The 70587-nt window shown below is 37.9% G+C and overlaps 8 protein-coding genes and 1 long non-coding RNA gene across 9 annotated transcripts; 5 read left to right on the top strand and 4 right to left on the bottom strand.

The window, feature by feature from the left end:
- The first annotated feature begins 20136 nt into the window (after positions 1 to 20136).
- Positions 20137 to 21095, top strand: LOC104234490 (chlorophyll a-b binding protein 21, chloroplastic). Its single transcript, XM_009788053.2, has one exon. It carries the CDS (start codon positions 20202 to 20204, stop codon positions 20997 to 20999), a length of 798 nt encoding a protein of 265 aa, XP_009786355.1. The 5' UTR covers positions 20137 to 20201; the 3' UTR covers positions 21000 to 21095.
- Positions 21096 to 27706: 6611 nt separating this feature from the next.
- On the top strand, positions 27707 to 28671 carry LOC104225525 (chlorophyll a-b binding protein 21, chloroplastic). The gene has a single exon (XM_070167884.1). The coding sequence runs from the start codon at positions 27784 to 27786 to the stop codon at positions 28579 to 28581; it is 798 nt and encodes a 265-aa protein (XP_070023985.1). The 5' UTR covers positions 27707 to 27783; the 3' UTR covers positions 28582 to 28671.
- A 1463-nt stretch (positions 28672 to 30134) lies between these two features.
- LOC104225524 (chlorophyll a-b binding protein 21, chloroplastic) lies at positions 30135 to 31127 on the top strand. The gene has a single exon (XM_009777347.2). It carries the CDS (start codon positions 30237 to 30239, stop codon positions 31032 to 31034), a length of 798 nt encoding a protein of 265 aa, XP_009775649.1. The 5' UTR covers positions 30135 to 30236; the 3' UTR covers positions 31035 to 31127.
- Positions 31128 to 32182: 1055 nt separating this feature from the next.
- Positions 32183 to 33671, top strand: LOC104225520 (chlorophyll a-b binding protein 21, chloroplastic). Its single transcript, XM_009777343.2, has one exon. The coding sequence runs from the start codon at positions 32777 to 32779 to the stop codon at positions 33572 to 33574; it is 798 nt and encodes a 265-aa protein (XP_009775645.1). The 5' UTR covers positions 32183 to 32776; the 3' UTR covers positions 33575 to 33671.
- On the bottom strand, positions 33449 to 45153 carry LOC104225521 (probable starch synthase 4, chloroplastic/amyloplastic). Its single transcript, XM_009777344.2, has 17 exons — positions 44995 to 45153; positions 44752 to 44906; positions 42519 to 42717; positions 41419 to 41500; positions 40210 to 41278; positions 40075 to 40126; positions 39208 to 39330; positions 39033 to 39108; positions 38753 to 38937; positions 38482 to 38676; positions 38306 to 38377; positions 37144 to 37353; positions 36113 to 36238; positions 35034 to 35183; positions 34867 to 34928; positions 34694 to 34769; positions 33449 to 34428 (listed from the first exon to the last, which is right to left on the bottom strand). Exons 2-17 carry the CDS (start codon positions 44904 to 44906, stop codon positions 34252 to 34254), a joined length of 3009 nt encoding a protein of 1002 aa, XP_009775646.1. The 5' UTR covers positions 44995 to 45153; the 3' UTR covers positions 33449 to 34251.
- A 1173-nt stretch (positions 45154 to 46326) lies between these two features.
- LOC104225522 (purine permease 21-like) lies at positions 46327 to 48452 on the bottom strand. The gene is made up of 2 exons (XM_009777345.2): positions 48346 to 48452; positions 46327 to 47690 (listed from the first exon to the last, which is right to left on the bottom strand). Exons 1-2 carry the CDS (start codon positions 48380 to 48382, stop codon positions 46504 to 46506), a joined length of 1224 nt encoding a protein of 407 aa, XP_009775647.1. The 5' UTR covers positions 48383 to 48452; the 3' UTR covers positions 46327 to 46503.
- A 6451-nt stretch (positions 48453 to 54903) lies between these two features.
- LOC138884905 (probable purine permease 10) lies at positions 54904 to 56553 on the bottom strand. The gene is made up of 4 exons (XM_070165769.1): positions 56511 to 56553; positions 55920 to 56102; positions 55233 to 55730; positions 54904 to 55145 (listed from the first exon to the last, which is right to left on the bottom strand). Exons 1-4 carry the CDS (start codon positions 56551 to 56553, stop codon positions 54904 to 54906), a joined length of 966 nt encoding a protein of 321 aa, XP_070021870.1.
- A 1429-nt stretch (positions 56554 to 57982) lies between these two features.
- Positions 57983 to 59582, top strand: LOC104214859 (uncharacterized). Its single transcript, XR_011404991.1, has 2 exons — positions 57983 to 58256; positions 58385 to 59582. It is a non-coding gene; the product is annotated as an uncharacterized lncRNA (long non-coding RNA).
- An 8944-nt stretch (positions 59583 to 68526) lies between these two features.
- On the bottom strand, positions 68527 to 70097 carry LOC104214858 (purine permease 21-like). Its single transcript, XM_009764581.2, has 2 exons — positions 69936 to 70097; positions 68527 to 69841 (listed from the first exon to the last, which is right to left on the bottom strand). The coding sequence occupies exons 1-2, from the start codon at positions 69970 to 69972 to the stop codon at positions 68685 to 68687; spliced, it is 1194 nt and encodes a 397-aa protein (XP_009762883.1). The 5' UTR covers positions 69973 to 70097; the 3' UTR covers positions 68527 to 68684.
- Positions 70098 to 70587: the final 490 nt, after the last annotated feature.

Genomic DNA, 70587 nt, shown 5'->3' with positions numbered 1-70587 from the left:
TTCCTACTACCCCTTTGCTATTGGCTTCCAAATCATTCCACCACATGTGGAGTTGTAGGGGACCTCGCTGAGGGCCGAGAATGGTTCATTTTGCTCTGTGCTCATCCTGCACATTTATTAAGGTGACCTTTTAGGCGAAAACAAAAACCTTTATTTTGACTCTAAACAAAAAATCTTGGAAAACAAAACAAACAATATATGTATTTATATGCATGTGTATATGTACATATATGCTTTATGGTATATCATTATTGGTAAAATGAAAAAGGGAGTTGGACCCGATGAGGATTGCCTACGTATCCCACATCCGGCGAGAATCAAACCGACGTAGTTCGGGTTATAAACTAACTAGTTTATTATTTTATTTTATTTATTTTTTTTCTTTTTCTTTTTTTGAAAATAGAGTAAAATAAAATAAAAACTCATTCCTCATTCCCAGCTTGCCATTTTTCTCTTTTCTCTTTTCCTTTTTTTCCTTTTTTTTTCATTCTTTTTTTCATTCTCTTTTTCATTTCTTTTTTTTTTTGCTTTTCTTTTTGTTGTGGTCGAATCTTATGGAGATTGCCTACGTATCATGACCCCGCATGAATCAGACCTTGCGTAGTTTGGACCAATAAGAGATAAACAATAATAAATTTTTTTTTTCAATTTTCATATTAAAACATACCAGGTTTCAAAGGTTTGAAGATGACCTACAAATTCGAAAATCAAACACCCGCATATTCTAATCAAAAGATTTACAAACGGCCAGTTTCTTTCCCCGTTTGACAAATGCAACCAAACGGCTATTTTTGCAAATGTGGCCCCTTCCAAATTTCACATGAATTTTGAGGCCGGGGAGGATTATTTTATGACACCTTACAAACTTGTCCGTTCTTTTACGAAAATAACCTTTCGACAACTGAAAGATACTCTAAGGCTATTTCGGCAAGAACGGTTTAAGACGCGGCCGAGGCTGGCTCGGCTTATTATGACAAAATTCAAACGGTATTTTTTTCTTTTCAAATTATAATAAAACCTGGTGTTGCAAACACGGCCCTTCAGCGCCTCGGGGGCGAAGATTTTTAAGGCTATGTGGGTCCATATCTCAAAATGACCCAAAGGCGGCTGTTTATGCCAAATCAGCCTTCCGGCATCCCTTTCGGGAACATTTGGCTATTTATGACAAAACAGCATCACCTGACTTATTTATAACTCTTTTTATCGTTTTTCAAATTAGAAAAGTCAATATTGCAAACACGGCCTTTCAACGTCTCGGGGACGAAGATTTTTAGGCTGTGGGGGTCAACTGGACCAAGTCTTAAAAAAAATGACCCAAAGGTGACTGTTTATGCAAAGTCAGCCTTCCGGCGTCCCTTTCGGGAACATTCGGCAATGTCTTGATGAAACAGCGTCACCCAACTTCTTTATGACAAAATTAAAGTTTGACATATATTTTTGTTTATTATTATTAATTTGTTTTTGGCTTTTTAGCAAAGGTGGGGTTGGACCCGATGAGGGTTGCCTACGTATCTCACATCCGGTGAGAATCAAACCCGCGTAGTTCGGGTTATAAACTAACTTGGAGAAGACCCTTTCCCATTTTCTATTTTTTTATTATATTTTTTTTGCACAACAATCAAATAGACTATTATTTTTCATTCATAACAAACAAACAAATTAACAAAAAAAACATACAAAAAACATAAAACATTCCTTCTTTTTCCTTTGTTTTTCTTATTCTAAAGAAAAAGAAATTTTTTTTTTTTGAAATTTTTACCTTGCTTAAAAAAATATTTTTTTGAATTTTGGATTTTAAAGAAGAATCAAAATGTTTTCGGATTTTTTTTTTAATTTTGAATTTTCTTTTGAATTTTTTTTTTGATTATATATATATTTATTTTGGAACAGATAATAAAATCACGTTAACGCCCGACTCTTTTTATTTTTATTTGGCATTTTCATAGACAACCAAAATAAGATTAAAAAAATATTTTTTTAAAAAAAACAGACTTTTTTTGATTTTTATTTAATGGCACAACAAACTATTTTCTTTTTGGAAGAAAAAAAACAAGACAGAACAATGATGATTTTTTCTTCTATTTTTCCTTTGCTTTTAATATAACAAACTAATAAGACATTTTTTTTTATTTTCTCAAAATTTCGGCAGAGTTTCGATACTACTTGGACATTGCTTTTTTTTCTAAAAATAAGTAGTTATATCTCTACACTGTTATTTTCTCCTCTTTTTCACGATTTTCTAATTTATGGAAAATGATGACAACATACAAACTCTTTTGAATTTTCATGCTCTTTATATATATATATATATATGCTCTTTATATATATATATATATTTATATTTATTGTATTTTTTCAAAAATGTGGCATGGGGGACATAGGGAATTCCAAGACTTCTTGGATTCCGCGAATGTTCCCCATGTGCTTTTCCCAAAAATGAAGCATGGGGGACATAGGGAATTCCAAGACTTCTTGGATTCCACAAAGGTTCCCCATGTGCTTTTTCCCAAAATGTAAAGCGTGGGGGACATATGGAATACCAAGGCCTCTTGAATTCCACAAATGTTCCCCATGCTTTTGATTAAAATAAGATCATGCTGGAAAAACGTGCGGCCTTCTTATTAAACGTGATCAACATAACAATTCACCCTTGAATAAGTACAACATGTAGCACATAGGATGCCAAAAGATGGTCTATTATTTTCAGGTTGCTTGTCCTAGACGGACCCAACCCCTGTGTTGAGTCCCCTAAGTCAAATGCACATGATGCAAATAAACGTTCCTACTAGGGATCCGGCATGTGGCTTTGTTATACTAAGTTCAGAACCTGGGTGTTTGTTCTAGACCTGGCTTACCCGAGCGGACAGCTCGAGCCGAGGGGGGGCAGCGTACCGGGAATACAGAAGCTTCACCGGCTTAGCAACTTGTCCGAACCTCGTTCTAAATTGGGATTTGACACTATACAGAAAAGAAGTCGTACGAAGTACACCCTTCTTCATGATTTAGAAGACTCAGAAAGGATAGGGGTTTCGGCACAGTTTATATACAGTTCACGTAATATCAAAGCGGTAAAAGACAACCAATTAGCACATTAAGCACAGATCATGTAACAAAATCAGATAAAACCAAATATAACAATTTATCTAAGCTCGAATTTCTAACCCTGAACCAGTGGTTCTGGGCCGTGATCCCCAGCAGAGTCGCCAGAGCTGTCACACCTCCTTTTTACGCACCCGCGAGAGTACAAGGGAGTTTTTTCCAATTAAAGGACAATCGAAACGGGATTTGTTTATTTATTTCAGAGTCGCCACTTGGGAGATTTAGGGTGTCCCAAGTCACCAATTTTAATCCCGAATCGAGGAAATGAATGACTCCATATTACAGTCTGCGTACCAGAAATCCGGATAAGGAATTCTGTTAACCCGGGAGAAGGTGTTAGGCATTCCCGAGTTCCGTGGTTCTAGCACGGTCGCTCAACTGTTATATTTGGCTTGATTATCTGATTTTATACGAATATGAACTTATGTGCAAATTTTAACTTTTAACCGCTTTATTATTATTGTTTTTACAAGAATGTGAACATCGCTTAAAACACGTCTTTGGACTGCGTCACATGAAATGCACCCACAATCCGGAACGCATTTTATTTGATGTTTTGAGATTTGGATTTGGGTCGCATGAAATGCACACCCGAGCTTAAGAAAGTAAATTATTAAACACGCGCCTAAAGAGACTATCGCGTTATTATTTTGCGGAGGCCGTGAAATTCGCTAAACGACCCTCCTGAATTCTAAGTAATTTTAAACAAGTATTTACTGAGGGCCCCGCAATTTGTGTTTTTATTCGGCGAGGCTCATCTCATTCTTATTTTTTAAAAGGAATTTGCAACGTCATGGACATGCATCTCGAACCACGTTACAATCAATGTACCCGCGATTTAGAGACACATTTCAACTCCGCTGAGATTTGGATTTGGGTCACATAAATGTGCACCCGAGTTAGGGAGGATAAATTATTAAAGGCGCGCCTAAAGCAACTAGCGCATTATTATTTTGGGTAGGGCCGTGAATTTTGCTAAACGGCCCGTCCCGGAATCTAAGCATTTAATACATATATTTTGTGAGGGCTCCGCAATCTGTACATTTTTATTTTTGCGAAGCTCGCCTCATTTTTTATTATTATTATTATTATTATTTTTTTTTAAAAAAAAAAAGGGATGTCATTTTTACGCCTTTAAACATACTAAACCTTACCGCTTCTTTACAACTAAAATCTCATGACTTGTCAAAAGTTTAATAAAAGAAGTTAAGTGAATGGGTGTTTCGGAAGTGGTAACAACAAGTACTAATGCTAATTTTTGTCTGAACGAACTAAGCAAAAGACCACGAACAAATTAACGTCAAACTTGTGTCATAGAACAACTAGACGAACTTAATTGAATGACATCAAATAAACAAGAATAACACAACGCAAAATGAACAAAATGCATACGATGAAAACATAAGCAGAAAATTATCATACCAATTTCTATATTGCATCTTCGAACATTTAACGTAAAGTTTATTTATCTAATACATCGAGGTTTACTGACCTTTGCACCTCGACAACCTCAGAACGACAAACACGACTCCGACGGAACTCAAGTCGGACCTCACTGAATGAAGAACAACGACGGAACCTCGAACAAACACCTCGACGTACCAGACCTTGATGGACCAAAGACGACCTCGATGGAAATAGAAAGCTCGGACCCACAACTGTCAACAACCAAGGATTGTTTGGTTGCTGCGGAGGGAACTGGGCTATCGACGGGGAACTGGGCTATCGACGGGGAACAACCAAGGTGACGAGATGGAGGGAACTGGGCTAGGATGGTCGATGGGACTGAACGGAAAGCAGCGATGGTCGTTCCGACGTGAGGGAGTGTCGCGACTGGTTTTAGTTACGACGGGGGGAGGGCTACTGACGTTTTGACGATGCTGCTGCCGAACTGGTTTGGGTGGAGCTGGAGCTCGTGGCGGATGGCAATGGTGGTTGACGGAGGTGCGACTGGTTCGTGATGGAGGTGGTTTTTGTTGATGGTTATGGCGTTTGGACAGTGGGTCGGGGACAGCGACGACGACGGTGGAGTATGGTCGTTTGGGCAATGGTCGACGGACTGGTTGCGAGACGACGAGGAAGATGGTGTCGTCGGAGCCGGTGATCGTTTGGACGTGGAGGAGTGGCGTCGCGACTGGTTTTGGGTTGCGACGGGTGTGATGAAGTTGGGAAGAGACGGGGTTTTGGGTGAGTTTGACGAGGGTTTAGGGTGAGCCTCCTTCAGTAGGGTTTTGCTCCTTCTTCTTATTGAAGAAGATGAACTACAGTTCCCTCCTCAAAATTTTCGAAAGTCCCCCTTCTTCAAAATGTTTTGTCCGTGTTTTGTAATGGGTTTGCCCAGAAAAAATGAGCCCCACGCGTGGTGGGGTTCGAGACTTGTGTCCCCCACGCGTGGTGGGGTTCCCCATGTGTCATGGACTCGGTTTATTATGGGCTAGGTCCGAAATTAGGCCTAAAACCGGGTAGTTTGAACCCGAATATTATTCTTTTGCCCGGACCCGAGAAATAGGAACACGTTGCTTAACTAGTCCTATGTAAGCAAAATAACTACCAAAAATAAGACTAGTATTCAAACAAAACTATATCTTTTTTAAATATTTTTCAAGATTTAAAATAGCTACAAAATATTAATAAAACTATTTTTTGTAATTTTCGTTTTTTAAATATTAAGATAAAATATGAAGTAATATTTTTTTGTATTTTTCAAAGTTAAAATGACTATAAAATATTAATAAAACTATTTTTTTTGTAATTTTCGTTTTTTAATAAAGACAAAATATAAAGTAATATTTTTTTGTATTTTTCCAAAATTAAAACGACTACAAAACATTAATAGAATTATTTTTTTTGTAATTTTCGAATTTATATAAAGTACCAAAATAAAGTACAATTTTTGTATTTTTCAAGTTTATGAGAAATACATAAACTAAAATTTATATATATATTTTTGTGATTTTTTCTTTTTGCAACGAAATAAAGTAAAATAGTTAAAATGGCTATATTAGACCCAATTTCACATATTCACGCTAAAAATGTGAAAATTCTTGGGGAGGGTCAAAAATCACGTGCTTACACCTACTTGGCTATTACAAACCAAAAATATGTCTCTAAGGACATTTTTGTTACCAAGAGCTGCTAGTCTAGAGCAAACATCTTTGTTAACGAGCCTAACTACATAAGTCTTGCCTTCACAGTCTGATTTCAAGACATTGGTTACAAAATTAGGAGCATAGTAGATAACATTGAGATCCCTGTTGTTGTTGTTGTCACTCAGCGCTTTTTTAGCCAGCATGTGTGCCTGCTTGTTTGCCTCCCTGAAAATGTGTTGTATTCCCTCAATCTTCACCTGCCTCATTAATAACCTGCACTCATAAATAATGTCATTTAGCATTATCATTCCATTATCCAAACAGTTAATGACATCGGTTGAATCTGTTTCTATTTCTAATTTAGTGAATCCTTGTCTAATGGCAGTCTACAAACCAATCTTCAAGGCCATTTGCTTGAAGCGGTGTTGTTCCTGGGATGTTTCCATGGAAGCCAACTATCCATTGGCTATTGTTGCATCGAGTTTCACTTGGAAACCGGCAACTTTGTCCCTGAACACTCCACCAAATCCACAAAGCGATTGGTCTTTATTGAAGACACCATCAATATTAAGCTTAATGAGTCCTCTAGGGGGTTTACTCCACGTAACATTTATTGGAACTTTTACCGACGTTGTATTTTATTTTTCAATTAAAAACTTAAACTCTACTGTTAAATTAATAGCACTTTTAAGGCTAGCTAAGTATGTATAGTTATTGTATAAATTATTGTTTCTGTTAATCCAAATTGTCCATATGACAAAGGGAAATAGATCGTGCCATGTGATAATTGGGGTTTTAAAAGTAGAGTTATGGTCTCGAATATAAGTTAGCCAACTATTGACACCATTCCAATTTTTGGGATCAATTCCTAGTGTGACCACAATTGTCTAACTGCCATGCATTCCAAGAAGACATGTTTAATAGTTTCCTTATCAGTTTTACAAGTAGAATATATAGGATCAATGTTTATACCAATATGGTCTAAGAAGCTTCTTGTTGGAAGTCTATTATGGTAGCATTTTCATAATAGAAATTTTAACTTGTTTGGGCACTTAGCTTCCCAAATCCACGTAAAATCCTTGTTGCATTCCATTTGACTGCCTAAGAGGGAGTAGCATGATTTGCTCGTAAAGAGACCATTGGTGTTCATCGACCAAACAGGTGTATCATAGGATTTGTTTGTGGGGTGTGTAGCATTTATCTTCTTAATAATCCCTGGTTCAAGAGTCATTGGGAGCTTTGATAACTCCCATGTGTTTTGCTTCCATATATTCTTTATGGTTAGGGTGTCATCTTGGAGGGCCAGAGGACCCTGAATACATTGATGGAGTGGATTCGATTGGGGAATCCAGCGACTATTCCACACACTCAAGGTTGAGGATTTATTAGGCAGCCATGTAATCCCTTTGGTACATACTTCCCAGCCTAGTACAATACTATTCCAGATAAATGAGTTATTTTTCAGTGCTTTCCTAGTACTATAGAGACCTAAAATTGTTTTTGCCCAGAGTGATTGAGTATTGTGAAGGAGTCTCCAAGTGAGACTAGCCAGGCTTACTAGGTTTTTTTTTTGCGGCATGAAGACCTAGCCCACCATCTTTTTTGTTATGAGTGATATTGTCCCATTTTATGAGATGGAGTTTTTTTGAGGAACCATTAGTACCCCATATAAAATCCCGTTGGATCTTATCAATTTTACTGAGAATCTTAGCCGGTAGAAGGGTGTATTGCATTAAGTGATTTGGAAGGCAGTTTAAACAAGAGGTTGCTAAAGTGCATCTACCAGCCATGCTTAGTAAATTGGATTTCCAAGTACTAAGTCTAGAAATCATGTTATCAAGGACAAATTGGAAGTCTTTGACCCTAGGTTTGGAGCTCGTAATAGGAAAACCTAAGCATTTTCCAAAAAAGTTACTAACTTTGATCTTAAGGATTGTGAGAGGATAACTTGTGTAGGCTTAGGGAAATGTTTGGAGATAATAATTTTGGACTTAGCTTTGTTGATGGATTGTCCTGATAGGTGACAAAAGGATGTAAGACAGCCTTTGATGGCTTCAATAGATTTATCATTAATTTGAGCCATTAAGATTAGATCATCTACAAAAAATAGATGAGATATTTGATGCTTTTTGATGCCAATTGTAATGGGATACCAACAACCTAGATCAACTTTATGGTTAATTAGGGTAGAGAGCATCTCCATACAAAGGATAAAAAGATATGGAGACATAGAGTCACCTTGTCTAATGCCTCTACTTGGTGAAAAGTAACTAGTTCTAGTGTCATTAACTAAGATGGTTATTCTACTAGAAGAAATACAGTTCATTATGAGCTTTGCAATATTGGGAGGAGAAAAACTTAAGGCTCTATAGACAAAGGACCATTCTAAACGAATGAAAGCTTTTTCCAAGTCAATTTTCAAAATCATGTTGTGCTTATTACCACGATATTTATTCTTTTTAAGAATTAATTCTTGAATAATAATGGCATTATCACAAGCTTTCCTATTTTTTAAGAAACTACTTTGGAAAAGGGCTAATTATGTTGTTCATGAATGGTTTCAGCCTGGTTGAAATGATCGTAGTAATGATTTTATAGACAGTATTGCATAGGCCTATAGGTCTAAATTTTTTTAAATTATTAGCATTTGGAATCTTAGGAATTAGGCACAACAAAGTATCATTAATATTTCCAGGGATAATGCCAGTCTTGAAAACTTCTTGGCAGAGATTAGTGACAGAATTACCAACAATATTCCAGTAATTTTGGAAGAAAAAGGGGTGAAGACCATCAGGCTCGGGTGCTTATAGGGTTTAAAAGAAAAACAAGTTTTTGTAATTTCAGAAGTTGTAACGGGGTCATCTAGGAGGATAAATCTAAGTTAATAAAATACCTAGGATCTTCCTTAATATGTCTCCAATTGCTACTAGTATGGGAGGTTGTGAAAGCTTTTTCAAAGTAGTTTTTTGTGTGATTAATGATATCCTCAGGATTATTAATCCACATGCCAAGGTCATTTTTGAAGAAATTAATCTTATTGATTCTTTTCCTGTTAGTTGCCACAATATGGAAAATTTTTGTGTTAGCGTCACCTTCGTTTAACCAATGGATTCTAGATCGGAGTTTCCAGTAATCTTCCTCAATCCGAAAAATGATGTTATAATCCTGAATTAGTGAGTGTTCTAATGATTGAAGAAAAGTACAATAGTAGTAGGATAGAGAGTTTTGGATACCTTTAAGTCTTGCAAGAATGTGACTCTTATTTTTAAAAATATCCCCAAAGGTAATATTTTTCCAATTAACGACAGTATCCTTAAAGGTGGACAAAGCTTGATTATAAGAGTTGTTACACGAAGTGCTACTAACTATTGCCTTAAAATGAGGGTGTTTGCACCAGTATGGTTCTAATCGGAAAGGTTTATCAAATAAATGACTCTTTTTAGGGATAAGATTAATAAGAAGAGGATTGTGATCAGAATGGGTCTTAGGTAGATGAGTAATAGAAGCGTTAGAAAAGCATTGTATCCATTCATTATTACCAAAAACTTTGTCCAAACGTTCCATAATTAGGCCATTGTTACCAAACCTACGATTAGACCAAGTATATTTGCTTCCTTTATAACCTAAATCTTGTAGATTACAATAGTTTATATTGTCCCAGAGCTTAAAGGCACGTCTACTATTAAGGGCTCTCCCCCCTAATTTGTCATTAGCACTAAACACATCGTTAAAATACCCTCCTACTAGCCATGGGTCCCGGTGAGAGTCAGCTAAATTTTTCAGATTGTTCCCCATAACATCTCTATCTATAGTGCTAGTGCTAGCATATATTGATGAAAGAAGTCATTTAAAGTTAGTAGGACGTACCTCAATGGTTGCATGGATTTCATGGTTCCTACGCACATCATTATGGACATTCACTTTGGTATGATCCCAAAGAAGCACCATGCCCCCAACTTGTCCAACTGCTGGCACCTCGATGAGTTCAGAAAATCCAAACTCGTTTAACAGTGGGGCATGGGATTGCATTCTAGTCTCGAGTAGGGTTACCATGCAAGGCCTGTGGGTATCTACAAGATCCCTGAAGTTCCTTCTAAAATCTTCATTATTTCCTCCCCTAATATTCCATATTATAAAATTAGTAGGAGTAAACATGTCAACATTTGGGATTGGGTTGTGACCATTCTCCAGTATTCCCCTGGTAGGGTTCGAGTTCCCCCTCAGCGTTGGTACAAGGATCATTGCCCTGTTCCCCACTGTTGGATCATGTAGTGGACGAATGTCCATTGAACACTTGAAAAGATTCCGTGGGCAAGAGAGGATATGTTTCTTCTCTTGGTTTTCTTTGAACAAGAAAACCTTTACCTCGCTTAGGTTTCCCAATTCCACCACTGATTCCCCTATCAAATCTATTGGATCTATCATTTTCTCTTCCATGTGGTTGTCTACGTTTGGAGCTACTGGGGGTTTGAGATTAATATTTTCCATAGGGACTTGCATGTTGGGGTTCTGTGGGTATGGGTGAGGTTGTGGTATATCCCACTGCATTAAGATTGGGTTCATAGCTGTTAGAGCTTCCGGGGGAAAGAAGGATAGATCTAGGCCTAAGTTCTGGGATGGGATGGGGACAGGATTGAAGTGAGGGGATAGGTTCCATTGAGCTCTCATTTCTTGGACTAGATTTGGATTCATTGCTGGAGTTAAAGGTTGTAAGATGTTGTTCACCCAGACATGGTTCATGTAATTGTTCATGGCCAGGTGAAGGCCCTCTAACACTAGTTGGGCTAAGTAACGTGGGTTTTGAACTAATATCACACTCTCTTGTCCATTGATGGTGGCATTAAACATCAAACCTCTTCCCATTAGACCTATCTCTATCCAAGATAGTGGGTGATGGTCTTGGATTAATAGTGGTTGGACATAGATTATTGGGTTGTTTGGGAGTTGGTTTGGTAGTGGTGGAAGGATTGCCATGTTCAGTGGCCTTGGTGGACGAAGAAGTTGTATAAGCCTGTATCTCCTTCTGTTGTTCAATAGAAGCCTTGGCATGTTTGGGATCTTTGTCTTCACTTAAATTGGAGGGGGTAGAAGGGTAGGTTATAATTGTCTCTACATGCATGATTCTGAATTGGTTTGCGTAGGAGTATTAGAAGAAGATTTTGGAGTGGATTTTGCATGGCACTGTTCAGCCACTTGTCATGTATCTTTGTCCATTTGTTCATTTGGAGATGTTTCAGTGGACAAGTGTTGGTAGGAAATAGCAAACTTTTTATTTTTAGTGGTGAACTCATTAGAAGTAATGTAATTAATATTGTTGGGGTCATTAGCAAGATGACTTGGTTGGTGGTTACTAGAAGATATATTAGGGACTAGAGTAATGAGATTAGTAGAAGTATTATTACTAGTAGCACACTTAGTAGTGTCGAGCATACATGTGGACTGCTGCTTGTTATGTTTATTGAATAATAAATTGTTATTTTTAGGAGACATCCAAAACCATGTGCTCATTGCACAACTTTGAGAAGCTGTTTTCCAGCTTGAACCCATCTTTATTCTCGTTTATCATGACTTTGGTGGAATAAGCCATATGAGTAGGGAAGTTAACATCCTTATTTAAAGACAAGGTATTGGAGTGTTTATTGAAAAATTTAAATTTTTGGGTGTTGATATACTTACCAGTTGAAGCATTAAATAATTTAACATTAATACCTTCCTCTGTAGAAGTTTCCATCCCTGCATCTGGAATTTTCCTAACTGACCTTCTTGGTTTCTGAAAAGAAATAGTATGCCAGACGTCCCCATTGCTTGATGTAATGGAACTTTGTGTGCCTTGCATTTGGTCAGATCTTTCTTTAATGTTCTCCATCTGGGATAGTGATTTTAATATCATAGAATATTGGCCAACTGTATGACCTATTGAACCGCAGTTCTTACATAGTATCTTGTCTCCTTCATATTCAATAATTTGTTTGTGTTCTTCTATAAGTGTGAATTTTGCCACTGGTTTGTTCATTGGCAATTCTACACAAAGCCTAGCATATCTACCTCTCAAGGTGGAGGAAGTACAAACATCAACTTTTAAGAGCTTCCCAATTGAGTTACCAATTTTTTGGAGAATAATCCCATCGTAGAATTCAATAGGCAAATTAGGTAGCCGGACCCATACAACTGTGCATATTTATTTAGCATTGGACGCTACAAAATTCGGTTCCCACCTTTGGCAAGATAAGAAGTGACCAAAGATGAACCATGGTCTATTTTGTAGAACTTGATTCATGCTATCTTATTTTTGAAATTTAACAATATAGTAGTCTGCTCCCAAATCAATTAGAGGAAAGTTTTCATTTACTTTCCATAGATCTTGGACCTTTTTTTTAAGGGTTTGATGGAGAATTCGTTTGCCTTGTAACTTGAGGATTATGGAATATTTTCAAGGCATGTACATGCGTTCCTTATCCTCTTGTGAGAGGATAATTTTTCCTTTCTCAGTTGTATTAACTTCCGAATATCTTGATGAGGAGTAAGCACCATTGGGTAGGGGGCCGGTGGATTCAAAAATGATATCCGCCTCTTCAGTTCCCTTAATTAACTTGTCTTTAAATGTGGCTTGTTAATGTCTAGAGTTCTTGGTACTATCATCAATGTTAATGTCGGATGGTTTGGGGGCAATAAGGATCATTTCTGAATCTGTGTCCATCTAGATTAGCTGAGACGGTTGAGTTGGTAGAGGTAGTCTCAAGTTTTTAGAAAGAAGGGGGAACTTCTCTCTAAAATTGACACAATACGCACTCTTTGCCCTTTTGCTTCGCCGTTGACAAAATTAACTTTCGTACTCTTAAAGTTACCACCCTTCGAATGTAAGGGACGTTGTTATTTTACTCTTTTTCTTATGATCCAACAGTTTAACTTTGATATGAAAAATGGTACTATATTATTGGGTAGAAAAATTCTTCCTAAAATTGTGAATAAGGAGGATAGAGAAAGGGAGATCTTCACTGCCAAACATTTGACTATGAATATGAAATTTTTATAGTGGTATTTCCACATGTAACCAAAAATATAGAATAAATATGTTGACAATACCGGCCCTAGGTGGATCACAATTTTATGGGAGAAATTCAAAAATTGCAAGATTTACAAGTGGTCAATCAAAAATAGCCATAGTTTCAAAAGTAATCGAAATTTAGTCACTTTTCATGTAAAGATAAATCTGAACGAAAACACTGTTCAAAATTCGGAAAATACTCCAGCATAATATACTGGAATTCCAGTATAAGTATACTGGAACTCCAGCATAATATACTGGAGTTCCAGTATAATATACCGGTTCAGCATAATATGTTGGAAGTTCATATACAAGTGCTCCAATCTCCGGTGCATTATGATGGAACTTTCCGTGTGTTGGAGTTCCAGCATAATATGCTGGAAGTTCTACACAGATGCACCGATCTCCGGTATATTATGCTGGAACTTTCCGTGTTGTAGCAAAATAGCTATTTTTCAATGATTTTGCAAACGTTAGCTATTTTTGAATGACCAGTCCAAAAACTAGCTAGCCCGTACTATTTTTACCAATATTATGTATTGGCATTTCATGCCCATTTGTTAAACTCCAATATCACTAACCACAACTCTATTTTTTTTGTTGAGGATATCTTATGCTCTGAAAAATCTAGCACAATTTTAAATTTTTCAAACGGGAGTCGACACGTATGATATGTGGATTTGTGAAATATGTACATGGCCTGAATATAGAGTAAACCATAGCACCGTTGTAGTTCACATGTTTCTGTGTGCCCAGGCGGAGGACCACTTGTATGGATGGTGGAGAATATGTTTTGGCAACTATGAGATGGATTAACCAAAAAATCCAAGTGAGATACACCTATTTTGAAAATATTTTAGAAAGGAAAATGATATTCTTGCATAATCGCCTGCATTTGTTGACTTTATGTAGAAACCTCTTTTCAATTCAGCTCAATTCATTGTAATGGCGGTTAGTCGTTAATCCAATTTAGTTGTATTAGCTGTTGGTTGTTAGGTTAGTTATAATTCACGTGACTAGCACGCACGCAGGAATAAGTAGCTGAAGGGATCCAAAAGTTAGTTATAACTAACTTTCCCACCTCTTCTATATAGGGGATATTTTCTCATTTTGTAGGGATTATCAGAAAATTTTGGAATAAAATCTCTCTCTTCTCTCGTCTCTTTCTCATCTCTGTTTTCCAGAACTCTGTTGAGTTCTGCTTGAGCAAGCTGTTCAAGGACAATTCTTCTCAATTGTCCTTTAGGTGAGCTCATCTTCTTTCTTTTTCTAGCTAAACTACAGAGGTTGGTATTAGAGCACTCGCTCCTTGGATCTGTGAATATGGGCGATCACAACACTCGAATGCACGAGTTGAGGAAGGAAGTCGATAGTCTCAAAGGATCGATAGAAGCAATTACATCCTCTGTGTCAGAACTATAGAAATCTGTGACAATCGAGTAGCTCAGGCTATGGATGAAATTAGGCAGTTGCTGGTGGGGAATTTGGCTACAACTGGAGTTCAAAACCATGAGATACCTGTGGAAAACGAAAGGCCAGAAGTGGTAGGCCATCGTCCCAGAGGCCATCAACCTTCCAATCGCGAGTACCACGCTGAATTTCCTGTTTTTGATGGCGTAGGGTTGAAGGATTGGTTGTACAAATGTGAGCAGATCTTTGCATATGAGGAAATACTTGAGGATTCTAAGGTGAGAGTAGTTTCGTGCAAGCTGGAGGGCAGGGCACGACAATGGCACCAATCTTACATGAAGCACATGGTGACTAGAGATTGGCCTCGTTGGGGTGAGTACGTAGCTTGCTTATACGCCAGATTTGGATCTGAGCTTTTTGATGATCCATGGGAGATCTCAAGGATCTAAGGCAGGTAAGTTCAGTACAAGACTATGTTGATTTGTTTGATGAACTACTGACTAGGGTGGAATTATCAGAAGAATATGTTGTTAGCTGCTTTATTAGAGGGTTGAAACCAGAAATCGGGTTGCCCGTTAAAATGTTAGCACCTAGAACTTTATCTAAGGCAATTAGTCTAGCTAAAATTCAGGAACAAACATTAATAGTGAAGAAGCAAGTTTTTATGACCACCATAATCCCATCCTATTCCACCAAAAACACCCAACAACCCCTTTCTAACTCTCAGTTTTCTCAACATTATGCCCCTACCAAATTCAACCAACCTTCCAGTAGGAGATCCAATACCCATACCCCATCCCTAAAACCTACCTACATAAATGCCAAGAGATTGACTCCTGCTGAAATGGAGGAGAGAAGGAGCAAAGGGCTATGTTACAATTGTGATGACAAGTATAATTTGGGCATATATGTAAGAACAGGAGGCAGTTGTTCTCTATGGAGGTGGAAGAGGGAATAGAAGAAGTGGAGCTGGAAGAGGAAGTGATGTTAGATTCAGCAGAGTTGTTAACAATGATAGGCCAGGGGATGGAGACTGACGCCGAGTGGTCCATTTTACCTCATGTCTCAGTCCATGCCATGAATGGACTACATGACTTCAGAACTATGAGATAACTGTATCAGTTAAGGGCAAGGCTGTGCAGGTTCTAATTGATACTGGGAGCACCCACAATTTCTTGGATCTTAACACTGCCAAAAAGTTGGGATGTGTCTTGACAGCTATATCTCCTTTTGATGTATTTGTTGCTGATGGAAAGAAGGTGCAAAACAACTATATCTGTAAGAAGTTGGTTTGGAAAATGCAGGGTGTTTCTTTTGATTCTGATATGCTAGTGCTACCAATAGGAGGGTGTAGTATGGTTTTGGGAATTCAGTGGTTGATCGCACCGGGTGACATTATGTGGAATTTCAAGAAACTTCGAATGGAATTCAGCATCATGGGACATAAAGTGTCATTGAGAGGGATCCAGCCTCCTGCAACTAAGATGGTTCAACAAGCCAGCATGGACAAACTACTAGCCAAGCCTGCAGAATTGTGTATGATATCTGTGGGGTTATTCTTGGAGAGCCAGCAACAAGGGGTGGAAGTCAGCTTCTTTACATTGGAAGGCTTGCCAAAGAAACCAAGTATGAGCTGGGATCTGCAAGTTATATTGCAAAGGTACAATGATTTGTTTGAGGAACCAACACAACTACCTCCCTCTAGATCACATGACCACAAGATTACCTTGAAAGAAGGGGTTTCCCCCATCAACATCAGGCCTACAAATATCCTAATATTCATAAAAATGAGATTGAGAAGATGATGAATGAAATGCTAGCTTTTGGTGTTGTCAGGCCCAACACCAGCCCCTATTCATATCCTATTGTGATGGTAAAGAAGAAGGATGGGTCATGGCATTTATGTGTGGATTACAGGGAGCTAAACAATTGCACAGTAAAGGATAAATTCCCCATCCCTGTGATTGAAGAATTGCTGGATGAACTGCATGGTGCCAAATATTTCTCTACGCTGGATTTAAGGTCAGGTTACCATCAAATTGGGATGTTTGAGCCAGACATTCCTAAGACTACATTTAGAGCTCATCATGGTCATTACGAATTCTTGGTTATGCCTTTTGGATTAACAAATGCTCCCTCTACTTTTCAAAGCATAATGAACCAGATCTTTCATGACTATCTCAGAAAATTTATCCTAGTCATTTTTGATGACATCTTGATATATAGTCAGAGTTGGGAGGATCATTTGTTGCATTTGGAGGAAGCTTTCAAGGTCCTTAGATCCTATACTTTGTACATTAAACAAAGTAAATGTGCCTTTGGGGTCACACAGATTGACTACTTAGGTCACATCATTTCTGAGCAAGGTGTAGCTATGGATCAACAGAAGGTTCAAGGGGTGTTAGATTGGCCACTACCTACCACCATTAAAGGGCTAAGAGGATTCCTAGGATTAACAGGCTACTATAGGAGGTTCATCAAGGGATATGGCATCATTGCAAGGCCCCTCAATGATCTGCTCAAAAGGGTAACTTCCAGCGGAACCCTGCAGCAACTGCTGCATTCCAAGATCTGAAACTAGCTATCACTTCAGCTCCTGTGTTAGCTCTTCCAGAATTTTCAAAAGAATTCACAGTGGAAACTGATGCTTTAGGTGGAGGAATTGGAGCTGTTTTGGCACAAGACAACAAGTCAATTGCTTTCTTCAGCAAGGGGTTATCAGACAAGAATAAAGCATTGTCTGTCTATGAAAGGGAACTATTGGCGTTGGTTTCTGCTATGCAAAAGTGGAGGCCTTACCTGCTTGGGAGACCTTTCATCATCAAAACTGACCACCACAATTTCAAATACTTATTGGAGCAAAGAATTACCACTCCCAGTCAATAGAAATGGCTAGTCAAACTACTTGGCTATGATTATTCTATAGCTTACAAGAAGGGCAAGGAGAACATTGTGGCTAATGCTCTATCCAGAAAAGAAGAGTCCATCCAACTCTACAGCATCTCAGGTGTCAACTCAGATCTTTTAGACACAGTTAAAGCATCATGGAGGCAAGATCCTGCACTTCAACACATTATCCAATCCATTCAAGATGGACATGCTAGCAAACCTTATTACAGATTCCATAATGGGGTCCTAAGCAGGAAGAACAGATTGATGGTAGGAGCTGATGCTACAATCAGAAACCAACTTATCTCCTTTTACCATGATAGTTCTATTGGTGGCCACTCTGGCATCACAACAACCTTGAAAATGCTCAAACAAGATTTTTACTGGAAGAAGATGAAACAGGATGTCTATGCTTATATAAGAGCCTGTGATGTATGTCAAAAATGCAAAAGTGACAATGCAGCCTATCCTGGTCTCCTTCAGCCTCTTCCCATACATGATAAGGTGTGGCAAGACATCTCAATGGATTTTATTGAGGGTCTACCTAAAGATGCTAGTAAGGAGGTGATCTTTGTGGTGGTTGATAGATTGAGCAAGGACGCTCATTTCATGCCCCTTAAACACCCTTATACTGCCTTGGATGTGGCTCAGTTGTTCATGGATCAGGTGTTCAAACTACATGGAATGCCTAAGTCCATAGTACTGACAGAGATGCCGTCTTTACAAGCAAATTTTGGAAAGAGTTATTCCGATTGCAGAAGATGTCACTGCTATCTTCCACCGCTTACCACCCTCAGACAGATGGTCAAACTGAGGTTGTTAACACATGCTTGGAATGCTACTTTAGATGCATGACATTTGAGAAGCCCAAGTCTTGGCCCCAATGGTTACCTTTAGCTGAGTGGTGGACAACACCACTTATCATTCCAGCATAAACATGACTCCATATGAGGCAGTTTATGGCCAGAAACCCCCTCACATGCTCCCTTACATGAGTTTTGATTCTCAGCTGGATGTGGTCGACAAAAGTCTTCAAGCTAGAGAAGCCACTATACGATTGTTAAAGTTTCAATTGGAGAAAGCTCAAAATAGAATGAAGGTTCAACCTGATAAACACGGGACTGACAGGACATATGCCATTGGTGATTGGGTCTATGTCAAACTACAGCCCTACAGACAACTATCTCTTAAACAACATGGGTTTCAAAAGCTCTCCTCCAAATATTTTGGACCTTTCAGAATTCTTTCTAGAATGGGATCTGTAGCTTACACCTTGGACCTCCCTGCTGGTACCAAGATCCATCCTACTTTGCACATTTCTCAGCTGAAGAAGAAGATAAGATCTCACTCAGCCACAGTCCACTACTAAAAAATCTGGTTTTAGCGACAGACAAATTCTGTAGCTAAAAAGAAAAATTTGTCGCTAATCTCATTTAGCGACGGATTAACGACAGATTATCAAAAATTCTACTAGCTACGGGCGATTTTGCGACAGATTAGCGACGACACTCGTAGCTAATTTCAATTTTTTTTGTAGTGGTCACTTTACCTGTAGTACTCTCAGAGTATGGTCATGTTCTGCTAGAACCTGAGGCCATACTTGATCGACGGATGATTCAGAGGAATGGGAGAGCTATTTCCCAAGTTCTATCCAAGTGGTTTAACGCAGCACCTGAGAATAGCACATGGGAAGCATACTACGACCTCAATCATCGATTTCCTCATTTCAATCCTTGAGGACAAGGATTATTTGAAGAGGGGAGTATTGTTACGATTCTAAAGAAACCTCTTTCCAATTCAGCTCAATTCATTGTAATGGTTGTTAGTCGTTAATCCAATTTAGTTGTATTAGCTGTTGGTTGTTAGGTTAGTTACAATTCACGTGACTAGCACGCGCGCAGGAATAAGTAGCTGAAGGGATCCAAAAGTTAGTTATAACTAACTTTCCCACCTCTTCTATATAGGGGATATTTTCTCATTTTGTAGGGATTATCAGATAATTTTGGAATAAAATCTCTCTCTTCTCTCGTCTCTTTCTCATCTTTGTTTTCCAGAACTCAAGCTGTTCAAGGGCAATTCTTCTCAATTGTCCTTTAGGTGAGCTCATCTTCTTTCTTTTTTTGGCTAAATTACAGAGGTCGTGACACTTTAGGTTTGTAAAATTGAAAGGCAATACTTATCATCTGCTTACTTAATTCTCATTGCTTTACAATCATAAGCATCATGGGAATTTATTTTGCAAAACCTTAAACCAGGAAGAATAAATGCATGAAAAGTATACATATATTGAATGATTAATAGTTGTGGTGTCTCTTACACTGCCGGAAGAGAAATATATAAACAATTGCCCAATTATGGAGAAAGGTAGAAGATATCTTACCGTAAGCTCAATAACTCACAAGACGGAGTACTGCAATGTTTGTAGCCACACATGGTATGGTTCCCCCCCCCCCCCCAAGTAAGAATCTTGAAATATTGATGAATTTGAGATTGCCAAGTGTGCGTGAGAGTAATCTTGAGATCCAATGAGATCATAGATATAGATATCACTAGATAAAGACTCTTTCCCTCTTACTTCCTTTATATAGTGAAGCCCGAATAACTTCAGCTCCTCACAACCAACTTTGACATCTCAAACCAGCAACTACTAGCTTTTTTCTTGATAAACCATGGCAGCTGCTACAATGGCTCTTTCTTCCCCTTCTTTTGCTGGACAGGCAGTGAAACTCTCCCCATCTGCCTCAGAAATCACTGGAAATGGAAGGGTGTCCATGAGAAAGACTGCCGCCAAACCCGTCTCTTCTAGCAGCCCATGGTATGGCCCAGACCGTGTTAAGTACTTGGGCCCATTCTCCGGTGAGTCTCCAAGCTACTTGACCAGTGAATTCCCTGGTGATTATGGGTGGGATACTGCTGGACTTTCAGCAGATCCAGAAACCTTTGCCAAGAACCGTGAACTCGAGGTGATCCACTGCAGATGGGCTATGCTTGGTGCTCTTGGATGTGTCTTCCCTGAGCTCTTGGCTCGTAACGGTGTCAAGTTTGGCGAAGCTGTCTGGTTCAAGGCTGGATCCCAAATCTTTAGCGAGGGTGGACTTGACTACTTGGGCAACCCAAGCTTGGTCCATGCACAAAGCATCTTGGCCATCTGGGCTTGCCAAGTTATCTTGATGGGAGCCGTTGAGGGTTACCGTGTTGCTGGTGGGCCTCTTGGTGAGGTTGTCGACCCACTCTACCCTGGTGGCAGCTTTGACCCACTGGGCCTTGCTGAGGATCCAGAGGCATTCGCCGAGCTCAAGGTAAAAGAGATTAAGAACGGAAGACTCGCCATGTTCTCTATGTTCGGATTCTTTGTTCAAGCCATTGTTACCGGAAAGGGCCCATTAGAGAACCTTGCTGACCACCTTGCAGACCCAGTTAACAACAATGCTTGGGCCTACGCCACAAACTTTGTCCCCGGAAAATGAATATCATAAAACAATCTTAAAATTTGATTATTTGATGGTCTTGTAAAGTTGTTGTGAGTTACTTGACAATAGAATGAATTCTTTTAATCTTCCAAAGCTATGAATCAACTTTCATACCAAAGAGAAAAAAGATAAAAATAAAAGAGAACAGAGGAAGAAGAAAGAAACAATTGGGATATATGTGGTAACTAGAAAAACTATAAAGCTGTTAAAAATCTTAAACTTTAATTTGCAGATCATAGCAGCTTATAGAATTTAATGAGTTCTCAAGAAGCAATAATATAGTTCCAAGAGTAATTTAGTGTTGAAGTTGAACATCCAAGGCTAAAGAAGTATTTTCTAAAAATTACCTATTGTCTCGTCTCTTGAATGAAGAAGGCGGTATGTTGCTTCCTCAGCAGGCACCTAGTTCTCTTGTCTCTCACCGTTTGCTCTGAATTATGCAGAAAACATCTACTGCAGAACTAAAGGCATTTATCCATTTGGAAAAACTACCACAAGTTAAGTTGAAACAAACACAAAAAATTTGGAATTTCGTTATACAAATTCATGATAATGAACTTAAAAAAATCATACAGATGAAAGGACAAATTTTGGACTCCACGCATACAAATTTAATAATGTTCAACAACATGATATGTTATTACATGATTCCTCATTTTTCTGTTGAGAAGTGAAAGAGGGACAGAATATTACTTCACTACAAGACCATTGACATTTCTATGTTAAGGGAAAACCAATATGTTTAGTATTCTGAACTCTGAACATAGCATGTTGCAGCAAATGTTCTTAACACAATGAATCCCAACTAATTGAATCCATGTACATTGTCCTTCTGAGCAAACTCTTTCCTAGTCTCGGCATTGCTCATGTAGTAGTTAAAATGCACGTACTAATTAAGCCGTTGTTCAATCTCTAAACATGAAACTAACAGTACAACATATATAAAACTTTGTATACATATGCGATAAACAAAAGCCAAGCATGGCCCAATGCCATAAAAATTAGTTTTGAAAAGAAGTATGTTATTCTTGCATTGCCTGCATTTGTAAAACCCCCGAACACCAGTATCTTCACTTTCATTTAAATTGAAAGTTACATAACTATGACATTAACTCTTGCTTATGTTCAACAGTATTATGAAAAGTATAAATCAAGAAAAATTATGCCACTAAGTCACCTAGTTCATAGTATTTTCTGTTGCGGAAGCCAAATGTATATAGTGTGAATAAGTCACAACTACTATACCAAAAATTATGACAGCCACCAAATAATAAATAAGACAATAAAGCAACAATAAAAGGAACACCAGAATTTACGAGGTTCGGCTAATTTTGCCTACTCCTCGGACACAACCAATATTTTATTCCACTCCAAAAATACAAGTGAAATAATACTAAAGAGAGAAGATACAAATGCCTTAAACAGATGAGAAGGCAAATGAGAGGTGTGTTTAAATCCTAAACATTAAGCCTTCTTTTATAGGGGGAAAATCCCCCCAACTATTGCTAACCCACCGATGTGGGAATCTGAAATTTTGACATTTCAACAAATCTCCACCTTGGCAAAAATTCCACGTCTTCAATTTTCTCTCTATAACAAATTTTGGTTGTGTCTTCATCTTCAATCTTCAGTGTTCAACAATGTTGATCAAATCCAAACAATGTTGAAACTTGACCGCAGTCACCACCTTTGTCAGCATATCAGCAGGATTCTCTGTAGTATGAATTTTCTTCACCGTGACTCCACCTTCTTCTATGATTTCTCGTACGAAATGATACCGAACATCAATGTGCTTCGTCCTTGCATGATAAACTTGGTTCTTCGCTAATTGAATAGCACTTTGACTATCACAAAAAATTGTGATACCTTTTTGTTCAACACCAAGCTCCTTTAGCAATCCTTGAAGCCAAATTGCCTCTTTCACAGCATCTGTAATAGCCATGTACTCTGCCTCTGTTGTAGACAAAGCAACTGTTGACTGCAAAGTAGACTTCCAACTAACTGGTGCCTTTGCAAAAGTAAACACATAACCAGTAGTTGATCTTCGTTTGTCCATATCACCCGCAAAATCTGAGTCACAATATCCAACTACAAACTGATTGTCTTCCTGCTCAAAAACTAACCCGACATCTACAGTATTATGAATATACCGTAGAATCCACTTCACAGCTTGCCAATGCTCCTTCCCTGGATTGTGCATATATCTGCTAATAACTCCAACAGCTTGTGAAATGTCAGGCCTTGTGCAAACCATTGCATACATCAAGCTACCAACAACATTTGCGTATGGTACCTTTGACATATACTCTCGTTCAGCTTCATCCATTGGCGACATAGTAGTACTTAGCTTAAAATGGGGAGCAAGTGGAGTACTAACTGGCTTAGTCTTGTCATCTATGCCAAAACGTTGTAGTACTCTCTTCAAATATTCTTTCTGAGATAAACAGAGTTTCTTTGAACGTCTATCTCTAATTATCTCCATGCCAAGAATTTTCTTTGCCTCACCCAGATCCTTCATCTCGAACTCCTTCTTCAGTTGAATCTTCAACTTATCAATTTCTTCCGAATTCTTGGAAGCTATCAACATATCATCAACATATAGGAGAAGATATACAAAGGAACCATCTTTAAGCTTGTGCAAATACACACAATGATCGTATTTGCTTCTCTTGTACCCTTGCCGCAACATAAACTCGTCAAATCGCTTGTACCATTGTCTAGAAGATTGTTTCAATCCGTACAACGATTTTTCAAGTTTGCACACCATATTTTCTTTTCCAGCAACTTTGAATCCTTCTGGCTGAGTCATGTAGATTTCCTCCTCCAAGTTTCCATGTAAAAACGCAATTTTTACATCCATCTGAACTAGTTCCAAATCCAATTGTGCTACCAAAGCCAACATAATTCTAATGGAGGAATGTTTTACAACTGGAGAAAACACTTCATTGTAATCAATTCCCTCCTTTTGAGCATATCCTTTGGCCACCAATCTTGCTTTGTAGCGAACATTTACTTGGTTAGGAAATCCTTCTTTCTTTGCAAATACCCATTTGCACCCAATTGCTTTCTTTCCCTTCGGGAGATTGGCCAATCTCCATGTATGATTCTGATGAAGGGACTGTATTTCATCATTCATGGCAATCCTCCACTTATCTTCTTCTGAACTTTGGACAGCGTCTTTATAAGTGGTAGGAACATCATCAGCTACAATTGAGGTTGCACAAGCAACCGTCTCTATGAGACGAACAGGTTTCGTTATTGTTCTTTTTGGCCTGCTGGTTGCTATTGATTCAAGTTGTTGTTGAGGTTCCTGAGTTGGAATCTCCTCTACTGGCTCACCTTCCAGAGGGTAATCTTCATTTGTTTCCTCCTCTGCTTCTTGTGTAGGAAAAATAAATTTTCCCTCAAACTCCACCTGCTTAGAAGCACCTTTATTTTGTTTGGTGTCTTCTGTTACCTTATTTACCATAGCAGATTCATCAAAGGTAACATCTCTGCTGAATATTACTTTCTTTGTCATAGGACACCATAAGCGATATCCTTTGACTCCAGAAGTAATTCCCATAAAAATAGCCTTCTTTGCCCTTGGATCCAATTTTGACTCCGTCACATGATAATATGCAGTTGAGCCAAACACGTGCAAAGAGTTATAATCTACAGCAGGTTTTCCATACCATTTTTCAAATGGTGTCTTGCCATCAATAGCAGCAGATGGTAGACGATTAATGAGGTGGCATGCATATGTAATTGCCTCAGCCCAAAATTCTTTGCCCAAGCCAGCATTGGACAACATACACCGTACCTTCTCCAGCAAGGTCCGGTTCATACGTTCTGCCACTCCATTTTGTTGTGGTGTATGTCTAACAGTGAAGTGTCGGACGATGCCATCATTTTCACAGACCTTATTGAAATGATCATTTTTGTATTCACCTCCATTGTCTGTGCGAATACACTTGATCCTCTTGCCTGTTTGATTCTCCACCATCGTCTTCCATTTGAGAAAAATTCCCAACACTTCATCTTTGCTCTTCATTGTATACACCCATACTCTTCGGGAAAAATCATCAACAAAGGTTACAAAATAGTGCTTCCCACCCAATGAAGGTGTTTTGGAAGGACCCCAAACATCAGAGTGTACATAATCCAAAATGCCTTTAGTATTATGGATCGCTGTACCAAATTTAACCCTTGTCTGTTTCCCTTTAACACAATGCTCACAAAACTCCAAGTTGCAAGCCTTTACTCCTTTTAACAATCCTTGATCTGATAGAGTTTTCAAGGATTTTCCTCCAGCATGTCCCAAGCGCATGTGCCATAGCTTGGTTGCTTCTGCCTCTTTGTCGTCACTGGATGTCACTGTCGCTGTCCCAATAACTGTACTGCCATGATAGCGGTACATATTATTATTCTTCCGATTAGCCTTCATTACCACTAGTGCACCAGAGCATACTTTCATCACTCCATTTTCTGCAATGATTTTGAACCCTTTTGATTCCAGGGTTCCCACAGAGATGAGATTCTTCTTCAAATCCGGTACATATCGAACATCTGTTAATGTTCTGATCATTCCATCATGGTTCCTTAATCGTATTGAACCAATGCCATATGAGGTAAGAGGGCTGTTATCCGCTGTGTGGACGACTCCATATTCTCCTTCTTGAAATTCCACGAACCAGTCCCTGTTGGGACACATATGATAGCTACAAGCCGAGTCCATCAACCATATGTCTGATGATGTTGATGACTCTGTTGTAACTAATGAGAAGTCTGAATCATCACAATCAGCTACATTTGAATCCATAATAGCCTTTCCATTGTTATGTTTGGCCTTATTCTTCAACTTCGGACAGTCTTTCTTCCAGTGCCCTTTTTCTCGACAAAAGGCACATTCATCTTTACTGGGTCTGGATCTTGACTTGGATCTTCCCTTCTTTGTCCTCGTTTGATTTTGAGGACGACCCCTCACAAACAGTGCTTCTCCTTCTCCGCCCTTCTGTTTTTCTCGCTTTCTTTGTTCATAGCTGTACAAAGCCGAACAAACTTCTCTGAGAGAAACTTCGTCATTTCCATGGAGTAGAGTAGTTTCAAGGTGCTCGTACTCATCAGGAAGTGACGCCAACAACATCAAGGCCAAGTCACCATCATCATAAGTTGTATCCATATTTTGCAAATCTGTGACCAACTTATTGAAACTGGTGATATGTTCATTCATCGTGGTACCAGGAACATAGGTGAAGTGAAACAGTCTCTTCTTCATGTACAATTTATTTTGACTGTTTTTCTTCAAAAATTTATCCTCCAGTGCTTTCCATAATTTACTTGCAGAAGTTTCCTTTGTGTATGGATATTTCTGCTCTCTAGCAAGGTAGGATCGAATGGTACCGCAAGCAACACGGTTGATAATTCTCCAATCTTCTTCTCCAATAACATCTGGTTTCTTTTCTTCAATGGCCAGATCTAGCCCTTGTTGAAAAAGGACATCTAGAACCTCGCCTTGCCACATCCCAAAATGTCCGGACCCGTCAAATATTTCTACCGCAAATTTCGCATTTGACACAATTCTTGTCATAAGCGAAGATGCCAATGATGACGTATTGTTGACACTTGATGTAGATTCTTCTTGTTTATTGTCTCCCATCTTTGACACAAATATTATTTAATAGCTGACGACACAAATCAAGATTATTTCCTTTCTGGTGTGGAAGATCAGACTAAGCTGCAACCACAGAGCATACTCAGACAGAACCTTGACTCAGTTACCAAGATAAATCTTTTCTGATGTGGAAGATCAGACTATGCTGCAACCACAGAGCATACTTAGACAGTACCTTGGCTCTGATACCAATTGTTGCGGAAGCCAAATGTATATAGTGTGAATAAGTCACAACTACTATACCAAAAATTATGACAGCCACCAAATAATAAATAAGACAATAAAGCAACAATAAAAGGAACACCAGAATTTACGAGGTTCGGCTAATTTTGCCTACTCCTCGGACACAACCAATATTTTATTCCACTCCAAAAATACAAGTGAAATAATACTAAAGAGAGAAGATACAAATGCCTTAAACAGATGAGAAGGCAAATGAGAGGTGTGTTTAAATCCTAAACATTAAGCCTTCTTTTATAGGGGGAAAATCCCCCCAACTATTGCTAACCCACCGATGTGGGAATCTGAAATTTTGACATTTCAACATTTTCTTCTTCTTTTTTTCTTTAAGAACAGGATAAATTTTGAGAATATCTTCTCTAATTTAATAGCATTGCTTTACAATCATAAGCATGCAATATCAATTCCCACAAATTATAAAGGTAATATTCAGTTTTTCCTCAATTTTGTTTAGCAGAGCGATAAACCATTGTCCTACATTGAATGAGCTATAGCAGTGGTATCTTTTACCCTGCTGGTAGATAAAAACTAGAGAATTTAATTAAATGGCTATTGGATAATGATAGGAGATATCGTATTGTAAGTTCAATAAATCACAGAATAGAGTGCAATCCTTGTAGCAGCCACACATGGGATCGAGGACAAATTTGGTTGGGTACCCCAAGTAAAAATCTTGGAAAATTGATGGTTTAGCAATTGCCAAATGTGCATGAACTGCTGCCCATATGAAATCTTGAACCCCAATGAGATCAGTGATATAGATATCACTAGATAAGGACTCTTTCATTCTTACTTTCTATATATAGTGAAGCTAGAATAACTTCAGCTCATCACAACCAACTTTGACACCTTAAAACTAGCAATCTCTTACTTTCCTCTTGATAAACTATGGCAGCTGCTACAATGGCTCTTTCTTCCCCTTCTTTCGCTGGACAAGCAGTGAAACTCTCCCCATCTGCCTCAGAAATCACTGGAAATGGAAGGGTGTCTATGAGAAAGACTGTCGCCAAACCCGTCGCATCTAGCAGCCCATGGTACGGTCCAGACCGTGTTAAGTACTTGGGCCCATTTTCTGGTGAGTCTCCAAGCTATTTGACTGGTGAATTCCCTGGTGACTATGGGTGGGATACTGCTGGACTTTCAGCCGACCCAGAAACTTTTGCCAAGAACCGTGAACTCGAGGTGATTCACTGCAGATGGGCTATGCTTGGTGCTCTTGGATGTGTTTTCCCCGAGCTCTTGGCCCGTAATGGCGTCAAGTTTGGTGAGGCTGTATGGTTCAAGGCTGGATCACAAATCTTTAGCGAGGGTGGACTTGACTACTTGGGCAATCCAAGCTTGATCCACGCACAAAGCATCTTGGCTATCTGGGCTTGCCAAGTTATCTTGATGGGAGCCGTTGAGGGTTACCGTGTTGCTGGTGGGCCTCTTGGTGAGGTTGTCGACCCACTCTACCCTGGTGGCAGCTTTGACCCACTAGGCCTTGCTGAGGACCCAGAGGCATTCGCTGAGCTCAAAGTAAAGGAGATCAAGAATGGCAGGCTTGCCATGTTCTCTATGTTCGGATTCTTTGTTCAGGCCATTGTTACTGGAAAAGGTCCATTGGAGAACCTTGCTGACCATCTTGCTGACCCAGTTAACAACAACGCCTGGTCCTACGCCACAAACTTTGTCCCTGGAAAATGAATATCATAAAACAATCTTAAAATTTGATTATTAGATGGTCTTGTAAAGTTGTTGTGAGTTGCTTGACAATAGAATGAATTCTTTTTTATATTCCAAGGATTGTTTAGTTTTGAGTTTAATTTTCCAAAGCTATGAATCAAACTTTTATACCAAAGAGAAAAAAGATAAAAATAAAAGAGAACAGAGGAAGACCAAAAGAAACAATTGGGATATATGTGGTAACTAGAAAAACTATAAAGCTGTTAAAGAGCTTAAACTTTAATTTGCAGACCAGAGCAGTTTATGGAATTTAATAAGTTCTCAAGAAGCAATAATATAGGCATGCAGCAGTAATAGCCCAAATTGTAACACTCTTAGAACAGCCTCCAATGGAGTTAGTTATTTACAAATTTTGAGTCCACACATACAAAATTAAGAATGTTCAACAACATGATATAATATTACATAATTCCTCATTTTTTCTGTTGGGAAGTGAAAGTGGAATTAAGAGGACATAATATTAATTCACTACAAAACCATAGACGTTTCTATGATAAGGGAAAACCAATATGGTTAGTTGTCTGGATGATGAACTTAGTATGTTGCAGCAAATGTTCTTGCTCTTAACACAGCCTCGTCGTAAAATTCTGCATATTGTAATGCTGATGAATCCCAACTAATTAAATCCATGTACATTGTCCTCCTGAGCAAGCTCTTTCCTTGTCTCGGCATTGCTCCTGTAGTAGTTCAAATGCACGTACTAATTAAGCCGTCATTCAATTTATAAACATGAAACAAACAGTGCAACATATAAAGAACTTTGTATACATACCTCTTCATGACGATGCGATAAACAAAAGCCAAGCATGTGCCAATGTTACAAAAATTATTTTTGAAAAGGAGTATGACATTCTTGCATTGCTTGCATTTGTAAAACCCCAAAATACCAGTATCTTCACTTTCATTTAAATTGAAAGTTACATAACTATGACATTGACTCTTGCTTATGTTCAGTAGTATTGTGAAAAGTATAAATCAAGATAAATTATGCCACTAAGTCACCTAGTTCATTGTATTTTCTTCTTCTTTTTTTTCTTTAAGAAAAAAAAAAACTTTTATTTGACTACGAAAGGATAAATTTCGCAGAATATCTTCTCTAATTTAATAATCATAAGCATGCAATATTAATTTCCCACAAATTATAAAGGCAATAATATTCAGCTTTTCCTCAATTTTGTTTAGCAGAACGGTAAACCATCGTCCTACATTGAATGAGCTATAGCAGTGGTATCGTTTACCCTGCTGCTAGATAAAATCTAGAGAATTTTAATTAAGTGGTCAATGGATAATGATAGGAGATATCATATTGTAAGCTCAACAAATCACGGAATAGAGTGCAATCCTTGTAGCAGCCACACATGGGATCGAGGACAACATTGGTTTGAGCCCCCTATTAAAAATATTGGAAAATTGATGGTTTACAGATTGCCAAGCGCGCAGGAACTGCTGTCCATATGAAATCTTGAAGCCCAATCAGATCATTGATATAGATATCACTAGATAAGGACTCTTTCCCTCTTACTTTCTATGTATAATGAAGCCAGAATAACTTCAGTTCATCACAACTAACTTTGACATCTTAAACTAGCAACCTCTTACTTTCCTCTTGATAAACCATGGCAGCTTCTACAATGGCTCTTTCTTCCCCTTCTTTTGCTGGACAGGCAGTGAAACTCTCCCCATCTGCCCCAGAAATTACTGGAAATGGAAGGGTGTCCATGAGAAAGACTGTCGCCAAACCCGTCGCATCTAGCAGCCCATGGTACGGTCCAGACCGTGTTAAGTACTTGGGCCCATTCTCCGGTGAGTCCCCAAGCTACTTGACCGGTGAATTTCCCGGTGACTATGGGTGGGATACTGCTGGACTTTCAGCAGATCCAGAAACCTTTGCCAAGAACCGTGAGCTCGAGGTGATCCACTGCAGATGGGCTATGCTTGGTGCTCTTGGATGTGTCTTCCCCGAGCTCTTGGCCCGTAACGGTGTTAAGTTTGGCGAGGCTGTGTGGTTCAAGGCCGGATCCCAAATCTTCAGCGATGGTGGACTTGACTATTTGGGCAACCCAAGCTTGATCCACGCACAAAGCATCTTGGCAATATGGGCTTGCCAGGTTATCTTGATGGGAGCCGTTGAGGGATACCGTGTAGCTGGTGGACCTCTTGGTGAGGTTGTCGACCCACTCTACCCTGGTGGTAGCTTTGACCCATTGGGGCTTGCTGATGACCCAGAGGCATTTGCTGAGCTCAAAGTAAAGGAGATCAAGAATGGGAGACTTGCCATGTTCTCTATGTTCGGATTCTTTGTTCAGGCCATTGTTACCGGAAAGGGCCCATTGGAGAACCTTGCTGACCACCTTGCAGACCCTGTTAACAACAACGCCTGGTCCTATGCCACAAACTTTGTCCCCGGAAAATGAAAATCTTAATCATTCTCAAATTTGATTGTTTGATGGCCTTGTAAAGTTGTTTTGAGTTACTCGACAATAGAATGAATTTTTGTTTATTACCAATGATTGTGTAGTTCTGAGTTCTTTTTCCAAAGTCATTCAGACACTACCATTTGCATACCAAAGATAAAAAAAGACCGAACAAACATTTGGGATGTGTTAAGTGGTAACTATAAAACTGTTAAAAGCTTAAGCTTAAATTTGTAGACCAGAGAAGCTTAGGGAATTTAAACTAATTCTCCTTAAAATCTGTACAGAATCGCAGGTATATAGCAAGTTGATTATGTACACAGTCTATTTTCTTTCTTAAGCAGTACGAGCAAAGTAGTACTTATAAACTAAAAGATTTCAGCTGTACGCCTGCACACAGACATAATACACACAATAGAAACATACAGATTATTTGCAACCTTATTAAATAGGCTTAATATCTCAATTTCTAGCCCGAAAAACTCCGCAGATGTCTATGCCAATGCTCTGAAAAATCTCGCCTCCCCAGACCCCACTTGTGGGATTTCACTGATTTGTTGTTGTTGATTTAATTTTCCCAATATTAAGTATGGTATTGGGTTAATAGTGCAATATACATTGCCAGAAAATAGTTTAACTGGTGGAGCTGCAATAGTTCACATTGTGGTCGTGGCGTAACACCATTATGCGGATGGGGCAGAATACCACTTCATGACCATGAGATTAACAAAAATCCAAGTATAGACCTATGTTAAATTATTTTTGAAAATATGTAGTTTGACGTCCTTGCATTGCCTGCCATTATAAATTTTAGATGTGTAAAACCCCCAAAACCAGTATCTTCACTTTTTGTGAAATTGAAACTTAAGTATGTAACTAGATACTGACTCTTGCTTAAGTTGTCTAGTACAGTGGAAAGCATAAAACAAGCTAAATAAGCAGTTAATTTAAATAGCTCAGTTAAGGTCGATCGCAAAGATTCAAGTCTTTGACTGACTTAGTACTGATGCCGTGAAAGAAATGTATATCCAGAAAGTAGATAGCATTGCATAAACCCCCAACCCAACCCAACCCCACCCCGTGCGCGTATAGATATCTGAAATTAATGTATTATGCCACTAATCACCTAATTCATTTGTATTTTCTTCTTCTTTCTTCCCTTTTCGATTCATTTTGGAAGAATAAATTTGGCGGGGAGTATCATCTGTTAATCTCATTGCTTTACAATCATAAGCATGCAATATTAAATTCCCCACAATTAATAAATTAGGCAGTAGTAATAAATTTCAGCTTATCCTGAACCGATTTAGAATAACATAAACCAGAGAAATTAGATGCATGAACAATAAAATCGTCCTAAATTGAATCAGTATAGAGGTGGTATCTTTTACCCCTAGTGGTAGATAAAAATCTAGAGAAATGCCAAAGGGATAAAGGAGGAGAGATCGTATTGAGCTCACATCTCATCACAGGATAGAGTGCCATCCTTTGTAGCCACACATGGGTCGGGTCCCCCTAGTAAAAATCTTGGAAAATTGATGGACTAGAGATCGCCAAGTGCGCATCAACTGCTGCCTATGGAATCTTGATACCCAATGAGATCATAGATATAGATATCACAGGATAAGGATTCTTTTGCTCTTACCTCCTATATATTGTGAAGCCCAACTTTTAACTTCAGCTCATCAAAGCCAACTTCGGCATTTCAAACCATCAAACACTCACTTTTCTTTTCATACACCATGGCTGCTTCTACAATGGCTCTTTCTTCCCCTTCTTTTGCTGGACAGGCAGTGAAACTCTCCCCATCTGCCTCAGAAATCACTGGAAATGGAAGGGTGTCCATGAGAAAGACCGTCGCCAAACCTGTCGCATCTAGCAGCCCATGGTACGGCCCAGACCGTGTTAAGTACTTGGGCCCATTCTCCGGTGAGGCCCCAAGCTACTTGACCGGTGAATTCCCAGGTGATTACGGGTGGGATACTGCTGGACTTTCAGCGGATCCAGAAACCTTTGCCAAGAACCGTGAACTCGAGGTGATCCACTGCAGATGGGCTATGCTTGGTGCTCTTGGATGTGTCTTCCCTGAGCTCTTGGCTCGTAACGGTGTCAAGTTTGGCGAAGCTGTCTGGTTCAAGGCTGGATCCCAAATCTTTAGCGAGGGTGGACTTGACTACTTGGGCAACCCAAGCTTGGTGCATGCACAAAGCATCTTGGCCATCTGGGCTTGCCAAGTTATCTTGATGGGAGCCGTTGAGGGTTACCGTGTTGCTGGTGGGCCTCTTGGTGAGGTTGTCGACCCACTCTACCCTGGTGGCAGCTTTGACCCACTGGGCCTTGCTGAGGATCCAGAGGCATTCGCCGAGCTCAAGGTAAAAGAGATTAAGAACGGAAGACTCGCCATGTTCTCTATGTTCGGATTCTTTGTTCAAGCCATTGTTACTGGAAAGGGCCCATTAGAGAACCTTGCTGACCACCTTGCAGACCCAGTTAACAACAATGCTTGGGCCTACGCCACAAACTTTGTCCCCGGAAAATGAATATCATAAAACATTCTCAAAATTCTGATTGTTTGATGGCCTTGTAAAGCTGTTGTGAGTCACCTGACAATATAATGCGATTTTGTTTGTGTTTAAATGACTTTATTTCTGAGTTTCATACCCATTAATCAAACAGCCACAAAAAAAAAAAAGAAAAAAAAAAAAAAAAAAGAGGAAAGTAAGGCCTAATGACCACTGGACACTGGAGTAACCAAAAACACTGTAAAGCTGTTAAAAACTTAAACTTGAATTTACAGACTAGAGCAGCTTATGCAATTTAATGGAATTCTCTTTAAAATCTATACAAGATATCACGTACTAAACAAGTTGACTACACTGTCTATGTTTTTGCTTTAAGTTGTAAGCACTATGTGAAGTATATACTAACAACATATTTGGTCGAAAAGAATATATATTTACTAACAACATAGAGATTTAAACAAATTTGTAAAACTCTGTTGTTCATTTTCTAGCCGGAAAAGCTTCGCAGATGGTATGCCAATTCTGACTTTCACCTTTGATGTCCGACATCATACATGCATTTTACTTTTGTGAATCACTATGTTATGTCAAGGATTGCTCGCCCAGTTATCCCCTAACGGATGCTATCGCCACGGAATGATGGCACTGACATTCAACTTAGATCAATGAATTAACAAATCATGATTAGAAAGAGGTCAACTACGACTTGCAGTTCTTGCTCTCAAAACAGCCCTATTGTAAAGTTCTTCATATTGTGATGCTGACGAATCCCAACTAAAATCTATGCTCATGTCCTTCTGAACCAGCTCTTTCCAAGTCTCAGCCTTGTTCATGTAGTAGTTAAATGCACGTTCCAAGGCATTGTTGAATCCCTGGTCATGAAACAGTGCAACATAAAACTCGTTTAAGAACAATGCTTGATGCTCGATATAAAGAACAAGTGCTTGATGCTCGATATAAAGAACAAATGCTTGATGCTCGATGTAAAGAAGAAATGCTTGATGCTCGATATAAAGAACAATGCTTGACGCAGAGTCCGAACAGCAGTAATTTGCTAATGAAGCGCAAAACTGAACCAGTATTATGTCTTGGACAACTTTTTACTAATGTTTTAGGCAGCTATTAAAGCGAGGTTACCTGTTCATCAGCAGTCACAAATGTAAATCCATTTCTAAACTGATCCGGGATTGTGTCATCGTCAACATCGAAAACACTGCAAACATATTTGAATGGTTAATAATAAATATGAAACAGTATATAACCATGAACTCTGATTAATAAAGAAGTCCTGCTGTGTCGCGTTGACGAACCTATCATTCAAGCCCCCTGTTTTCCTAGCAATTGGTATAGACCCATATCTCATCGCTATCATCTGCAGAAATAGAATTCGGATTCAAACATTAGAGCCAAAAAAATACTGAGTTATTTAAAAAGGTTCTTCATTTACTAGAAAGTGTTCAAGCAATTATGGAATGACCTGAGTAAGGCCGCAAGGCTCAAAAATGGATGGGATGATAAGCATGTCAGATGCTGCATAAATCAAATGGGAAAGAGCCTCATCATACTTTAATACCAACCGAGCATGTTCGTGATTTTGGAAATGGTTTCTGATATCCTCAAACTCCCTCTGCAACGATATTGATGTATGAGTTGACAGAATGCTAAACATTATGCTAGGATGCACTAGGGGTAGAGCAAATGGTGGAGGAATTCACAGCAAGTGCAGAAAAGTTCACATGAAAGGTTTGGCAAGTAACAAACATGGAAAAAGCAGAAGATGTAACATACCAAAACTGAAAAGTATCATGACAGAGAAGCATTAAATTTCCATCATAATACAATTTTGTTATTTTCCTATGATTAACAATGGAAGAAGAAGCCACTAAAAGAAAATCTAGCAAAACCCAAGCCTCCTCATCTCTGTCAGGGAAATAAGAATAAAAAATAATGCTTCAATTCATTTAAGTACCAATACAAAAGAATACAAGTAAGAATGGGGATGATTTACCATTGTATGTAGAAATTAAAAGAAACCAGCACTCCTGACTTTAGCAAAAGAACACATCATCTCAAAGAAAAGAAAAGACAACCTTGTCTAAGGAATGTAGCTGTGACTGATGCCAACCATTTTTGAATCGTCAAAAAGAGGTTCCATGAGGTTTCCAAGTTTCAGGTGTCTCCTTAAAGACAGGATTTCTGAGTTGATAAGCACAGAAACAAAAAAATAGAACTGCTAGACTTGAGATTTGGTTACTGAATTCTTCATTCTCGTACACCTAACTAGAAGATCCAACATTTGGAATTGGAAATCCAACAGCTATCTTTCTGTACAAGTGTGAATTCCTATTGACAAAACTGAAAATGTAGAACTTCCTTCTTCTTCTTCTTCCGTATTTCTCATTTTATTGATAAACAAAGTTTAAGAGCTTGAGCTAAACAGACTTATCTGTGTGCTAAAATTTCAGTGAAGTATATCTTCTCAATTTCATCATTAAGACGTCATGATGATTGTATTTGCATACAGCATGATGCTGCGAAGGAAAAGGAAATCATTACCTGAATATGTGGCACTGGACTAGAACCAAGAAGAACAAATTGACCTCCCAACTCCAAAGTCCTATATATGGCATGTCTAATAAGATGCACACCCTTTTGAGGAACCAGTCTTGTTATGCAACCAACCTGTAACCAAGCAATCTTAGGTTAAAATTATAAGTGATATGGAAGTCCTTATCCAAAATGAGAGAATAATCACAGCATCTCATAATGCAATGTCAATTAATATATCCAGCCCAACTGATGTTCTTCTTAACTCATTAGCTTAATCCTCCAATATCGTATTTGAAAATTTTAACATAACCTACACCATGTCTTTCTTGTTGTCTTTGCTTTTAACTTCCATTATAAGCAGTAAGTATAATTACATCAGATTTTGTGATAAATAAGGGTGTGGATGCCAAGATAGGTCGATTGGTACAATAAAATGAGTAGTCTAGTGTCATCAAAATATTGTTAACGATAAAATATAAACAGTGGGATGACTCATGGTATCTAAACATCACAACTGTCATAACTCATAACACATGACATTCCAACATTTTCTAAGAATTTAGACTTGATTCAAGAGGTTTTTACTTGAAACAAAATGTTTCTCGAGTTAACTTTGATGAAATATTATCCAAAAAGAATGACACATTTCTCTTTTGGAAATTATTTATCTTAGCATCCCATTTTACCCGTAATGACAAGCCTAGTTGGGACCCACTTGATATAGAAGTTTATTCTTTTATAAGGAGAGACAAAATGAAAAGACATGTGAAACACTCACCACTACTCAATTAAAAGTTGATACTTTGCATATATCTGGCTTACATGTCAAAGGTTTTTTTGTTTCTTAAATCCAGTCTGGTCATATAAAATGGGTCGGAAGAAGTAATAGTTTTTGTACTGAAACTCATAATTAAAAGGTTAGTCGCAAACTAACTAAAGCATTTTGGTGTTGTAGCAGTATAATACTGAGATCATAATCATTTACTGCTAAAAAAACTTACTGAGATCATAAACATAAATTCTTTTAATATTCTTACCAATGGTCGTCTAATTTCAGAAGAAGAGAGCCCTAGAAGTCTTCTTAAAGCTTCTTTATTTTCTAATTTCCCCTCTATGTCACTGGCACTGTACTGGACCTTAAGAAAATTATCAGAAGCAGGATTCCAAGCATCAGTATCAATTCCATTCAGAATTCCGACAAATTTCTTAGAGTGGGAGTTAATTGTTGCATGAAGTCCTTTTCCTCCCTGTACATCATAAATGAAAATTGACTGAGAGGCAGAAATTCATCAAGCAAGGTGTAAAGTGATGATTGTAAAAAAAGAGGAAAAGGATTGTCTAAACATGATAACAGATTGTCAAAGTGTCCTCAGTACCTTCTTGGTACTAGCTTCAATCAAATAACATTATCTTATATAAAAGTGTTGCCAAAGTAACTTTTTTTCTCACCTAGTAGGAGGATGGGATTAGTTACTTGAACCATGCACAAGTAATTTATATCATCACCTTGCTAATTGGATCATTCTACACTCCCAACGATCATCATGTATCATATGAATAAAGCTTAGAAATCAAATGCATGTGCAATCAATTTTTGAAGAGAACTTGGTACTTCCGCCAAACCACCTTTGGACTTTTCAGATCTCGAATAAGCTTTTGATCAAGTCAAATATCAGGTCTACCACGAATTAAGTTTCAAGGTCTTCTATAGTTTTGGTCAAAAGTAGAAATACCATCTTGAAAATATATGGGCCATATGGCTAACATAAATCAAATGAAGACTCAAAAGACATGATTATTGGGATCTATAAAATCAAGGATGTCACCAGTCAATTGTTTATAGAAGACATTTAGATTTTCAAACCAATTCTTGAAGTCAACAGGGGAATATTCAGCCTCTTTAAGACCAGAAAGACAAGGAAAGAATGAAGAAGGAAACGACGAGATATATTTTGAGACTCTTTGGCAACAACAGATTTTTTATTTTTTTTTTATCTTGTGAAGAAGTTTGGCAGCAAGAGGTCAGTTGAGGCCCTGCAGAGACTACGGTTCAAAAGTCCCATTTAAGTTGCATTCCAAACAAAACCTATCGTGTCTCACTAGAGAAACCTTTTACCTAAGTATAAGATTAAAAAAATGACTGCATGCTGCATGAAGACAGAAGGTGAGAGAAGGTGCCTAAGGAAATGAAATTCATACCTGAGCAGTCCGGACCTCTTGAGCATAAGTTGGTGAAACTGTGGTAACAATGTTAGAAAACACAATTGCACCCTGCAACAAGAAAGAACAACATACTGCATATTAAAAATGTTGACATGGAGGGAATGGAGCCACCAAAATCAGTTAGAACAACTTATCATCATAAATCTTGCTACCTTCACGGAATTTATTCTATCATTTGCTGAATTGTCCTGCATCCTGTCTGGTCTGTTCAAGTGATAAGCATCAAGACCACAAGATGTTAATTCTGATGCTGGTGCAGTCCCTTGATACTCAAAATTATGGCATGTAAAGCAAATCCTCGCTGAGTCCAATCCTTTTGGCACATACAGATCCCAATAAAGTGGTGCCTTCATGAAATAATAGAATCCTAAATGTATGAAAAACAGGAGCTAAAAGGTAAAGAGAAATTGGAATCCATCTTACAACAAAAGCTGTTTGCCAATCATGGCAATGAATTATATCTGGTTTCTTTTCAGCATGAAGTAGTAACTCAAGTGCTACCCTGCTAAAGAATGAAAATCGTTTGAAATCATCGTGCTCCCCATAAAGTTGTCCTCTCCCAAAGAATTTACCAGGATGCTGAGGCTCAATGAAATAGACAGGAAGGCCTGAAAATAAAAGCGACTGAATATGATATCGCCAAGCCTACACGCAAAAGATGTAACAAAGAAATGGACCCTTTTGGACCGTAAATATTCTCGACCTTCAACAGTGCCCGTCCAGATCTTATTTTTGTATAACCGACCATCAAAGTATGACTCAACAACCACATCTAAGGCCTGTAGAAACATAACCATTTACGTGATTTAAAATCATAATACAACCTGGTCTACTAAGACTACTAAGATGATGATTGGAATGTCAACTTTCAAGCATACCTTCATGTCTTTAATTGACTCATACTGCATACAATCATATTTAGGAAGAACAATTTCCACAAGGTGTCCTTTCTTCTGCAGAGCCTTGCCAAGGCCTGTCACCACATCCCCTAGACCACCTACCTAAGAGACAATTAAGAACTCCTTTCAAATAAATTTATGCATTTCAAATGCCACCAATACAATTGGTGCTTAGTTTTGAGGATATAATTATACAGTTGTTGCTTAATTAACCAAGCAATGTCCTTGAAAGCTTATTATACTTAAATAGGACGAATAATATGTTAGTATCATACAACAGAATGTTCATCTTTCAGAGGGCATAACAGAGAACAAAAAACAAATAAAAGAAAAACCCAAGATCCCAAGAGGAGAAATACTGGTTGCATGACTAGCTATCATATGCAGCCTATTTTGCTACACTTGTACTAAAAAAACATTTTTTTGAGAAAAAGGTAAGTATACACTTGTACCAAACAAACATTAGCACCAGCCACCAGGAAAAGTCCACAATGCACAGATGAAGAGAACATAACTTTTTACAGATTAGGTGCATATGTGATTCTGGCCTAACCTTTAGTTATCTGGAATTACGATAAAAAGATGATCTATAACCAATTCACAATAATTGCCTTCATCTTTAAAACCAGGAGCTATTATTTAATTAATTTTTAGAGACTTGTTCCCTTTCACCCCCCCCCCCCCCCCCGCGTACATCGATGTAAGGAGACAATTACATCGTCCTAAATACAGAACACACAATCCAACAATCCATTCTGAAGAAATTGTGAAACAAATAAATATAGCTTAAGATTCATTTTCTTCATCAAATAGAGGACTAAAATCCACAGAGAGGAGCCGTTATACCTTTGCAACTGGCGCCATCTCTGCTGCAATATGGATGATATGCAGTCCCGGACTATTGATTGACCAGAAAAGAAACTGCAAGTTATATCCTTAAACTAGGAATATTCTGTTGCGAATTACTAATACCAGACATACCGTGTTGACGATGACGTAAATTTAAGAAATGTCGCTATAATTTCACGTTCATTCTTTTCCTTGCATGACATATATGCATCACAGATACGTCCGTCTTTCTTCCAGACCAGTTCTCTTAACAACTTTGCGTCATCCTTTGTGATTTTCTTTTCCATAGACCAACCGTCAATCATCAACAACAACTGACTCCAAAATTCCCAAGGCATATCATTTACAGGTTCATCTAGAGCTTTATTTTTAGTTTCCTCTTTCAAATTATCGAGTGTATCTTGAAACTCCTTGACAGAATCCTGATAGAGCTGGACATAAGATTGTATCTCTTCATCAGACCTCTGAAGACGTTCATCAAGAAGTTTCATCTTTTGCTGCATTAGTTCATTATACTGCTGCAACTTTTCAGATGAAAGCTTATAGATACTAGCCTCTTCAAGAGATTCTTCAAGCCTATCAACCTTTTCTCGTAGCTCTTGGTTTTGTTGTAGCACTGATATTGCTTGATCTGCCTGTTTAGTTGCCTTAGCTAGCAATGTTTGTAAGTGTTCCACCTTTTCATATAAATTTTTGCACTCATATTTCAAGGCAGAGAGCTCTGAAACATCTTCCTGAGATGCAGCTAGTTTAGATCCCAACTCACTTAAAGAAGATTCAAGAACTGATCGTTCTTTCTCTAGCATTAAAATGCGTTCATCTGTTTCCTTGACATTAGTAAGCTCTGACTTCAACGCTTGAAGATCCTCTTTCAATAATATATTTTCTTTCCTTAAGGAATCAAGTTCCTCGCTCAGTGACTTAACAGAATCATTATCTGAAAGAGGAACTGAATTATTCACATGAAGCACATTTTCTTCACTGCTTCTGCTGCTAGACAATTCATTTTTCAACTTTTCCAACTGGTCTTCTAGAAGTTCCACATGTATTTTTTCTTGGGCGGCAACTCTGAGCCGTGCTTCAGTTTCTGCCAGCTTCATTTCTAAAATGTTGATCTCTCCATGCAAATCCTCTTTCTCTCCAAGAATTTTTTGAAGATCTTCTAATGCACGAATACGAGCTTCATTGAGTAGATGAATATCTACAGATGTTATTCAGAAGGTAATGAAGTTACACAACAATTCTTTTGATTTTAATGAATTCACACAAACTTTCCAGGGGAGAAAACCATGAAATAGCAAACAGAGTGAACTTGAAGATGGAAAACCAGAATTGTCTTACTCTTTTCTGCATTTCTTATCATGCCAATCAAATCCTGAAGATGAACACTTGAAGGTTGTCCCTCCTCATTTGAGTCGACAGACTGTTTCAATCACAAGGTATTCAATTTATGATCCCAAGAAAATGCACCATTAGGATGAATTGAACAAAAGAGACAAAACGAAAAGATATTACTGATTAAAGAGTAGATATGAACAAGCATCTTTTCAACTTCTATGTTAGCGAGGAACAAAATGACAGAGTCCGGTGGAGCTTAGTTCTGAGGATGTATGACATGCATCAAACCTCTGTTGATGCTAGCTTTCTGCTCCGGCCACGACAATAAATTGGATCATATGTGATGCAAACTAAGTTGTTAGGTCCATATACACTGATGATAGATCAGGTTTCATACTTATGTAAATGGTACAGTAGAGGTCATAGGTCGGTAGAAAATGTAAGGGAAGTATTCATCGATTGCAAAAGACAAGAATCAAAGAGAGGTCCAAGAAAATTAACTCTCCTGCATTAAATATATTGATGGGCAGGAAATCTCAGGGGCCAATATGCTCAGCAGAAAGAAATGCAGCATGAAGGTCTGGAAGGCGCATTCAGCTTTCTTTGGTTTATAATTTCAGGAATTTTTTTAGCATACTAGTTAAACCATTTAAAGAACTCCATTTCTCTTACAGTATTTGTAGGTGTACAGAAGCTATAGCTCTGGTGTATATGAAGTCATGTAAATTTTGAAATTAATTATGATAACATAAGAACTCTCTTTTTATAATGGAAGCACCCACCTTGGCACATAGTTCATACTTCATATATTGAGAAAGATCCATCAAAAAGGCACAAGGTACAGCAATTTAGTTCAAATGCTGAAAGGCGCTTAGTTATTTGTCAATGGCCAAAATAAAGGTACGCTCTCCTCGAGGCACTCTTTGCGGCATGCCAGAGATTTTCAGATAGTTCTAATAGGGTCCTAGATTTGTGAAAAACTCCACTCAGAGAGTTTAATGAAAGGGGTAATTTGGATGACGCACTTGAAAAGCCTTATTCAACATACACAGAGTACATAATGACTACAAGTATCTCATTGTCCAATATCTCAAAGAACATACCAAATAACTAATCTCCTCGGAGCTTTCGGCTTCTGTCAAAGTGTCAACATTTTCTTTGATTGAGATTTCCTGATTTGAACTTGATAGGTTTTGTTTGGACATATTTTTCGTATTGGAATCTACAGCATCACTTGACTGAAGATCAGCATCCGGGCGTTCAATATTTATTTTCTTGGTTTGTTGTCTCTTGTTCTGCAAACTGGAAATTTCAGAGCATTGTCAATTAATGCAGCTGGAGATAGAAAAGCAGATCAATTTTGAGTTCCCAACAATGTTGATCTACTCGAGTTCTAGAAATACATTTTTCACCAAGCTATTTAAGTAAAGTTCCAAACTAATAAATTACAGCATATCGTTGTTCATCTTTTGCAGTTCCAGGTTCCGCGATCATGATTGAATCGATCACAAATGTTTTCTCCTTCCCTCAATTAAAATGTTTACTTTTCTTAGTCAATATCTTTAATCATATTACAAAAGCCAGTCCTCTTCCCTATTTTGAGAGGAGAACTCACCAACTGTCTTCCTTGTTATAAAGACTACCATCATGAAATGTCAGTTTGTTCATCATCAGCGCATGCTGCCATATCATACACACATAACCTAATCTATAATTTGAAACCCAACAAGTTATGTTCCTTGTTGCTTCTTTTCTCTATACGCCAGTGAACTTCCCAGATATGAGCAAATTAATATCCATAAGGCAATAAACACAAATATGTGCTCTATGGAAAAGTTCTATGCCGTAGCCATGAAGGATACGTCCTCTTGTTTAATCTTTCTTTTCTTTTTTTGATAAAGAATTAAACTGCCATACCAACAGTTCTTGTTTAATCTTTCAAGCCATAAACTACAGACAAATATCTCAAATACTTAATATTTAGCATATTCTATTCAGCACTACCATGATAACATGCTCAATTAAGTGAAATTTAAACAGAGAATAATGCACAACAAAGTACCAGTCCATGTACAATTCCCAACAATTAGATAATGGACGTGTATCACATTAACCAGAAGTTGATCACCTAAAAACTTTTTGCCCAAAAAAATGGAAAAGGAAACTCTTCTAAACATTCAGAGCTTCATTGACAAATACATCTCAATAATAATATCCAAACACCTGATTGAAACAATATATAATACAAAACTAAAGAAATATAACACTTTGTTTACAATCGCCTAACTCAAAACAAAGCACTAGCCCTAATTAAAGAATCAAACACTCAAAAGACTTTTCCACTACAAATATTCAAATCACAGCGAAACCAACTCCTACTAACAGAAACTAAAGCAAATAAATCTCGACAATTCAAATCTACTCAACTACTCTTTCCAAAAGGATTTCAAATAGGATTTAAGTTATATATACTGATAGTTTAATGAAATTTTATATTGTTATTTTGTGGCTTGAATTATTTCCTTGTATTTTTAGGAAACTCATAATCCCTATAGGTTTGGGAAAATTCATTGTCCTTATAGATCTGGGAAAGGAAAACCTATTGTCTTTGTCAAATTGGAAAACCTTTCTCTTATAGGTTTGGGACTATTTGGGATCTATATATAGGGGTTGTAGTCGAGGATTCTATAGATTGTATCGTGCTTTTCTTCTCTCATTTATAGTGGAAAACTCTCTCTGCTTCTGCCCTGAGGATTAGGCTTAGCCGAACCTCGTTAAATCCTTGAGTTGATTTTTCCTCTCTATACGCTTTGTGTGTGATTGTGTGCTATTTAACCCACGATCTTACGCAATATATATTATCAGTGTAATTTAATCTATTATCGCATGTTATACCATTTATTCCAAGTTACCAATCGATGCTTATTAAATAGAGTGGGCTGTTATTACCTTTTAAGCGAAGTGATTGTGTAAATATCTTTTACGGTATCAGTGAGTAAACTTAAAATCTTTGAAATATATCCCTAAACCTAACTTAAAACCAAAAAAAAAAAAGGAAAAAGAAAAAAGAAGAAGAGAAACCAGAGGTATTTTCCACAACACAGAACCTCAAATCACAGGAAACCAACTGACTCTCCGCAACTCTCATTTATCATAAATTCCTAATTGAATAGCAAAAAATTAAAAATAAATTACAAAACCTCAGCATTTCCCCCCCTATAAACCTCAAATTACTCAACGAAACCAGCTCAAATATTTCAGAAAGGCAATCAACTGCTCCATACCAAATCTACACTAGTCGATTCCTCGTGAAAACGGAATGGAGAATAGGAGTACCTGAAGTTGCGGTGGCGCATTTTGCCGGAAGCTGGAAGTGGAAGCAAACGTTGAGAAGGCGGTGGATAGAATCGAACATTTACTTGTCTAACAAAAGGTGCTCCTCCTCCGCACCATTTTTGGCTCGGTAAACAGTTGGAGAGCTTCATCTCCATCTATAGGAAATACAATAAATCTGAGCTGAAGGAAGTGAGAGTTGGGGGGGAGGGGGTTGTGGAGAAGAGAAGAGAGGAAAGAACAAACCGTTTCTTAGAACCAACGACTACACTGAAAAGTGAAAACTGTTTGGGTGTATGCCAATTAAGGTGCACATATCTTCTTTTCTTTTCTTTTTAATTTTCCGGAAAAAAGTGCACATATCTTCGGACTCGGGGGAAAAAGAGAAGAAATATCTTGGACTCGGGGAAAGCGGATGATTCACTGCGTTGCTGTCCAGGATAAAAATGTACTATTAGTTTGAAGATCGAAATAATCCAGTATTTCCTTTGTCAAGAAAAAGTAATTCTAACCTTTCCTATTTTCTTTTTGAGCGAAAATATCTGACCTTAATCTGTGTTTTTGTGGGATCTATTTTTACCATTTCAATTCTATGTCAATCTTTATCTCATTCTTTATAAATGCAAAAGTCCCAATAATATATATTATACCTACTTCTTTTTTAACTCCGATTCCAAATAAAAGCCTTTTTGGTTCATATTATCAAAAATCTTTATTGTTTGAATAAGCATTATTTCCTTATTGATTAAGCTAATTTATCTAAGTTGACAATAATCAAATATTTGAAGTACCGGTTATGATACAACTAATGAAACGGATTTTGCTTTTTTGGAAATGTGAAATTGATTTGACAATATTGTAACAGTTGAAATGATCTAAATCCGATCCTGAACTTGTGGTTAGCGCCTTACGGGGGTATTTGTTTAAAGGAATTGGGAGTTAACATGGTGTTCGAGGGTGTAGGATAAGCTATTCCATTACATGGTGATGGTCCAATAAGGAAGGAAGAAGTTTGGATAGGTGGGGCCAAGAAGCAAAAGTGGGTCCATAGAGGACTTACTCATCGGTGCGTGCATTTCTTTTTATATTTATGCGCGTATGAATGCAATTCGATTTATTAATTTATTTTTCTTTTGGAGGACTAAATATATTATTTTATTTATTGATAATTTGGAAACAGGATCACTCCTATTTCATGTGTCTTTTTTTATAAAGTGAAACTTGACAATAGAATAGTACTTCCTCCTCCAGCCTATTTTGTTTTTTATTTGTTCGATCTTTTTTTAAATTTAGAAATAATTTAGCTTAGACTTTTAATTTACCTTTAATCAGAATCTTTTATAACCATACAAATACTCTGGATCCTCTTTTGACTTGTTTAGGACCACAAATTACAAAAGTATTCGTTTTTTTTAAACTTCGTGCTCAGTCAAACAAGTTCACATAAATAGGAACTGAGGGAGTACTATATATAGTATCCAATAATGCTGAACTCATACCGCACATGTTGATACTTTTAGAAGAACTTTCTATACCTTAGTCACCACTTTGAACAAAAGCATAAAATTTCACATGCATTTGTGATTCCCGTGCTTACAGGGCGGAACTAGAGGCCCGTCTACGGGGTCTGCCGAATTTATTAATTTTTGCTCAACCAAGAGTTTTGTGTAAAGAAAATAACAGCAACAAACAACTTCAATATTTTTAATATATGGAAATACTAAGATAGTTTTAACTAATTTAAGGAAAAACAGCCTAGTTAATCTCTGTAGAATTATCTTTGCACATCACACCACTTTCATGTAGAGATTCTTCAGATGTTCCATTGCAGTTTAAAAGTTCAGCTTTGTGTTTTTGCTCATCAAGATACTGCTGATAAGCATAAGAAGAAAATCCCGAAATAGCCAAAACAATAGAAATTGCTTTCACCCCATTCATCTTGTCATGAAAAATAATAACAGCTAGGATTGGATCTAGAGGCGTACCCAAAGTGGAAATCACATTGGCAAATACAGCAGATACCTTCATAATCAACCCAAGAAGACTATAGGTGTAAAGTTGCCAACATAAACTTATCCACAATAATATCATGATATAGGTCAATTTTCCAAGCTCGAAATCTTGCATCTCTACTTTCAAGTTCCTATACTCTCCACTTGCCAATAGGCCAATGAGAATGAGACACGTCGCGAAAAATGATTGACAAATGATGACGTCCATGATATCTCTCAATGTATTCTTTTTTAGGATCTTTCTGAAAATTAGCTCTGTTGTGGCTAATAGGAAACCAAAACCAGCTGATGCAATTAATGTGCATACAAACCCTATCACGTAATTTCGCTTCCCTTGAGAAGATGATTCCGTTTTGTTTGAAGAGTCATCAGGTTGTAATGCCAAGAGAATAGAGGAAATGGTTAGGAGAAAAATAGAATTGGACACAAAAGGTGTAAGTTTTTCTAGTCTCATGGAAAGTGAGAACAAGACATTGAAACCTAATTGACTTGAGGAAATTAGAGAATAAGTAGAGGCTGGGAGGTATAAAAGACCAATTGAATACAAAACACAGCCTCCTCCAAGCAGAAAACCAAGAAAAACATAGACTGATAACAAGACCATTATAGAAGGAGATTTTGTGTCATCGTTAATGTGTCTTAACGTTGGTCCTTCTTCTTCTTTAGGGGTTCTTTTTGTCCAAAATATCATGGGAATTAGAAGAATGGGAAAACCTACAGTTTGAGTAAGTGAAGACAACCACGTACTGTTTCCGCCTTTGTTGTAATACAACTTTCCAAGTATTGTAGCTACTGATTGGCTAGCCAGGACAATGAAGGTATGGATGCCTATCTCGAGCCATTTCTTGTATTTGTCTGCCTTTGGATTCAATGATTGAGCTTTAACAATTGGTGTCTCCATGTTTTTCGTTTCTTCTGCTTCTTCTTGGACTGGCAATCGGCAAAAAGATCAAAGTTAGCTAGCGTCTTTTCTTCCACCATGCACCTTGTATAGTTTCAGCAGCATACACTAGTCTCACTCTCTTTCACACACAGACACAAACACATATATTTTTGGAAAGAATGTCCAAATAATCTACCCGTTTACTATACAAAATATTTTGACTTTACTATGTTATACGTTTTGGTCGTTCATACCTTGCTTCATAAGCAAAACATCCCGTATTTGTCCTTAATGGAGCTTCAGGTTGACTTGGTGGATATTCACATGTTCAAGTATACGAAAAAAATGTCTAGATTTAGCCCTCTGCTTTATTAACTATGATTGAACATTAGCAAGTGCGGTTATACTTCTGTTAGGGTCCATGCTAGAGCTCCGTTACAATCAGGGCAAGTACGAAATGATTTGCTGGCAAAATTAAAAGGGTATAAATATAATGACTTAAGTATAACGGAGGATAAATTAAGACATTTTTTTTATAGTTGAGGAGTATTTTTGACCATTTTCTTCGCTTTCTTTAAAAAATTGTTACTTCAAAATCACTTTCCATAGAACAATTTAGAGAAGGAGTTTAAGAAATTTAAGGTCAAAACAAGAAGAAAGGTCAAGGTGAGAAGATGACTCGAAGGATGTGAGCAATCTTACTCGTTATATCAAGCTGCTTTTCTGCAACACTTCCCATGGCAAACACGTACGTAAAAGAACTCCGACTTCTGACTTATTCTCTAGCTGGTGGACACTATATCTTTCTATATATGAATTTGAAGAAAAGTTAGAATCTCATGTTAGGATTCGGATGGCTTAATATAGTTGCATGTGAAGGTTGAGGTGGGCTGTAGGAGGGGGTGATGAGATGGATAATAAGAGTAAAAAAAAAAGTTTAAAGAAATTATTTCTAAATAATTTGAACGGTTTTTGTCGTTGTTCTCCGATTCAATTTACCGTTTTCTAGTTTTGCACAATGTGTTTAGCTTCGATAATTGAAGGAATGGTCTTAACTTGGATAACTGGTTGAAGGTGAAAAAGACAACTCTATATAAGTTCGGACAAAGGTCTGACGACGGAGCAAGTAAAGTTTGCTCTTTATTAGATTTTAGGAAGTATATAATGGAATTCCAAGCATTTACTAGTATAATTTAAATAAGGTTGAATGATATAAACCTGGACAGAGGAAATACAAACAAAAAATGGACCTTCTCCCAAGTAAAATTCTTTTTTTCCTACAGGACTGCAGAAGAAGACTCTTTACTAAATTATCTTTTTCACGTATATGTTGCGGAAGCCAAATGTATATAGTGTGAATAAGTCACAACTACTATACCAAAAATTATGACAGCCACCAAATAATAAATAAGACAATAAAACAACAATAAAGGGAACACCAGAATTTACGAGGTTCGGCTAATTTTGCCTACTCCTCGGACACAACCAATATTTTATTTCACTCCAAAAATACAAGTGAAATAATACTAAAGAGAGAAGATACAAATGTCTTAAACAGATGAGAAGGCAAATGAGAGGTGTGTTTAAATCCTAAACATTAGGCCTTCTTTTATAGGGAAAAATCCCCCCAAACTTAACTCCCAACCAATGTGGGACTTTGGCATTTTGCCAAACTTCAACAAATCTCCACCTTGGCAAAATTCCACATTTTCAATTCTCTCTCAATAACAAATTTTGGTTGTGTCTTCATCTTCAATCTTCAGTGTTCAACAATGTTGATCAAATCCAAACAATGTTGAAACTTGATCGCAGTCACCACCTTAGTTAGCATATCAGCAGGATTCTCCGTAGTATGAATTTTCTTCACTGTGACTCCTCCTTCTTCTATGATTTCTCGTACGAAATGATACCGAACATCAATATGCTTCGTCCTTGCATGATAAACTTGGTTCTTCGCTAATTGAATAGCACTTTGACTATCACAAAAAATTGTGATACCTTTTTGTTCAACACCAAGCTCCTTTAGCAATCCTTGAAGCCAAATTGCCTCCTTCACAGCCTCTGTAATAGCCATGTACTCTGCCTCTGTTGTAGACAAAGCAACTGTTGACTGCAAAGTAGACTTCCAACTAACTGGTGCCTTTGCAAAAGTAAACACATAACCAGTAGTTGATCTTCGTTTGTCCATATCACCCGCAAAATCTGAGTCACAATATCCAACTACAGACTGATTGTCTTCCTGCTCAAAAACTAACCCGACATCTACAGTATTATGAATATACCGTAGAATCCACTTCACAGCTTGTCAATGCTCCTTCCCTGGATTGTGCATATATCTGCTAATAACTCCAACAGCTTGTGAAATGTCAGGCCTTGTGCAAACCATTGCATACATCAAGCTACCAACAGCATTTGCGTATGGTACCTTTGACATATACTCTCGTTCAGCTTCATCCATTGGCGACATAGTAGTACTTAGCTTAAAATGGGAAGCAAGTGGAGTACTAACTGGCTTAGTCTTGTCATCTATGCCAAAACGTTGAAGTACTCTCTTCAAATATTCCTTTTGAGATAAACAGAGTTTCTTTGAACGTCTATCTCTAATTATCTCCATGCCAAGAATTTTCTTTGCCTCACCCAAATCCTTCATCTCGAACTCCTTCTTCAGTTGAATCTTCAACTTATCAATTTCTTCCGAATTCTTGGAAGCTATCAACATATCATCAACATATAGGAGAAGATATACAAAGGAACCATCTTTAAGCTTGTGCAAATACACACAATGATCGTATTTGCTTCTCTTGTACCCTTGCCGTAACATAAACTCGTCAAATCGCTTGTACCATTGTCTAGAAGATTGTTTCAATCCGTACAATGATTTTTCAAGTTTGCACACCATATTTTCTTTTCCAGCAACTTTGAATCCTTCTGGCTGAGTCATGTAGATTTCCTCCTCCAAGTTTCCATGTAAAAACGCAGTTTTTACATCCATCTGAACTAGTTCCAAATCCAATTGTGCTACCAAAGCCAACATAATTCTAATGGAGGAATGTTTTACAACTGGAGAAAACACTTCATTGTAATCAATTCCCTCCTTTTGAGCATATCCTTTGGCCACCAATCTTGCTTTGTAGCGAACATCTACTTGGTTAGGAAATCCTTCCTTCTTTGCAAATACCCATTTGCACCCAATTGCCTTCTTTCCCTTCGGGAGATTGGCCAATCTCCATGTATGATTCTGATGAAGGGACTGTATTTCATCATTCATGGCAATCCTCCACTTATCTTCTTCTGAACTTTGGACAGCATCTTTATAAGTGGTAGGAACATCATCAGCTACAATTGAGGTTGCACAAGCAACCGTCTCTATGAGACGAACAGGTTTCGTTATTGTTCTTTTTGGCCTGCTGGTTGCTATTGATTCAAGTTGTTGTTGAGGTTCCTGAGTTGGAATCTCCTCTACTGGCTCTCCTTCCAGAGGGTAATCTTCATTTGTTTCCTCATCTGCTTCTTGTGTAGGAAAAATAAATTTTCCCTCAAACTCCACCTGCTTAGAAGCACCTTTATTTTGTTTGGTGTCTTCTGTTACCTTATTTACCATAGCAGATTCATCAAAGGTAACATCTCTGCTGAATATTACTTTCTTTGTCATAGGACACCATAAGCGATATCCTTTGACTCCAGAAGTAATTCCCATAAAAATAGCCTTCTTTGCCCTTGGATCCAATTTTGACTCCGTCACATGATAATATGCAGTTGAGCCAAACACGTGCAAAGAGTTATAATCTACAGCAGGTTTTCCATACCATTTTTCAAATGGTGTCTTGCCATCAATAGCAGCAGATGGTAGACGATTAATGAGGTGGCATGCATATGTAATTGCCTCAGCCCAAAATTCTTTGCCCAAGCCAGCATTGGACAACATACACCGTACCTTCTCCAGCAAGGTCCGGTTCATACGTTCTGCCACTCCATTCTGTTGTGGTGTATGTCTAACAGTGAAGTGTCGGACGATGCCATCATTTTCACAGACCTTATTGAAATGATCATTTTTGTATTCACCTCCATTGTCTGTGCGAATACACTTGATCCTCCTGCCTGTTTGATTCTCCACCATCGTCTTCCATTTGAGAAAAATTCCCAGCACTTCATCTTTGTTTTTCATTGTATACACCCACACTCTTCGAGAAAAATCATCAACAAAGGTTACAAAATAGTGCTTCCCACCCAATGAAGGTGTTTTGGAAGGACCCCAAACATCAGAGTGTACATAATCCAAAATACCTTTAGTATTATGGATCGCTGTACCAAATTTAACCCTTGTCTGTTTCCCTTTAACACAATGCTCACAAAATTCCAAGTTGCAAGCTTTTACTCCTTTTAACAATCCTTGATCTGATAGAGTTTTCAAGGATTTTCCTCCAGCATGTCCCAAGCGCATGTGTCATAGCTTGGTTGCTTCTGCCTCTTTGTCGTCACTGGATGTCACTGTCGCTGTCCCAATAACTGTACTGCCACGATAGCGGTACATATTATTATTCTTCCGATTAGCCTTCATTACCACTAGTGCACCGGAGCATACTCTCATCACTCCATTTTCTGCAATGATTTTGAACCCTTTTGATTCCAGGGCTCCCACAGAGATGAGATTCTTCTTCAAATCCGGTACATATCGAACATCTGTTAATGTTCTGATCATTCCATCATGGTTCCTTAATCGTATTGAACCAATGCCATATGAGGTAAGAGGGCTGTTATCCGCTGTGTGGATGACTCCATATTCTCCTTCTTGAAATTCCACAAACCAGTCCCTGTTGGGACACATATGATGGCTACAAGCCGAGTCCATCAACCATATGTCTGATGATGTTAATGACTCTGTTGTAACTAATGAGAAGTCTGAATCATCACAATCAGCTACATTTGAATCCATAATGGCCTTTCCATTGTTATGTTTGGCCTTATTCTTCAACTTCGGACAGTCTTTCTTCCAGTGCCCCTTTTCTCGACAAAAGGCACATTCATCTTTGCTGGGTCTGGATCTTGACTTGGATCTTCCCTTCTTTGTCCTCGTTTGATTTTGAGGACGACCCCTCACAAATAGTGCTTCTCCTTCTCCGCCCTTCTGTTTTTCTCGCTTTCTTTGTTCATAGCTGTACAAAGCCGAACAAACTTCTCTGAGAGAAACTTCGTCATTTCCATGGAGTAGAGTAGTTTCAAGGTGCTCGTACTCATCAGGAAGTGACGCCAACAACATCAAGGCCAAGTCACCATCATCATAAGTTGTATCCATATTTTGCAAATCTGTGACCAACTTATTGAAACTGGTGATATGTTCATTCATCGTGGTACCAGGAACATAGGTGAAGTGAAACAGTCTCTTCTTCATGTACAATTTATTTTGACTGTTTTTCTTCAAAAATTTATCCTCCAGTGCTTTCCATAATTTACTTGCAGAAGTTTCCTTTGTGTATGGATATTTCTGCTCTCTAGCAAGGTAGGATCGAATGGTACCGCAAGCAACACGGTTGATAATTCTCCAATCTTCTTCTCCAATAACATCTGGTTTCTTTTCTTCAATGGCCAGATCTAGCCCTTGTTGAAAAAGGACATCTAGAACCTCGCCTTGCCACATCCCAAAATGTCCGGACCCGTCAAAAATTTCTACCGCAAATTTCGCATTTGACACAATTCTTGTCATAAGCGAAGATGCCAATGATGACGTATTGTTGACACTTGATGTAGATTCTTCTTGTTTATTGTCTCCCATATTTGACACAAATATTATTTAATAGCTGACGACACAAATCAAGATTATTTCCTTTCTGATGTAGAAGATCAGACTAAGCTGCAACTACAGAGCATACTCAGACAGAACCTTGACTCAGTTACCAAGATAAATCTTTTCTGATGTGGAAGATCAGACTATGCTGCAACCACAGAGCATACTTAGACAGTACCTTGGCTCTGATACCAATTGTTGCGGAAGCCAAATGTATATAGTGTGAATAAGTCACAACTACTATACCAAAAATTATGACAGCCACCAAATAATAAATAAGACAATAAAACAACAATAAAGGGAACACCAGAATTTACGAGGTTCGGCTAATTTTGCCTACTCCTCGGACACAACCAATATTTTATTTCACTCCAAAAATACAAGTGAAATAATACTAAAGAGAGAAGATACAAATGCCTTAAACAGATGAGAAGGCAAATGAGAGGTGTATTTCAATCCTAAACATTAGGCCTTCTTTTATAGGGGAAAAATCCCCCCCAAACTTAACTCCCAACCAATGTGGGACTTTGGCATTTTGCCAAACTTCAACAAATCTCCACCTTGGCAAAATTCCACATTTTCAATTCTCTCTCAATAACAAATTTTGGTTGTGAATCGAAACACAATCATTTCTAATTTTTTGAAATAAACTTACCTATTTGGAATACTTTAATTTACAAGTCACGATAATAATACTCTAATTTAAAATATTTAAACAAGGCTTGAATAAAGATAAATTAACCAAATAGTATATAAAATTGAACTGAGATAAAGGCTTTTGTTCAATCAACTTATGGGGTGTCGGGCTGCCCTTTTTATTCACTTCGTGGGGGTGTAAAATATAAGAAGTGGATTGAAATACTCTTCAATATAGTCTTGGTCAAGGAGTCACCACTTTGAACAAAAGCCAGAATTTTGACTAGAAAGTCCACATGCATTTGTTATACACACCATTCCATATACTAAAGTAGTCTAATATCGGTCTCATTATTAGCCATCTCCTAAATCCAAAGCCGTAATCAAATTAAAGAATCCCTGTTATTATTCCTAAGCACTCCTCTACCTCCACTTCCACCTCTCCCGGATTAATTACCCAAAGTACCATCAATATTAAGCCGTAAGAATAGTGTGATCTTGGAGCTTTCCAAGAAACTTGTAACAACAAATCTTTATGTAGTAGTTTCCTTTAGCAAATTCAAGAGAGATTTATTATTTTCTTCCAAAATTACTTTTAGTATTAAGTACCCTCAAATTTTAAATTTATTGGAGTTACAACTATTATAACCATTAATTAACAAGGGTAACTTAGTAAAATAAACCCTTAATAAATGATTTTAAGTCAATAGAGGACGGAGAGAGTAATGGAACACTTATAATATATTACATATTGATAAAAGAAAATAACAGTAACAATCAACAGCAATCCTTTCCATAAAAATACTAGCTAATAGATTTTAATTTAAAAGAAAACAGCCTAGCTAATTAATAACTGTAGAATTTTCTTTGCACGTGAAACCACTTTCACCAACGAGTTCTTCAGATGCTCCGTTGCAATTTAAAAATTCAGCTTTGTGCTTTTGCTCATCAAGGTACTGCTGATAGGCATAAGAAGAAAATCCCCAAATAGCCAAAACAATAGAAATTGCTTTCACCCCACTCATCTTGTCAGGGAAAATAATAGTAACAGATAGAATCTGAATTAGAGGCGCATCCAAACTACCTGGTAATCACATTGGCAAATACAGCAGATACCTTCATAATCAGCCCAAGAAGACTATAGTATAGGAGTAAAGTTGCCAACACAAACTTATCCAAAATAATATCATGACATATGACACTTCTCCAAGCTCGAAATCTTGCATCTCTGCTTTCAAATTCCTCCACTCTCCACTTGCGAATAGTCCAATAAGGATGAGACACGTGGCAAAAAACGATTGACAAATAATGACATCCATGTTTTCTTTCAAGCTATTCTTTTTTAGGAATTTTCTAAACATGAGTTCTGTCGTGGCTAATAGTAAACCAAAACCAGCTGAAGTAATTAGTGTGAATACAAACCCCTTCACATAATGATGGTTCCCTTGAGAAGACGATTCCCTTTTGCTTGAAGAGTCATGATCAGGCTGTAACGCCAAGAGAGCAGAGGAAATGGTTAGGAGAACAATAGAATTGGACACAAAAAGTGTAATTTTTTGTAGTCTCATGAATAGTGAAAACAAGACATTGAACCCCAATTGAGTGGCGGAAATTAGAGCAAAAGTTGAGGTTGGGACATATAAAAGGCCCTTTGAATACAAAACACAACCTACTCCAAGCAGAAAACCAAGAAAGACATAGATTGATAACAAGACCTTTACAGAAGGAGACTTCACGTCACTGTACGTTGTGACTTATTATTCCTTCTTCTAATTTTGGGGTTTTAATTTTATTATTATTCAAAATGATCATTGGAATTAGAAGCCTATAGTTTGAGTAAGTGAAGCCAACCACGTACTCTTTCCGCCTTTGTCGTAATATAGCTTTCCAAGTATTGTAGCTACTGACTGACTAGCCAGAACAATGAAGGCGTGGATCCCTACTTCAAGCCACCTCTTGTATTTACCGGCAGTCAAAGTCAATGACTCAGGTTCAACAATAATTTTCTCCAAGTTTTGCATTTCTTCAGTTTCTTCTTGGACTGTGAATAAGCCAAAAGATCAAAGTTAGCTAGCGTCTTTTATTTCACCAACATACACAAGTAAAAGAAAATGCCCATATACATACACTAATTTGTTATGAGTTTAAGTTTCATGCGGCGGTGTATAAATTTTTAATATTATCAGGTTACATTGACATACCATAAAAGTACGTACGTACTTACGTAGTAAGTATGATATGATAACCTTGAAAATAGAATAATAATATGTCATATCGAGTCAAATTGTACAAATAGTGCTTAATTTTGTATACTATTAGGGTATATGACTTAAATCCGTTTTTATTGTCATTATCTATCAACTCCAAGTCTTCAACGTCACTTACCCTCAGATAAAAAGAAAAAGAAACTAGTGAAGGAAGTTAAATTAAAACATTAAGGGAAACTTACTGATAATTATATCCAGCTCCTTTTCTGCAACATTACTTCCCATAGCAAACATGTAAAAGTACTTCCACTTCTGAAGTAACTCTCGCTACCTGGTTGAATTAAACTATTTGTTTAGACTTCCTTTCTATGGATTTGAATAAAAGGTTGAATCTCATGTTAGGATTCTGATGGCTTATTATATAATTGCATGTGAAGGTTGAGGTGGGTCGTAGGAGTGGGTTACTGGGGTTGATACGAGTAAAAATGAAAGAAATTACATCAAATTAATTTGAACGTCTTTTGTCATTCTTCTCCAATGCAATTCACCACTTTCTAATTTTTACAAAAAGTGTTACTCCTAAGTCCTACCTTTGATTATTGAAGGAATAATCCTAACTTGGTTACATGTTGAAGGTGAAAAGGACGATCTATATAAGTTCAAACAAAGGATTTGACGATGGAGCAAGTAAAATTTGACCCCTACCCTGGGATAGAGAGGTTGTTTCCAAATAGACTCTCGGCATCCTTACCTCCAAGAACTCATCAGCTTACTCTTGGGTGACTCGAACTCACAACCTCTTGGTTGGAAGTGGAGATTGCTTACCATCCAAGCAACCTCTCTTGTCTAAATAAGGTTGATAGCAAAATATCTAAGTAAAGTTATGATTTAAATAAGGTTGAATATGATGAAATAAACCTGGACAGTGGAAATATTAACAGAAATGGACCTTTCCCCTTTAATGATTTTTTAGGCTTGTAAGATATTAAAAGGAAGGAGAGACTCTGCTAGGAAAGAAATTATCTTCTAACGTATATAAACTACTCTCTCCTCCCATTTTATGTAGCTGGTTCGGACAACAGAATAAAATTACTTAACTTTTGATATGAATATAGACTTAGATTCTTCGAGTTAATTGAAATAAAAATTAGTACATATATATGAATTATATATAAAGTTAGTAGTCTTATAAGTCACAATAATTAATAATTCAAATCATTCAAAAAGTAAAAAATAATAGTCCGGTGCACTAAGCTCCTGCTATGCGCGGGGTCCAAAGAAGGGCCGGACCACAAATATCTATTGTAGGCAGCCTTACCTGCATGCATTTCTGCAAATTATTCAAAAAGTACTTGAAAAAATAGTTCCAATTCCTTCAACCTGCTCTTATCAGTTTCTGTTCTAACTGTTAGATGAATGACAGAGAAAATGGAAAAATAAACAGAGAAGAAAGATTTCTGCAAATAATAACATAGGAAGATTGACCGATTCTAATCTTTGCCTTGAAATTCTTTGAGAGTTTTCAGGAGAGTATTGTTTTCATGTTCTTGGGAAAGAAAATTATAAGGAAGAAATTAGAAATTCCTATGATTAAGTCTCCCTTTTATCTTTCTAAAATGACATGACTATACAATGAGTTTCACAACACATCGATTGTGTCTTTTCTCTATCCTTTTATTATTTTACTTTCTTTATATATACATATCTACTCCATTTTGTTTATGCACTAGAATATTGATTTTGGCTTTAGCCCACATGGGCGTCCTAAACAGTATACTATTCCTTCAATAACTATACTTTGCTCTGTTTCTTTCTAAACTTGCTCCTGCCGTCGAAGAGCAACTCCTTCTCGAACAAAGAAGAAAAAGAGTACCAACTGCTTTGATAATTGTACTTCTCCTTTAATTTGCTTGAAGAGTAGAGGATCTTGACAAATGTGAAGCACTTGGAGTATCATTTTCAATGGGAGAAGCAACTCAATATTTCTCGTAAGCTTTCTCACGTTTTTGTAGTCAAACCCTCAGCTAATTTCTTGATCTCCTTTTCTTTTTGTTCATCATCTTTTATGAAATCCCACTAATTAAGATTATTTACATTTTAATTTGCATATATATAGTTCAAGAAGAAGCTAAGGAAGCAGATGTTAGGAAGAATATTCATGCAAATGCTTTCCCTCAATCCTTCATTTCTTGGCGTACAAAATATATATAAGAAGTGGATTGAAATATTCTTCAATATAGTATTGGTCCTGAGTTGCCAATCCGCTGCTACACTCCTTGGCGAACTTTACTACAAAGAGGGTGGAAAAACCACATGGTTGGTTTCACTTTTGCAAAATGGGGGATTTCCATTACTTCTTCCCATTTATTTCCTGAATAAAATTCCTAAAAAATGTACTCTTATTAGTGATGACGAAAACAACACGAGCAGTGCTATATCTATTTGGAAGTTATTATCGGTATACGTCTTTCTTGGTACTCTATTGGGTGGATGTTGTATGTTGAGTGCTGTGGGCTTGTTATACCTCCCTGTTTCAACATTTTCCCTTATTAACACAACTCAATTGGGGTTCAACACCTTGTTCTCATTTTTCCTCAACTCTAAAAAAATAACTACCTATATAGCCAATTCTATATTCCTACTCACTATCTCATCAATTCTTCTTGTGTTGCAACGTGATGACTCCTCTTCAGGCCATAACAAAGGCGGTAAACACTATATAATAGGGTTTATATGTAAGCTATTTGCCTCAGCAGGTTATGCATTGTTGTTATCATTCACAGAGCGCGTGTTCAGGAACATCATAAAAAAACGAACAATGAAAGAAGTGATAAACTTAGTGATTTGGCAATCATTTTTCGCCACTTGTGTCATTCTCATTGGCCTTTTCGCGAGCGGAGGATGGAAAGGTCTTAAAACAGAGATGCAGGAATACAAGCTAGGGAAATTGTCCTATGTTATGACATTGGTATGGAATGCTTTGTGTTGGCAGGTTTATACAATTGTTGTTCTCAGCTTAATTACGAAGGTGTCTGCCCTATTTGCCAATGTCATTACTGCATTGACTATACCTCTTATTCCAATTCTTGCTGTTATTATATTCCATGAAAAGATGAGTGGGGTGAAGGCTGTTTCCATGATTTTGGCCATTTGGGGATTTTTATCCTATGCTTATCAGCAATATCTTGATGAACTAAAGCGCAAAGCTGATATGTCAAAGGCCAATGAAGAATCTGAAGTTTCCCTTGTTGAACAAGCATAAATTAGTGAGACAACATAAAATTAAGAGTTGAAAAATGATGAGTTCTAATCTACATGGAGTACTCTTTCATTGTTATTCCCTCATTATGATCTATTTCTGAGCAATTGTCTGTGTTAGCATTTTCATGGTATTACTTTTTCTCAATGCATAAACATATGTATACAATTGAGAAAACAGGGGCGAAGGTACATTGTCAAAGGGTGATCAATTTGTCGAAAAATTATAGTGTGTATAGAAATAAAATATTATTGTAAGTTTTAAAGGTGTATAATATATTATGAATACACTTTGTCGCAGAACTTTTTTCACTTCTTTCAAATTTAAACACCCTTGAGAAACTGGATACTGCAGTATTCTATTGAAGTTTTTGTCCCTAAAAGTGGGTACACGACTTCAATCTTAAGTGCTTATAAAACTCTATGCAAACGTTTAGATTTGAGAACCTTTACTATATAGATAATCGACGCGTCAATCCGATGATAATAAAGACAAATCATGAAATAAAATTGGAAGATTCGACTGGTATCCAAATTATATGCTCTACTACTTGGTAAACGCAGAAAAGACAAATTAATAATTAAAAGGCTTCGCAGCACTAGTATCAGTTTTATATCTTTGTGCTCTTTTTTTTAAGAACATACAATATTATTAACTGTAACTTTAATACCAAGCTTTGCATGTGAGGCCACGTTTATGACAATGTCCTTCCCTTTAATTAGGGAAAGAAACACTCCCCTTTATACATTTCTTTCGAGCATCATGTAAATATTACTAGTAGATAGCTTTCTTCCTTTTATACTTGTTGGTTTAAGCTTTAATTTTTACCAGCTTCTTGACCTACACAAAGTTGCACAGGATGACTCCTGTTATATTTTAAAGCTAATATAAAGTGATCCTCTATCTATTGGTTAAAAGGTATTTAACTTAAAAGTTGATAAATAACTTTACTCCTTAGTACATATCAACTTATAATATGTGGTTTACACCATGAGCCACCTTTTGCCGAGGGTCACCGAAATATTATAAAAAACACACTATGGATATAAATAAAATATTAATTTTAAATATATAAAACATAGTATTGAACAACTCTTTGTTTGAATTTTTTTTTACTTCTTTCAAATCTAAATACCCGTGTATTCATTACATAGATAAAAGCTTCCAAAAAAGTTCCAGCCCACGATTGGACAGAATAATGGTGCTAGTAAATGTACTATGGTCTATATCCCACGATTGTTATTACTTATTACGTATGTCCAAGTGCTTAGCTCATGAGTGTCACGCAAATCGTGCGTCTAGAAGTTCATTTATAAAATATTGAGCAGTCCTATTGTGATGACCCAAGAGGGGTCATCTCGTGTTTTAGAATTCAATTCGGAGTTTTAAGCCCTTCAAAATCCCATTTTCTTTCTCCTCAATTTTCGTATGCAGTCCGAACATATTTCCGTAAAGCCTTTATAAGAAAATTTGAGAAAATACAAAGTTTTGCCTTTAAACTTGATTTAAGTTGACTTCGATCAACATTTTGAGTAAACAACCCGGACCCGTATTTTGACGGCCCCGGAGGGTACATAGTAAAATATGGGACTTGGGTGTAGGCCCGGAATTGAATTCGGAGGTCCCTAACCCGAGAAATGAATTTTTGAAGAAAAATTATTAAACTGAAAATATATTGGTTTTTAGAAATTGAATAATGTTTGATCTTGTTGGTATCGGGCCTATATTTTGGTTCCGGAGCCCGATAAGGTTTAATATGATACTTAAGTCATGCCTGTGAAATTTGGTGAGAAACGGAGTTTATATGATGTGATTCGGACCCTCGGTTGTGAAAATAGAAACTTTAAGTGTTCTTGAGAATTTCATTGATTTTGATGATTAATCCGTAGTTTTGGGTGTTATTTTAGCGATTTGATCGCCCGAGCAAGTTCATATGATGTGTTAAGACTTGTGTGCATGTTTGGTTAAGAGCCCTGAGGGCTCGAGTGAGTTTCGGATAGGCTACGGGATGTCTAGGCTTAGAAAAGACCTGGTGTAGGATAGTTGCAGAGTTGCAGCTCTCTGAACCTAGGAGTGCGGCTGCGCTGGAAATTTCGCGGACCGGGGTGGGATTTCGCGACCGTGGTAGAAGGCTTTGCGGTGGGTAAGGCCAAATTTCTGCACCCGCGCCCATTAATTCGCAGACCGCGGTGAGGTTCGCGGCTGCGCCCAGTATTTCGCGGTCCGCGTAATGAGGATCAGAGAGGGCTATGTAAACGGGACTTTTCATCCATTTTTCACTTTTTCAAAATCCTAAAACATAAGAGGCGATTTTCCAAATACTTTTTCTTCCCCAAATCATAAGTAAGTGATTCTTAACTCATTTCTTTCACTCTTTTACTTATTTTTTACAAGATTTCATCTTAGAATCTAAAGTTTTCATGGTGGAATTGGGGATTTTTAGGTAGAACTTAGAAATTTCGAATTTTGGGAATTTAGACCTCAAATTGAGGTCAGATTCCAAAACCAATTGTATATCCGGGCTCGGGGGTGAATGGATAATCGGGTTTTAGTCCGAATTTTGGGTTTGGACCCAGGTGTTGACTTTTTCAAAAATTACCTAAATTGAATTCCTTGCTATCGTGGGTAGTTCCTAAGGCTTAAATTGAATCGTTTGGTTGGTAATTTGCTAGATTCTATTGGTTCGGAGGCTTGTGTGAAAGGAAAAGCTATGATTGAGCTTTGAGATCGGCTATGGAATCGAGGTAAGTATTGTGGCTAACCTTAGCTTAAGGGAGTAGGTATTGTTGCCTTATTTGCTACATATTTAGTTGTTGAGTACGACGTATAAGTGAGGTAGCGAGTATCTATATGTTGTTGTTGTTGTTGTATTGTAGCATGCGAGTGAGTCTTATACTTGTGACCATTGTATTCTTTATTTGTACGATTCATGCTTAGATTGGTCATTCTTCATGTTAAACAAATCTTATCATGTTTTTCCTGAAATTGATAATGGTTGAGTATTGACATAAGTTGAGAGTTATGTTACGAAGCTAAATGTTGAATTGAGGATGTTATTGATAATTCCCTTGCCGGGTTGATATTATTCTGTTGTTTGGGTGAGGAAGAGTGTAAAACACGAAGGGTGATACCGTGCACTGTATTGTGAGTGAGTGATAATGCACGAAGGGTGATGACGTGTCATGCTATGAGAGAGTTAATGCACGAAGGGTGATGTCGTGCCATCCTATGAGAGAGTTAATGCAGGAAGGGTGATGTCGTGCCATATTGTGAGAGAGTTAATGCATGAAGGGTGATGCCGTGTTGTTTCTACTGTTTTCTTATGGTGAGAATGAGGGTAAAAACACGAAGGGTAATGCCGTGCACATGTTTTGCTATGTTATTACTTCCGTTGGTGCAAAGTATGATATTTATTGTGTTTCTTGCTGTACTATTTTCAGGATTGGATATTTCCCCTCAGCATGTTTTCCCCTTCCCGTTAATATCTGCTAAATTTCTGTTTGTTGTTATTTTCTCGTATATGATTCAACTGCACAGGTTTATGTTATTGTCGTGTCCTAGCCTCGTCACTACTTTGTCGAGGTTAGGCTCGGCACTTACTAGTACATGGAGTCGGTTGTACTGATTCTGTACTCCGCACTTTCTGTGCAGATCTCGGTACTGGACCGTACTGATTAAAGTAGGGTTGCTGTCTTCAGTTCATCAGGAGACCCAAGGTAGATCTGCCGGCATTCGCAGACCTTGGAGTCCCCTTCCATCTATCTTAGTTTCCCTATTTTCTTTCACTTCGAGAACAAATGTATTTTCTTTAAACCAGTATTTCTAGTAACTCTTAGACGTTTGTGGATTGTGACACCAGATCTTTGTGGTAGTCGTGTACTAGTGTTTTAAACTGTTATAAAATTTTCGCACTTCCTATTTGATTAGTTTAAATTATTGTTAATTACTGTTTTGGTTCGTGATTAGCGTGTTAGAAATGTATCTGTTGGCTTGCCTAACATTCTAAGTGTTAGGTGTCATCGCGATCCCAATGGAAATTCAGTTCGTGACAAGTTGATATCAGAGCACTAGGCTGCCTAGGTCTCACAATTCACGAACAAGCTAGGTAGAGTCTGAGAGATCGGTACAGAGACGTTTGTGCTTATCCCCCAACGGCTACGGAGTTTAGGAACAACTTCATTTCTATTCTTCTCTGTCATACGATTTGATTTCTCAATGCTAATCGAACTTTCTACTCTTGTTCTTTTGTAGATGGCGAGAACACGTACCTCTTTATCAGCTGATTAGCAGCACGAGCCTCAGCGGTAGCTCCTACTAGGAAAAGAGGACGAGGTCGAGGTCGTGCTAGTGGCAGAGGTAGGGGCAGGGCTCAGCCTAGACCTCGAGCAGCAGCACCAGCAACGGAGCTTCAGGTGGAGTTCGATAATGAGGTTCCGGCTTAGACAATTCCAGCAGGACCAGCTCAGGTCCCGAAGGGGTTCATAGCCACCCTAGTGCTTTAGGATGCTTTGGCCCGTCTAGTGGGCCTTATGGAGAGTGTTGCTCGGACTGGCATATTTCCTGTAGCACCACCTGTCTCTCACGCTGGGGGAGGAGCCCAAACTCCCTCTACTCACACTCCAGAGAAAATGGCTCCCCAGTTTCAGACTCCAGTAGCTCAGCCAGTTAGGGTAGTACCGATGGGTGTTGTAGTCCAGACCGGTGATGGATCAGCTATGAATGTTGAGGCATTGTGGAGGTTGGATAGGTTTATCAAGCTTTTCACCACTACCTATGGCGGTACATCTTCAGAGGATCCCTAGGACTATCTGGACAGTTATCACAAGTTATTGCAGAACATGGGGGTAGTGGAGACCAATGGGGTCGACTTTGTTGCTTTTCGTCTGTCAGGTTCCGCCAAGAATTGGTAGAGGGATTTTTTTTTGGCTAGGCCAGCTGGGTCGCCTACCTTGACTTGGGACCAGTTCTCTCAGCTATTTCTCGAGAAGTTCCTTCCTATCACTTAGAGAGAGAACTACTGCAGGCGGTTCGAGCATCTTCAGCAGGGTTCTATGACTGTTACTCAGTACGAGACTAGGTTTGTTAATTTAGCATGTCATGCTCTTCTTATACTTACTGTCGAGAGAGAGAGGGTGAGGAAGTTTATTGAGGGACTCACTCAGCCTATTAGATTGCAGATGGCTAAAGAGACTGAGAGCGAGATTTCTTTCCAGGATGCGGCCAATGTGGCCAGGATAGTGGAGATGGTTTTAGCTCAAGGGAGTGGTCAGGGGTCTGACAAGAGGCCTCGTCATTTTGGTAGGTTCAGTGGTACCTCGTCTGGAGGCAGGGATTCTTTTGGTAGAGGTCATCCTCCTAGGCCGTTTCATTCAGCACTTCAGGCTTCTCACGGTGCTTTAGGCGGTCGTGGCTCTCATATGCAGTATTCTGATCAGCTCCCTACAGTACACCACCAGCTCTTATTAGTGCACCTCCGCTCCAGAGTTTCCAAAGTGGTTACCCAGGCCGTCAAGGTCAGTTTCAGGGTCAACAGTCTCAACAGCCGAGGTCTTATTACACTTGCATCGATCCAAGGCACATTGCCAGGTATTGCTCTCGAACATTGAGCAATTCTCCGCATCAGGGTTCTAGTGCCATAGTTTCGGTACCGAGTGTTCCACCGCCCACTTAGTCAGGTAGAGGTAGGGGTCAGATATCTAGAGGTGGAGGTCAGGCCGCTAGATGTGGAAGCCAGCCAGCAGGAGGTCGTCCTAGGGATGCAGTTCAGAGTGGTGGGACCAAGCCCCAATGTTATGCTTTTCCAGCCAGGCCTGAGGTCGAGGCATCCGATGCAGTTATCACCGATACGTTTTCAGTTTGCAGTAGGGATGTCTCAGTATTATTTGTCCCGGGATCTACTTATTCGTATGTGTCATCTTACTTTGCTTCATATTTGGTTGTACCTCGTGATTCTTTGAGTGCTCCCGTATATGTGTCCACACCGGTGGGTGATTCTATTGTTGTAGATCGTGCCTATCATGCGTGTGTGGTTATTATTGGGGGTCTTGAGACCAACGTAGATCTCCTACTTCTCGATATGGTTGATTTTGTTGTCATTTTGGGGATGGATTGGCTGTAACTTTATCATGCTATATTGGACTTTCACGCCAAGACCGTGACCTTAGCTTTGCCGGGGTTGCCTCGATTGGAGTGGAAAGGGACTCCTAGTCATTATACTAGTAAGATTGTTTCTTATATGAAGGCTCAGCGCATGGTCGAGAAGGGGTGTTTGACTTATTTGGATTATGTTCGTGATTCCAGTGTGGAGGTCCCTTCCATGGATTCCGTACCAGTTGTCCGTGAGTTTCCAAAAGTATTTCTTGCAGACCTGCCAGGATGCCGCCTGATAGGGATATTGACTTTTACATTGATTTGGTTCCGGGCACTTAGCCCATTTCTATTCCGCCATACCAAATGGCCCCCCTAGAGTTAAAAGAATTGAAGGAAAAATTGCAAGATTTGCTTGATAAGGGCTTCATTAGGCCTAGTGTCTCGCCTTGGGGTGCTCCAGTGTTGTTTGTAAAGAAAAAGGATGGATCGATGAGGATGTGCATAAACTATCGGCAATTGAACAAAGTCACCATTAAAAACAAATATCCATTGCCGAGGATTGATGAATTATTTGATCAGTTTCAGGGTGCCAAGGTGTTTTCAAAGATTGATTTGAGGTCTGGCTACCACCAATTGAGGATTAGGGCATCCGATGTCCCTAAGACAACTTTTCAGACTTGGTATGGGCATTATGAGTTTCTAGTGATGTCATTTGGGTTGACAAATGCCCCAACAACATTTATGGATTTGATGAACCGAGTGTTCAAACCCTATTTGGATTCCTTCGTGATTGATTTTATTCATGATATCTTGATCTACTCCCGCAGTCGCGAGGAGCACGAACAACATCTTCGGATCGTTCTTCAGACTCTCAAAGACAACCGGTTATATGCTAAGTTTTCGAAATGTGAGTTTTGGTTGAGTTCAGTTGCATTCTTGGGTCATGTTGTATCAACAGAGGGTATTCAGATGGATCCTAAGAAGATTTAGTCAGTCAAGGACTAGCCCAGACTCACATCAGCTACAGAGATCCGGAGTTTCTTAGGGTTGGGAGGCTATTACCGTCGGTTTGCGGAGGGGTTTTCATCTATAGCAGCCCCGATGACCAGGTTGACCTAAAAAGGTGCCCCGTTCAGATGGTCGAACGAGTGTGAGGCGAGCTTTCAGAAGCTCAAGATAGTTTTGACTACCGCGTCAGTGTTGGTGTGATGCCGTGCCATATTATGAGAGAGTTAATGCATGAAGGGTGATGCCGTGCCATTTCTACTATTTTCGTATGGTGAGAATGAGAGTAAAAGCACGAAGGGTGATGTCGTGCACATGTTTTGCTATGTTATTACTTCCGTTGGTTCAAAATATGATATTTATTGTGTTTCTTGCTGTACTATTTTCAGGATTGGATATTTCCCCTCATCATGTTTTCTCTTTCCCGTTAATATATGCCATATTTCTATTTGTTGTTATTTTCTCGTATATGATTCAACTGCACAGGTTCATGTTATTGTCGTGTCCTAGCCTCGTTAATACTTCCCCGAGGTTAGGCTCGGCACTTACCAGTACATGGGGTCGGTTGTACTAATACTGCACTCTGCACTTTCTATGCAGATCTCGGTACTGGACCGCACTGATCAAAGTAGGGTTGTCGCATTCAGTCCATCAGGAGACCCAAGGTAGATCTGCCGGCGTTCGCAGACTCTGGAGTCCCCTTCCATCTATCTTAGTTTCCCTGTTTTCTTTCACTTCGAGAACAAATGTATTTTCTTTAAACCAGTATTTGTAGTAACTCTTAGACGTTTGTGGATTGTGACACCAGATCTTTGTGGTAGTCGTGTACTAGTGTTTTAAACTGTTATAAAATTTTCGCACTTCCTATTTGATTAGTTTAAATTATTGTTAATTACTGTTTTGGTTCGTAATTAGCGTGTTAGAAATGTATCTGTTGGCTTGCCTAGCATTCTAAGTGCTAGGTGCCATCGATGATGGAAAATCTGGATCGTGACACTTATTTAAAGTGTACTGAAATATCTATGACAACTTGACAAAGATCTACCCTCTATATGATTAAGCTATGTTCCGTCATTCAATTATTCGATATAATAATAGGCATGTGCTAATATTAGGTAGTGGATTAGACTACTTTGGCGTTATTTTAATTGCATTAGGTTATGTTAGGAAGGGCCGAAAGGGTAGGGTATGCCTAACCCCTACCAAATAAAAGTGTTAACTTCTACGAAAATGGATATATTGGGACATATACTTTAATCAAGTAAAGCAAATTATTGATAGAACATACGACAAGCCATTTTGGCAAATCAATTTTCATATTCTATTATTCTTATTTGGAGTTTATCAAGACGTCTCTCTCAACAAATAACAGAATTAAGTTTCTTATGGGAAGTATTCATTGCTTCCTCTGACAAATTTTGTTGGGTATCATTTTAATGCGCTTAAATTGGTTAATAAAACATGAAGAAAAAGAAAGATATACTCCTATATAATATACATACGTACGTTGAAGAACAAAAACAAAAGTTTCAGTAATAACCCCAAGTCACAGGCTAGATTTCTGCTAAGGTGATTCAAAACAGAAAAGAAAAACAATTATGACAAGTGGGAATTGAATCAATAATCTTACCAAAGTTTTGAACCTTCTTGATCACTAAGCTATGCTTTTGGGCAGTGTCAAGAAGATTCAAAATATAATATATAGAGTCATAAAATAGATTTTGTTTTAATTTTAACCCCTTCTGCTCTCCTAAATCCGCCCCTGGTCACAACAACTGACAAGTAGGTAATGAATGTTAAGAAAACAAATTAAGAAAGTCTTCATCTGGAGCGGCTAAAAATATATATTTATTTCTCATTAAATAAATTTTTTATCGGAAGTATTCATGGCATCCTATGACAAATTTTGCTGAATATCATGAATTTAATGTACTGAACTTGGTTTAACTAAAACATGGGGAAAAAAGCTGCCATGAAGATAAATTAAGAAAGTCTCATCATTTACACTAAAAGAAAATGGAAAAAAAAAACACATCCTTTTCTACAATTAGTAAGAATTTAATTAATTTCCACCGCTTAATCCTCTTTCAACAAGTGAAACTTCAGATTCTTCTTTTTCCGCAGATTTTTCAGCTTTGAGCTTTAGTTCATCAAGATATTGCTGATAACCATAGGATAAAAATCCCCAAAGAGCCAAAATCATAGAAACAGCTTTCACCCCACTCATCTTCTCATCAAATATAATGACAGCCAGAACTGGAATTAAGGGCACACTTAATGTGGTAATCACATTAGCAAACAAAGCAGATACCTTCATAATCAAGTTGAGAAGTCCAATTGTGTAAATCTGCCAACACAATGCAGTCCATACTAAAGTCATAACATATGATACTTTCCCTAACTTATATTCTTGTATCTCTGATTTCATCCACTTCCATTCTCCAGTCGCGAAAAGGCCAATGAGAATCGCACACGTGGCGAAAAAAGATTGCCAAATCACTACGTTCATCACTTGTCTCACTGTGCGTTTTTTCATAATTTTTCTAAAAATACGTTCAGTGGTGGATAACAACAACGCCATACCTGCTGAACCAAAAAGTGTGCAAATAAATCCTATTGTATAACTCTTCCCTTTCGATGATTCGCCGTTGCCTGAAGAGGAATCAATAGGTTGAAACACAAGAAGAATTGAGGAGATTGTGAGTAAAATTATAGAATTGGCTATATAAGTAGTTATTTTTTGGGAATTAAGGAAAAATGAGAAGAGGGCATTGAACCCTAATTGGCTAGCGGCAATTAAGGAAAATGTTGAAACAGGGAGGTGTAATAATCCGACAGCATTCAACATGCAACTTCCACCCAATAGTAAACCGAGAAAAACATAGACAGATAAAAACATCCAAACCGATGGATTTTTGTTATTCCTCGCGTTGTCGTCGTCTTGAGTTTCTTCTCTTTTTTTCAAGAAGAGAATTGGGAAAAGTACTGGAAATCCACCAGTTTGTACAAGTGAATTCACCCAAGTGCTTTTTCCACCTTCTTTGTAGTAAAGCTCGCCGAGTAGTGTAGCAACTGATAGGCAAATTAGAACTAATAAAGAGTTGAAGCCTATTTCGAGCCACCTCTTGTATTTTGCACGCCATGAAGTTAATGATTGAGAGATAGTAATATTTGAACTATTCGCCATATAATCTGCTCCTTTATCAGCTTCCTCTTCAACTATATGAATTAGTGGCAAATAATTAAGTTTAGAAAATTAGGAAAACGTACACAAAAGAAGATGAAGACCGAATTATAGTGTGAGAAAGCTTACAAGAAATGTGGTGCTGTTTTTCTTGAGTTTCTCCCATATGAAAAATATATCAAAGTTCTTCAGACTTCTTAGGCCTCGTGGACGCTTAAAGCTGAAATAGCAGGAAAGAACATCGTCCTAGAAAGTGTGGGGGTTCATTTGTTTAGGGAGGGAGTAGGTGAGTTGCGTTTGGAGTAGGTGGGGAAGGTGTGAATGGTAATAAGAGAGCAAATAAACAAACAGAGCAAATTATTATCTGTTGCCAATCATGAAATATGGGTGGTTTAAAACATTTCAGAAAGTTGGATTAGGAACGTGAAACTGTTTTTTGCAATTCTTAGCTAATTTTGCCTGTTTTATTGGATTTAATTAGACCGTAAAGAAAGACAATTTTGTGATAAACATGTCATTAGAAAGTTGAAACTAAAAAATTACTAAATGTTGAATATGATATCCTTTTTGATATATATTTAAAAAGGAAAGTCAAATACTCCCTCTGTTCCATTTTAACGAATAAATTATTAGTTTAAACTACTTGTTATTTTAGAAAATTAAGATATAATTAAAAATAAATTCTTTTTTTGCACTTAGCATTAATTGTTCTTGAAAACATAAGATTAAATATATAAACAAGGGTATAGTAGTCAAAAAACCCTTAATATGAATATCTTTT

The sequence above is a fragment of the Nicotiana sylvestris genome, chromosome 2, assembly GCF_000393655.2.
Source record: "Nicotiana sylvestris chromosome 2, ASM39365v2, whole genome shotgun sequence".
In the NCBI taxonomy this organism is placed as follows: domain Eukaryota; kingdom Viridiplantae; phylum Streptophyta; class Magnoliopsida; order Solanales; family Solanaceae; genus Nicotiana; species Nicotiana sylvestris.
This window is presented reverse-complemented; position numbering and strand designations above follow the sequence as displayed.

What these genes read in the sequence shown, in the direction of transcription:
- LOC138884905 (XM_070165769.1), bottom strand. Translation starts at nt 56,553, where the DNA reads ATGGGAAGTAATGTTGCAGAAAAGGAGCTGGATATAATTATCA. An exon ending in GGAGCTGGATATAATTATCA is followed by an intron (nt 56,103 to 56,510) that starts GTAAGTTTCCCT and finishes GCTTATTCACAG; the next exon opens with TCCAAGAAGAAACTGAAGAA. An exon ending in TTACGACAAAGGCGGAAAGA is followed by an intron (nt 55,731 to 55,919) that starts GTACGTGGTTGG and finishes TGCTTGGAGTAG; the next exon opens with GTTGTGTTTTGTATTCAAAG.
- LOC104225525 (XM_070167884.1), top strand. Translation starts at nt 27,784, where the DNA reads ATGGCAGCTGCTACAATGGCTCTTTCTTCCCCTTCTTTCGCTGGACAA.
- LOC104214858 (XM_009764581.2), bottom strand. Translation starts at nt 69,972, where the DNA reads ATGGGAGAAACTCAAGAAAAACAGCACCACATTTCTT. An exon ending in AAAACAGCACCACATTTCTT is followed by an intron (nt 69,842 to 69,935) that starts GTAAGCTTTCTC and finishes TAATTCATATAG; the next exon opens with TTGAAGAGGAAGCTGATAAA.
- LOC104225520 (XM_009777343.2), top strand. Translation starts at nt 32,777, where the DNA reads ATGGCTGCTTCTACAATGGCTCTTTCTTCCCCTTCTTTTGCTGGACAG.
- LOC104225522 (XM_009777345.2), bottom strand. Translation starts at nt 48,382, where the DNA reads ATGGGAAGTGTTGCAGAAAAGCAGCTTGATATAACGA. An exon ending in AAAGCAGCTTGATATAACGA is followed by an intron (nt 47,691 to 48,345) that starts GTAAGATTGCTC and finishes GCCGATTGCCAG; the next exon opens with TCCAAGAAGAAGCAGAAGAA.
- LOC104234490 (XM_009788053.2), top strand. Translation starts at nt 20,202, where the DNA reads ATGGCAGCTGCTACAATGGCTCTTTCTTCCCCTTCTTTTGCTGGACAG.
- LOC104225521 (XM_009777344.2), bottom strand. Translation starts at nt 44,906, where the DNA reads ATGGAGATGAAGCTCTCCAACTGTTTACCGAGCCAAAAATGGTGCGGA. An exon ending in TTTACGTCATCGTCAACACG is followed by an intron (nt 40,127 to 40,209) that starts GTATGTCTGGTA and finishes GTCAATCAATAG; the next exon opens with TCCGGGACTGCATATCATCC. An exon ending in CTGAAATTAGACGACCATTG is followed by an intron (nt 36,239 to 37,143) that starts GTAAGAATATTA and finishes GCTTGGTTACAG; the next exon opens with GTTGGTTGCATAACAAGACT.
- LOC104225524 (XM_009777347.2), top strand. Translation starts at nt 30,237, where the DNA reads ATGGCAGCTTCTACAATGGCTCTTTCTTCCCCTTCTTTTGCTGGACAG.